The sequence below is a fragment of the Mercenaria mercenaria genome, chromosome 16 (assembly GCF_021730395.1).
Source record: "Mercenaria mercenaria strain notata chromosome 16, MADL_Memer_1, whole genome shotgun sequence".
Classification (NCBI taxonomy): Eukaryota; Metazoa; Mollusca; class Bivalvia; order Venerida; family Veneridae; genus Mercenaria; species Mercenaria mercenaria.
The window spans coordinates 58,783,550-58,855,638 of NC_069376.1; the positions used below are offsets into that span (position 1 = coordinate 58,783,550).

General features: G+C 35.0%; 1 protein-coding gene and 1 pseudogene across 1 annotated transcript; one reads left to right on the forward strand and one right to left on the reverse strand.

Annotated features, from left to right (window-relative positions):
• The first annotated feature begins 25,032 nt into the window (after window positions 1–25,032).
• LOC123540894 (scavenger receptor class A member 5-like) lies at window positions 25,033–33,768 on the forward strand. Its single transcript, XM_053527194.1, has 5 exons — window positions 25,033–25,077; window positions 29,320–29,406; window positions 31,056–31,212; window positions 32,053–32,219; window positions 32,704–33,768. Exons 2-5 carry the CDS (start codon window positions 29,337–29,339, stop codon window positions 32,871–32,873), a joined length of 564 nt encoding a protein of 187 aa, XP_053383169.1. The 5' UTR covers window positions 25,033–25,077; window positions 29,320–29,336; the 3' UTR covers window positions 32,874–33,768.
• Window positions 33,769–36,721: 2,953 nt separating this feature from the next.
• Window positions 36,722–39,127, reverse strand: LOC123539844 (uncharacterized; annotated as a pseudogene).
• Between the last annotated feature and the right edge of the window lie 32,962 nt (window positions 39,128–72,089).

Below are 72,089 nucleotides of genomic sequence, written 5' to 3' on the forward strand. Positions count from 1 at the left end.
GTGTATTAACTTTGAAACATGTCCAGTCTGTTGAAGCCCTCACACTTCATGTTCAACCAATGACCGTATAACCATTCGACCTAGAACAATCAAAATTCATAGGGTGATAGGGTTTACAGAGTAGATCACCCCTATTGTTTTTCTTGTCATTTTATCAAAGGTCAGGGTCAGAGGGGTCTGAATATGGAAAACCGTATACGATCAATGACTCGAGAACCACTTTACCTAGAATGTTGAAACTTCATAGGATGAATGGATACGCAGAGCAGATGACCCCTATTGATTTGAGGTCACTCTATCAAAGGTCAAGGTCACAAGTGCTTGAAGATGGAAAAATGTTTCCGACCAATTACTTGACAACCATTTGGTCAAAGACTTTCATAATTCATAGGATGATAGAAGGGTGAATGTAGAAATCTAAAATTGGTGTTTTAGTGCTTTCATCTGTTGCTAGAGATGTTGCTACTTAAGTTCAAATGCACCCTAACACTCACCTGGAATGACCTTTTAAAATTATTTTCAGAGTTCTTGGATTCTATACCAGTATAAAACTGCAGACCTCCGCAAGTAACCGCCAACTTTTCCATATGAATAAGTGGTGAAAGACAAATGATCTCAGACACAAATCTATCAAATCGTCGTGGAGAACATACGCCCCACCCGTGGATTGAATTCACTATCCCACAATCTGTTAACAATCTGCCTATAAAGGTATGCGGGTGGGCGTTTGAGGTAACAGTATATTATGGAATGCAGGGCTCCATACCCCTTCACATGATATATCATTTGTGTAGTTTGGTCAAAATTATTTTATTTGTTATCATTCATAGCCAAAAGTATGTCACCCTTACGGAGCAACAAAAACATTTTTGTTGTGAATGTTGACAGTGTGTTCTGTTTTCTTGTATAAGAAATTTTATTTGTTCCTTTTAGAGAAGAAACGCCTAGGCAACTGAGACTAAAGTCTAGGGGGCTCCGTGGCCGGGTGTTTAAGGTTGCCGACTTCAAATCACATGCCCCTCATCGATGTGCGTTCACCCCAAGACACCTAGAATACGCGTTCTATGTGGAACGTTTAATTCTTCATGTGAGGAAGCTATCCAGCTGGCTAACGGGATGTCAGTGGTTCTACCCAGGTGCCCGTTCGTGCTGAAATGATGCACAGAGCGGCACCTGGGGTCGTCCTCCACTATCAACGTTGGAAAGTCGCTATATGGCCTATAATTGTGTCTGTGCGACGTTAAACCCAACACAAACAAGAGCTCGTTCAACACGAAATGCCGCCCCCACTCCACCCCACCCCTTGATGCATTCAGTAATTGCACCAGGAACAGAAATTATATGGTGACTGTACAAGAAAGTTCTACTGTTCTGGATCAATGTGGCCTTGACCTTTTACCTATTAATCTCAAAACTCGTGATTCTATGCCCAAGTGTTCTTAAGATACCATCCGGAAACGGTTTAACTGCTTTGGGTTACTGAAACCTTGACCTTTGACCTACTGACCTAAAAATCAATAGGGGTCATCTCTGGATATGACCAGCCTCCCTATCAACTTTCATTATCCTAGACCCAAGCATTCTGAGTTATCATCCGGAAACCGTTTCACTGTTCTGGGTCACTGTGACCTTGACCTTTGATCTATTGACCTCAAAATCGATAGGGGTCATTTGCTATTCAAGACCAACCTGCCAATCAAGTTACATGATCCCAGGCCCAAGCATTTTTGAGTTATCATCCGGAAACCGTTTCACTTTCCTGGGTCACTGTGACCTTAACTTTTGATCTACTGACCTCAAAATCAATAGAGGTCATCTGGTGGTCATGACTAACCTCCCTATCTAGTTTTATGCTCATAGGCCCAAGCGTTCCTGAGTTATCTTCCGGAAACGGCTTGGTCTACATACCGGCAGACCGACCGACATCTGCAAAACAATATACCCATCCTTCTTCAAAGGGGGGCAAAATAAATAAATGAGACTGAAGTCGTCTAGTCTCCCATCAACAAGTCAACAACGTCCTCTTACCAATCTCTGACAAGGAAAACATGCCAAAGTTCACTGAAGAGAACTGTCCTGTTTTTGCAATTCTTTCAGAAGGTAAACATGCCAAATGTGGCCATAAAAACAATAAAACAAGGCAACTGTGTTTTAGACATCATTTATTGAAAAACAACAAACTAGTACAGACTGTGAAATGTGCATTCCCAATTTAGATATACATTAAAATGAACACAAAAAATATTACGGACTAGAGGGCCGAGATGGCCCTAGGTCGCTCACCTGTGTAACATACCATAAAAGTGTATATATATTTTACCTAGTGATTTCATGAAGACAAATATTCTGACCAATTTTCATAAAGGTTGGACCAAACAATGTGGCCTCTTGCGTGTAAACAAGCATTTTCCTTCATTTGACCTAGTTACCTATTTTTTCAACCCACATGACCCAGATTCGAATTTGTCTAAATTTTATGAAAACAAACATTCTGACAAGGTTGTGGGAAGATGAGAGAAAAAATGTGGCCTCTAGACAAGCTTTTCCTATGATTTGACCTAGTGACCTAGTTTTGACCCCACATGACCCAGATTTATAACTGTCCAAGAATTCATGATAACAAACATTTGACCAAATTTTATGAAGACAGAATCAAAAAATGTGCCCACTAGGGTGTAAACAAGCTTATTCTTTGATTTGACCTGGTGACCTAATTTTTGACCATACATGACCCAGATAAAAATTCATATGATAGTTCATGCAGACAAACATTCTGACCAAGTTTCATGCACATCAAATGGACAAGAGTGTTAACAAGCTTTTCTTTTGATTTGAATGGGTGACCTAGTTTTGACCTCATATGACGCAGTTTCGAACCTGGCCTAGAAATCATCAAGATAAACATTCTGACCAAGTTTCATGAAGATAAGGTCATAAATGTGGCTTCTAGGTTGTTTACAAGCTTTTCCATTGATTTGACCTGATGACCTAGTTTTTTACCAGACATGACCCAGTTTAGATCCAGGCATAGAGATCATCAAGATAATCATTCTGTGCAAGTTTGTATCAAATCAAAGCATAAATGAAATCTCTATATGGCTGAAAGGACAAAAATAGAAAATTTCGCCACTTCCAGGGGCAGTAACTCTAGAACCCATGATGAAATCTAGCCAGTTTTCAAAAGGAACTTAGATCTTATTGTGACTTAAATTGTGTGTAATTGTGGTTAAAATCAAATATAAAATGTCACTTCTATCATGTTCTCAAGATAAAAATTACCAAATTTTGACGCTTTTAGGGGTCAATCAGGGGCCATAACTCCAGAACCTATATTTGGATCTGACAGATTCATCATGGAATCCAAGATTTATTGTTGTTGAAGATACTTTGCAAGTTTGTATCAAATCAAACTATAAATGAAGTCTCTATATGGCTGCAAAAACAAAAATAGCAAATTTTGGACCTTGAAGGCGCCATAACTCTGCAACCCATGATGGGATCTGGCCAGTTTTCGAAAGGAACAGAGATAGTATGCCAATACAAGTTGTGTGCAAGTTTGTTTATAGTCAATAGCACAATTTTGTCTCTAACATGTTCACAAGCCAAAAATAGCAAATTCTGGTCCTAAAAGGAGCCATAACTCTGCAACCCATGATGGGATCTGTTTTCGAAAGGTACAGAGACAGAAGCCAATACAAGTTGTGTGCAAGTTTGTTTCTAGTTGATTGTAAAATGTGGTCTCTAAAATGTTCACAAGCCTAAAATTGCAAATTTTGGCCCTTTAAGGGGCCATTACTCTGCAACCCATAATGGGATCTAGCCAGTTTTCAAAAGGAACCGCGATATTATGCCAATACAAGTTATGTGCAAGTTTGATTCTAGTTGATTGTAAAAATTAATGTGGTCTCTATAATGTTCACAAGCCAAAAATTGCAAATTTTGGCCCTTTAAGGGGTCCATTACTCTGCAACCCATAGTGGGATCTGGCCAGGTTTCAAAAGGAATCAAGATATTATGCTCATTCAAGTTGTGTGTAAATTTGATAAAAAGCAAATACAGTATATGGTCTCTATCGTGTTCACAAGGAAATTGTGGACGGGCGGACAGACGAAGGGCTATCACAAAAACTCACCCTATCACTATGTGACAGGACTAGGGAGCTAATAAAATCTGTCTTTTTTAAACAAATGCCTATAAATATATATTTGATTTACATGAAACTTCATTAAAAAATAAATGTATTAATATTTAACAAGAGATCACAGAGTGATCTTGGCGCCCACCATTGAGCCATTTTTGATTGTTCCAAATTTCAAGACTAGCTGAAGGTCAAAATCAAGGTCGAATTTCATTTCAGTATATATCACCGTGCATGTGGTCCATGCATGTGGTCCAAATTTGAAAGCTGTAGCTTGAGAAATGTGAAGGTAGGTCACAAGATCAATTTCAAGGTCAAAGTTCATTTCGCTATACAAAACTATGCATTCAAAAATAGATATGGAACTGTGGATGCTGTCTTTATTTTGCATTCTTTGATTGAGAATCAGTTCAAGAATAAAAATAATTTGTTCTGCTGCTTTGTGGATTACCAGAAAGCTTACGATTTAATTGACAGAAATTGTTTATGGTTTAAATTAATTAAACTAGGAATAGACGGAAAAATGTTTTCACTTCTTAGGTCTATGTACAATGAAGTAAAATTATGTGTTAGGCACATGAATACTTTGTCTGATTTTTTCAAATGTGAAATCGGATTATTTCAAGGGGAAATTACTTCACCAATTATGTTCTCGTTATTCTTAAATGATATTGAAATGCACTTACAACAAAATATAAACGCAGGTTTAACAGTTGAGCAGATATCATTTTTTTTATATTATTTGCAGATGATGCGGTATTGTTATCCGAAACTATGGAAGGATTACAGAACTCGCTGAATAGCTTAGAGCAGTATTGTAATAAATGGAAGTTAACGGTTAATGTTCAAAAAACCAAAATAGTAGTTTTTCGTAAGGGTGGGGCACTAAATAGGCAATATAAATGGTCATATGCTGGAAACGAAATAGAAATTGTACAAAACTTTAATTATTTTGGAATTGTTTTTTCAAGCGGGGGGATCGTTTGTGCAAGCAACTAATACGCTCAGTGGAAAAGGTCTCAGAGCTATGAACATGTTATTTAGCGTTACAAAGAATTTACATACACCGATTCACATAATGTTTAACTTGTTTGATTCATATGTATTGTCAATTTTGAACTATAATTGTGAAGTATGGGGTTTCCTTAAGGCAGAAAATATAGAACGTGTACATAAGAAATTTTGTAAATGGTTACTAAATGTGAAAATGACTACTAACACTTTATCCTTGTATGCTGAATGTGGTAGATTTCCTTTATATATTGAAAGGCATGTTCGTATTATTAAGTTTTGGTTAAAGCTGAATACATCTAAAAGTGAAAATTGCATTCTCTATCATATAGTAAAGAATCAAAGATATAGTATAGAACACAATCAAAATGTCAGTAACTGGACATCCAAAGTGCGAAAATTGTTGCAAGACTCGGGTTTTGAAGAAATCTGGTTATTTCCGGAACCTGTAAATATAAATATGTTTATACCAGAATTTAGGCTAAGACTGAGAGATATTTATATTCAGAACTGGCGTACAAATATGAACACGTGTACATCGTTATACATATACAGAGAAATTAAGTTGTCATATGTAAAATCTGAATACTTAGAAATTTTAGACAATACAAAATACAGAAATGTAATTGCAAAGTTAAGATTAAGTTCACACAATCTTGCTATTGAAACGGGAAGACATAGACAAGTAGATAGAAGTCAAAGAAAATATACCATGTGTGATTTGAATGATTTAGAGGACGAATTTCACTTTGTTTTAAAATGTCCATATTACAGTAATCTTAGACAGCAGTTTATTCCAAGATATTATGTAAGACACCCGAGCGTTTTTAAATTTATATCTCTTATAAACTCGGATAGGAAATCAGTATTAATAAAACTAGCTAAATTTTGTATCCAAGCATTTGAGGTTAGAAACCAGGTAAACATAAATTAAAGTTTGTTGTTGATATTTTTATCTATAATGTCAAGGTACCGACTGTAGTTTAAAGTTGATGTACATTTGCCACGATTGTTATACATTTATTGGGCGATGTAAATGAACACTCTCACACGTTTTGACAAGTTTTGACTGTATTGACATGTATTACCATTTCTTTGTGTTTGCATGTTTGTAAAATTGTATTATGTATGACGAAGGGCTGTTAGGCTTAAGTCTTAATAAACTATATGTTCTGTTCTGTATTCAAGCGGCGGTGAACATGGAACATTCAATGATACACATGTTGAGGCGTGTAATTACATGAATAGCGGCGTTTGGTCCCCAGATAAAGTAAAGGGTTTGTCCGAAACGAGAAAACAATGGGCAGAACTAAACAAACTGAAATTTAGGAAGGGGATAACTTGACCCTTTTAGTACTTTTAAATTAGTTCAATTTGTCGATCATCTATTAATTACGTTAACAGTTATTCAGCCATTTTTACGAATAATTCACAACATGACATTCACATTGTTCTGACATTAAAAGGATGTGAATTTTGTTCTACAAAGCAGCATGAATGCATTTGCCGAGTTTGATAGTGTATACAGCTGGAACTTTTGCTTAGAATAATCTTGTGTTTCAGATAAATTAAATTTAGACTACTGTATTTATCATTAGATTAATGTCCACTTGCATAATTGTGCCTATTTTTAATTCATTTAATGTTTTAATTAATTAAATTTCAGGCATTTGAATATGCTTCACTGTATGAGTTTGTGTGTGAAAATATATTTAATTAAAATTAAATAAAAAACATAATTTTAATGATTTTGAATATGATATAAGCTCACATTAGAGCGAAATGTTTTTGGCAAGCTATTGCGACCACCCCATGTCCGTCATCAAACTTTCATTTTAATTAAAGCTTTTCGTATTTAGAAATGAAAAGTCTCTTAATTTTCCGCAGCTTCTTCACATTCTGATTAATTGCTGCAGATTTCCTCGGCTCAATACTCAGCATTTCGCATTGATTGCAGAACTTTTCTGATAACTGATTTTCTCCCAATTTCCGCATGTTTTTCTGCGTTCGGTGGTTCAATACTCTGCATTAATTGCGTAACTTTTCCGATTCTGATCTTCACTTAAACAAAGGAATATATTGCATCTGGAATGGAGTGTTATTGAATAATATGAATCACGCGTCATAAGAGTTGTAATTCATATTATAGTGATCACCCAATCTGCCCGTTATTATATACCTTTTGTTCATTTCAATTTTCTTCCCTGGAAAATCGAGGCAAAGAAACTGGGAAATTTACTCATAAAATGCGATAATACTCCGCAATCGCATTCCGCAGATTCTGCGCATTCCGGTTAATTGTTGTGGATTTCCTCGGCTCAATACTCCGCATTGATCGCGGAACTTTTTCCGATACCCGATTTCCAATTTCCGCATTTTTTCCGCATTTGTTGCGGATTTCCGCGGCTCAATACTCCGCTTTTTTACGCCTGACTTGCGGAAATAGTCCTGCGGAATTCCGCATTATTTGTGGAGATCTGAGCTAAGTTTCAAAATATGACACTTGTGCATATATCACACACAACTTCCGTTTTGCTGAAATTTTGATGCATCTGCTGATTAATGATAAAACGGCGGTTCCACACAGTGTGTTCAAAAGATTACATTAATAATTACATGTGAAATAGTGATAATTAGGTGTCTGTGGTGATACCTTTCGTAGGATTCTGAAAGGAGCTCATCAACACCCGTTAACCTGGGATAAAATTTTGATGCATCTGCTGATTAATGATAAAACGGCGGTTCCACACAGTGTGTTCAAAAGATTACATTAATAATTACATGTGAAATAGTGGTAATTAGGTGTCTGTGGTGATACCTCTTGTAGGATTCTGAAAGGAGCTCATCAACACCCGTTAACGGGTGTTGATCAAGAAACAACATGTAGTATAATAAATAATTAGCCCAATTATCTCGTCCGCACTCCATTGGATGGATCCGTAAACCGACCAATAAACTCCGCTCCTTAGTTACTGTTGCTGTTTCCCACAAGCTTTTAATAGTAGCTATAGTTTACGATAGTCGTAAGGTAAAATAAACATATCAAACAAAAAAATCAGCGACATTCTAAACCGCATCGACATGTGCGTATATTTTTTTTTCAAATTACATTTAAAAGGAAAATCAATTTAAACTTATCAATTGTCGTACTTGAATAAAACAGAATATGGTGTCGGAACAGGGGATACTAATATACTTGCTGTCTACAAATATGAAAGACATAACATAACATAATAAATAATGAGAAAGCATTAAAATTCACTCCCAGTGTTTATCTTTATGTTCCTGATTTACTGTTGATGTCTGATTAATAAAAGCTTACGTTTTGTCCTTGAAATAAAGTTAATGTGCCGTGCACTGTCCAGATCTTATGTATATGTTTAAATAATGGTTTTGGTATTGTATATAAAATTAATTTACATGTATATGTTTAGACTTTATTAATGACTCGTTCAATGTGAGCTCTATGTTTAATATTTTCTGTGTAAGAAGATTTGTCGCTTAATTCAACATTTTTATGTAGTATAATGAACATACAGTCAAATGCGAAAATATAGATCATACTTTTAATTGCGAGAATATATTGCTGAAGAAGGTTAGCTGTTACTTTTATATGAAATAAGATATACATTTATGACTTATATATTTAATGTCTTGAACTGAATAATTCTGCGATCGGCCTGAATTAAAATAAAGTGAGCAAATTTATATTAAAATTCCGATCACAGACAAATGAGTAAAGAGAGAGAGAGACGATTCATGATGTATTACGAATGCTATCATATTATACCATGCACATTAGTGACACACACGGCAGTTTCAATATAAAGTTTATTAGAATTACATTTGAGCAGATTGCTTATTGATCCGTTTAACGTTCAATGCTTACATTTTTCTAAATCGGCGTTTGGTTTACGGAAAAAATAAATCTCCACCCTCCTAGCCTTTCCGGTTACCGCTCGTCGGCATTACATATTCCTAACGCACACCTCAACACCACTTCCTTCGAAAAAAAAAAACAAATGTATCAAACTTTAAAGAATAAGTCAGTAACGGTTTCTAAGTGAAAGCTTGTGGGAAGCAATGGCTGGTTAGCAACAAGGTAAGTGCACTGAATAATCCGCGTTATCTTATTGGTCAATATCATAGATAACAATTAGTTTCATTGACAGCACGGATCCATCCATTACCTCCATGATTCCGGAAAGGGGCTGCATGAAGGGGCCACAAGCGCCTTTAAAAAACACAGTTAAGTGCCTTTAAAATAGAGAAAAGTGAAAACTTCACAGGTCGCTCAACAAGACAAAAATGAAAATGTTGCAGGCTTGGTTTGACTGAAAACTCACCATTTTTAAAAAGCTGTTACATATCTTCGTCTTGATGCATTTGCAACATCTTGCGAGTGTACTGTATTGACGATTGTTCACATTTATTTCTTTACAAATGGCATTCTTATATAAAAGGGGGACAATTCATTTTTAGTAAAACGGTAAAACAGTTGGACTGATTTAAGTTGTAGTTCATTTACTAAAAAATCTGTTGTTTTGTAATATACTGCTAAACCTTAATACGTTATTATTCTAATTCATATATCTAGTAAAAAATCGACCAGCATGGATCCAGACCAGCCTGCGCGATACTAGATAGTACGATGAAGAAAACGCGACATCACGAAACTACGATAACGAAAACGCGACAAGACGATGATAACAACGCGATACTAAAATAATGAAAACGCGATAATACGATAGTACGATGATGATAATGCGATACAATGTACTGTCGCGTTTTCACTATCGTACTATCGTATTATAGCGTTTTCATTATCGTACCATCGTGATTTCGCAATATCTTTATCGCAATATCGCGTTATCACCATCGCACTGACGCGTTATCGCCATCGTACTGTCGCGTTATTATTGTCGCACCATCGCCTTCCGGTGCGCATGTGCATGCTTAAAATGAGAAGATTAGAAGTTATGCTTTTAATACAGCTGCTGCTCTAGCGATAGGGCGATTTGTAGATTCGAACGCGGGTGTCCCTGTGTAGAAATCATGATTTTTATTTATGACCCTCCTATAGCTTCAGCTGCTTGTCAGTCAAAAGCAAAACATAATTAACCATTCATTTTGTATGTTTTTTTCAGTTTTCGTAAAGGGGGGGGGTCCCAGTTAGGTGTCTGCGCAAAATCTTTTTTGATTTTATTTATATTTTGTGGTAATATACCCACATGTATAAAGTTTCATTAACAAGTGTTACTGTTACCAGTTTTGACTTACTTTTATAGATATTCACATTTAAAGTGGGTGGGGTAATCTGACATGTGACCAGCCAGGAACACAATTTCTGTTATTTTTTCAAAAATGGTTCTACCTTTTTACCTGAAACTTTTATGATAAAATAACTATACAATGGACATTCACACAACATGTTGCATTTTAAATTGTACTGAATACTTTTTTCAGCATAGAGCCACAAATTGGTCTAATCAAATTTACTGATTTTCAATTGACGAACTTTACCAAAAAGCTAAAACATTTTTCATTAGTTGAGATATTAAGGTGTTATTTACAGCAGATATTGCAAACTAAATAAACATTAAAATGACAGTATATCAGTACACTCTGATTAATATCGGAAGAGTGGTACACTCTCAAACTGGGAAAAAAGTGGGTGGGGTAAATAAATATTCGAAGCAACACTATAAAAATTGTGCAGTTGTTAAAGAAATGGCCTCAGATTGTCTATTACTATCTTAATTTTATTAAATACAGCATTGATTGATAAATTTTAACAAATAAAATCGCATTTTATACATGTGTGTCATGGAAAAAGCATGGACCTTGAACATGACATGTAGACAAACCAAATTAACCCTGAAAGCTCAAAGTATTTAACAGAAGGTTTTGCCTGAGACAGTATATTTTGAGGAAAACTATTGTTCAAATTAACATTAAATTTTCTGCATTGATTTTTCCATGGCACACATGTATAAAGTCTTACTAAAGTGAACAAATTTTGTTAAAATTTATCAACCAAGTCTGTATTTAATAAAACTATAATGTGTCTGTAGGACACAGGGTGTCCCCCTCCCCCCGCATGGTACATTTGTCACAAATAAGTGGAAATAATTCAAATGTTTGCAGTCTTAATGGGGTATAGCCTCAAAAAATACTATGGAAAGGATTCATTATTCTATACCATATACTTTTTGAGCTATGAGCATCACAAACAAAAAATCCATTATTTTAGCTATTTCAAGGGTCATAACACTGTAATAAATGCTAAAATTTTCAAGAAGTGCCATGTGTGCAAAGGTTACATTATGATAAAGACTCAAGCAAGGTTTCATGAATTTACATTAAAATACTTCTGAGTAAGGCACCGAGAATACTTCTGAGTAAGGCACATAATTAGGTAAAAATGTACATTTTGTTACTATTTCAGGGGCCATAACTCTGAAAATAGGGGCAAACCCAGACAAAAAATAGTAGATGCGCAAGTTCATATCATGATAAACACTCATCAATTCATATCAAATACTTTTTTAGCTAGGCATGTCACAAGGTGAAAATGTGCATTTTTGACTATTTCAGGGGCCATAACTCTAGAAATAGGGCGCTGACCCAGATTAAAAATAGGAGATGCGCAAGTTCATATCATGATTAAGACTAATGCAAGGTTTCATGAATCTATATCAAATACTTTTTGAGCTTGGCGTGTCACAAGGTGAAAATGTACAATTTTTACTATTTCAGGGGCCATAACTCTAGAAATAGAGAGCGGAGCCAGACGAAAAATAGGAGGTGTGCAAGTTCATATCATTATAAAGACTCATGCAAGATTTCATCAATTTATATCAAATACTTTTTGAGCCAGGCGTGTCACAAGGTGAAAATGTGCATTTTTTACTATTTCAGGGGCATTAACTCTAAAATTAGGGGGCGGAGCCAGACGAAAAATAGAAGGTGTATGCAAGTTCATATCATGATAAAGACTCTTGCAAGGTTTCATCAATTTATATTAAATACTTTTTGATCTAAGCGCGTCACGAACTTCGGACGGACACACGGACGAATTGACAGACGGACGCACGGACAAGAGCAAATCTATATGCCCCAACCACTCATATGGGCACAATTAAGATAGTAATAGACAATATGAGGCCATTTTGTAACAACTGCACAATTTTTTTAGTGTTGCTTCGAATATTTATTTACCCCACCCACTTTTTCCCAGTTTGAGAGTGTACCACTCTTCCAATATTAATCAGAGTGTACTGATATACTGTCATTTTAATGTTTATTTAGTTTGCAATATCTGCTGTAAATAACACCTTAATATCTCAACTAATGAAAAATGTTTTAGCTTTTTGGTAAAGTTCGTCAATTGAAAATCAGTAAATTTGATTAGACCAATTTGTGGCTCTATGCTGAAAAAAGTATTCAGTACAATTTAAAATGCAACATGTTGTGTGAATGTCCATTGTATAGTTATTTTATCATAAAAGTTTCAGGTAAAAAGGTAGAACCATTTTTGAAAAAATAACAGAAATTGTGTTCCTGGCTGGTCACATGTCAGATTACCCCACCCACTTTAAATGTGAATATCTATAAAAGTAAGTCAAAACTGGTAACAGTAACACTTGTTAATGAAACTTTATACATGTGGGTATATTACCACAAAATATAAATAAAATCAAAAAAGATTTTGCGCAGACACCTAACTGGGACCCCCCCCCCCCTTTTAAAGAAATTTTTAGAAAATGCTTTCAACCAGACAAAGCGTGTGGGATGTTGAACAGGTTCAGAATGCTGTGCAGATATAATTTTAAAGCATTTCTCATACCTGTACAATCATGAATAAAATCTCTCAGTAAAGTGTCGTTAACTCTGTCACATTTGGTTGCAAACAACTGTGCTTTTTATTCTATTTTTGCATAAAATTGCCAGACGTATTATTATTGATGCATTAAAATGAAAGTACGCAAACAATGTTTTTCGAATACTTTCGATTTCAGTGCTGATATGCGTCTTACGGAATTCAACACCGATAATTTGAGATTTACAAGACATGCATTTGCTTTTCAGTGTAGAAAGTATTTGTGAAAATATTCATGTCAGACTAAAAAAACGCCCTTATCATGAAATTACTTTGATGTGTAGCAAAAAAGTTCATCGTTGATGGTGGTGTTTTTCTGTGATATATTGACTGGGATAGTATTACTCTTTAGAAATACAGAGCTGTCAATGCTGCAATTTTGTTCTGAAATTCACAATCCATGTCCAAAAGTGCTTGTTTTACTATACAGCAAAGAAGGAGAAATTGTACCGGGCAGACACCTATATGGCAAATTCAGAAAGTGTAATATCTCAGCAACCATAGGGTTTACAGTCATGAAACTTCACACACTAGTAGCTGATAACAAAACAAATCAGTGGCTTAAAGGATATTTCCAAGGTTTGTGAAATTTTAATTTTATTTAAATTTCAAAAATTCAGTAGTTGAATTTTCTTTGAAATTTGAGTAATAGTTGTCTCCTCTTAATTTGTCAGTCTTCTACTATAGTGCAAAGACACTGAACAAGCAGGAAGCTTTAAAAAGGCTATATAAAAAGAAGACACATTAATTTTAAGAAAAATATATAAATTTAAATTTCTTAAATTTTTTAAAAAAATTTCTATTTCGCATAGCGTCTCTTTTCCGAAGAATTTATGAGTATATATATGTGAACATGTTACATAGTGCCGCAGTAGACCGTGGATGAACAGTGTCGTATGTATGGAAGCTGTACATTTTGGACCGGATGGGTTTATAAATGAGGCTATAGTCGGTTTCGTAACAGTCGGAGAGACTGATTGCCTATCGGGCCTGGATCTCGAACCGGTCACAGTGTTATTACACTGATGTTAAAGCCAGTCAGCAGTCGTCTCATATATATATAAAGAAATTGCGTGAATGTTCGTTCCCTTGCGTATGAGACGCATAACTAATATTACACGAAATAATTATTTTTCTCATTTCAATCAAATCCAATGTGCTACCGGCATTTTGGCATTGAAGGACATTGCTTACCGGTGTGCCGAGTGCATTTGTCGGCATTACTAATGTATAACAAGTTTTCTTTACACTCAGGACATTGGTTGTATTACACAGGGAATTACATGGAGGTTGCATCAGTGTGATAAAATAGTTGTTGTTGTTGTTGTTGTTTGTGTATTATTTTATTTATTCATTTGTTTTTTCAGTTTAGAACATATTCCGAGCTTTCAGCTTCAACCCGCATCAGGCCGTCGTCAGATACATTCTGCCTTGAATAGGATGCTTTTATTCTGATTTGCTTTTCAGGTTTACAACGCAGGTCTGTGTTACTAAGAAAATATTTAACCGGGCTGATTTCCTGGGTCGGCCTCGTGCAGTTTCCTTAATATGTATTTGTCCTGGTACCGACTGGAAACACAACTTGACGGTATTTGTATTTCAGTTTTGCTCGATTCATTCCACTTCATTCTTTTGATAGGATTTTTCCTGTTGGGACTTTCATTCATGTTTTTCTGTATGTTGTTTTTTCATAGCATTTATGTGTTTCAGTTCTTTTAAATGTGCATTTCAGATACTTTGTTCTCTGTGCTGAAAGAGGTTGTCTGGTAATACTTATTTTAATTATTCTTTTCACTATTTCAGCTAACATATATATGTAGAAAATTATTCAGTTGCCGTGTTTTAATGACAGACTTCCTGTAAAGTTCCTGAACCAGTTGATATCAGAATGATAAAGAAATGATAGATGGTACCAGTCTGTGAATATTATGTCACTTTTTTCCTGATCACTTAGAACTATACACACACGCTCAGTTGTTTCTCAAGAAAGGCCGACACCGGTTCACAATCTTTCTTTTGTCATTTGCAGGGGATGAATTCCATATGTCAGTAGGAATTTAGAATCGTACTTGTAACCAGTCAGCAGCTACCCATAAACCAGACCAACCTATTAAGTCGAGCGGGCAGAAGCTGTGATTCCCAGTGTAACACCGCAGAATGACGGCTAGTTTTCGGTAAGCGATTTACATGTTCCACCGGTGCATTTCCCTCTGGTCCTAATGTCTTTAGTCAGAACTGTAGCCTTGTCAGTAACTGCTTGACAGTTTCAGGGGTACCCTGAGCTGTGTCTGGCTCCAGTTGTCCTGAGTTTTTGACCTTCCGCACTTGCCTGCTTCCAAGATGGTGCGGATCGGCTTTGCATTTGACGTTTCAGCCATTGCCCGGCTTAGTCGAAGAAATAATTCATTTTAAGATAGGCTGTGATGTATTGATCTGTTTTACTTTCAGTAATTGTCATAAATATAATCACATATTGGTCTTTGCTTGTGGGTTCTGGTCTTTCAATCAATAAAAGTTTCATTTTTCTGCAATTGTAGTGGGTAAATTATGCATTTTTTACTAAAAATTGCATATTTTTAAAGTAAATACTCATTTTGATACATCATTTTTCAAAATAAATAAGCTTAAAGTTACATAAAACATACTATAAGCATTAACTAGTGATATCACTGTATAATCACAGTTGATTTCATGAAAATCTGATTGAAATTTTCAGAAGGAAGGAAAATTTTGTAATGTGCCTTTTTTCTTCAAAATTCCGGTTTCCGAGCCAATTTCTCCGCAAAGTAGGTCTAATGTTTGAAATGTTTCTGCGGTACAAAATTTTCTTTGCGATGACAATGTCTTGTGTAACTTTTCTCGCAAAACCCTAAGTTACAAGATTTTATGGGAAAAATATGGCTAAATTAAAAATTTGATAAGATTTAGGTGTCGAACCGGTATAGAAATACTTCCGGGTCGTTGTATCCTAGAAAGTAGTTCTTTGAAATTTTGAAGTTCCCAATTTAACGCTATCCCTACTTTGACATGTTATATTCCAAATGTATTTATTGACACTGTGTACATTTTTTGTTATTTCTGATGTCTTTAACAGTTGTTTTATGTGTGTCTTTTAGGATTACATTTCTGTGCGGAAGGATTAAAAAACTACACCAGGCTGGTGGCCATGACAGATGTCAGTGGGAAATTTAAACATGGACTAGATACTTTGATGTGTAGCAAAAATGTTCATCGTTGATGGTGGTGTTTTTCTGTGATATATTGACTGGGATAGTATTACTCTTCAGAAATACAGAGCTGTCAATGCTGCAATTTTGTTGTGAAATTCACAATCCATGTCCAAAAGTGCTTGTTTTACTATACAGCAAAGGAGAAATTGTACCGGGCCGACACCATCATTCAGATCGCTTGAATCCGGTATATACCGGAGTCTGTCGTTTACACAGGCACTCCAGGTCTTCATTGAGTCGCAGTATATTAAAATACGCAATTTTGGTACAAATTTTGGAACATTTGCTGACATTCCAATATATTTTATGACTGATAGTTTTATTTGTAAAACAATAAAAAACTTCCCGTCACTAGTGCGTTATGTACAGGTAGATGTCATTATACAAGGTTACATGGCATATGATACAATTATCAAATACAATAGCAAGAAGATCATAAGATTCTTTCACTGGTTGTAGGTGCAGATTGGCATACCGATTTCAAGAAATAATAATAAAAATAAAATCTGTCGAACAGCTTTCTTTTTAAAACTATTTCTTACAGCAGTGTATTTAGGTTATAACACACTAAATAGCCACCACTATATATTCTATATAAAATGACAAGTTTTCACAATGCTGCAATACACACCTAGACCCATTTTAAATTTCTTTAACTTACATTTTCTTGTACAATAACATTTATACTGTAAAAATATCCAAAGAAAAGTAGGGGTCATGTTTGATGCAAGAAAAATATTTCTGGTCAAACGGACACACCGTAATTTTTACACTGAAATGACAATCACAATTTAGGGTAGGGGTGTATGAATAAATTTCACATGTTAAGTCAGTTTGGAGTCTTTTTTCAACATGCAAATGCTACCAGTATATCAAGTATAGGCATGCAATATGATTTCAACCAATATATAGCAATGATTTCAAGGAAAAATCCTTCTTACAGCAAAAAAAAAAAACTGAGAACTATTTGAATCCGCCATTATGCGACTACCATTTTTTCAAAGGTGCTCAGGCTATTTAGTATCTGTATGCCTATAAGGGAATATGATTTTTTTTCAGCTTTTTTGCTCTCTATGTGAAGTTTCATCTATATTCAGCTTATAAAACAAGTTTCAGCCAAAACAAACCAGTAGTTTTCTCAAAATCACTATTTTTGTACAGCCATCATTTTGTCCAAAGACTACGGTTTAAGCCGTTAAATTTGGCTGAATCACATATAGTCATTAAACGCTGTTATTTCAAAAAACCCGTAAGATATTACATCAAATATACCACCAGCAAGTGCGTAATAGACAACTACACTGAAAAAAACTTATAATTATGCAACTGTGATAAAATATAGAACAAAATTAGTGTTTAGTGAATTTTTTTTGGTTAAAAAAAGCTTATTTTTCAGTAAAAAATGGGAAAATTGTCTTTCTTTTTATCACAAATGCAACAATACTGCATATTTTTGCATTCTATAGCTAAAGTCATTTCTCATGGCCATGGTATTCAAGTTCTCTCCAACAATTCATGTCAAAATGTAACTAAAAAGGTGTTGATACTGCACACCTGGTCTCTGCTCAAAAATGTGTGAAATTCCTCAGGTTCAGTACTGTCAGACACAGGAATCCTCCTGAAATGTTAGTTAAGTTTCTGCATGCCTTGTTACTAACACATATAATTTAGAAAAAAATAGAAAAAAAAGGTTTAGTGTAAATAATCATTTTGTTAAGAAATAAGCCGCTCTTCAAGTGAGATGCCACGGAAATTTTCCCGTAAAAGTCATAACAGACTTGTCGGATTTAAAAAGGGGGTAATCATGAAGGTAAAACTAACATTTCTTTACTTAGTCAGACAAGTGTTACTGCAAAAAAGTATGTTAGACTTACAAAAGAGACTTTTGAGTCAAGGGTTAATGATACGAAGGTTTACTTACACTAAATGATGTAAATGGCTCTGAAAACGGGTGTCGCACCTCTGCGATCACTAAACAGCTGTCCTAAGTTGGCGGATGAGTACAGTACACAGGAAACACTGAGGCTCTCCCTGATCTGTTAACTCACAAACTGTACTGTCCTAAGCTGCTACAGGAAATGTTTAACTCTGAAATAAAAAGGCATTGCACTGGTGAAAACATATGTGATGGCAATCTGAATTTTGATGCTGAATCTTCTCGTAAATGGGGATTAGCTTGGGAAAGAGCGGCTTAAATGCTGAAAATGTAGCTATATTAGTAAATATTATAAGCTTTATGATGAGGTTGAAAAAACAAGGAAGGGGTAGAAAAGCTGCTAAAATCAATGTTGGCTTCCAGTTAGGTGTAATGACAACCCAATAGGTAATACAGGTGCAGCTAGATTACTGGCCCATGCTGAGATAATTCCACCCTGTGTTACTGGTATGCAAAGATTGTCAAATAAAGTTGGTGAAAACATTGAAACCCTTAACAAACAGAATATGCATGAAGTAAGACAGTCACTTAAACAGGAAAATGCAAAATGTGGTAATTCAAATAGCTCAGAAGTCTTAACCGAAGGGCACACCTGCTACAATAACCCCTTGTTTAACTCCGAAAGTACGCCCTTTCAAGCTGGCACCATTGTCGCAACAACTATTTGTGAAAATAATACACATAGAAAGTCAATTATTGGTGCATTTGTTGGTGTTAAAGCATGTACAGCTGCTTCTAAGTTAAGAAATCAAGGGTATAAAAATGTAAAGTGCCCCAATCATTAGGCCACTGTACAGCAATTTAGATGAAGCCCAATCCATTGGTGATGAAGCCAAATGGAATGAAATGGTATCTAAGGATATTACTAAAGATTTTCAGATTTCACACCACACAGGTGATGGAGATTCTAAAGGTCATTCTGGTGTAGACAAAGGTCAAGGAACTAAAACTGTGCACTTGAAAGATGTGAGGCACCTAGCAAATTCTCTAAAAAGGCAAATTAACCGGGCACCATTTAGTGACAAATGTTCCGTGGTAAACAGAAGTCTAATCTAAAAAAAACAGATTTGCTCTATTTATTAAATCTAAGTGTGTTTCAGAGCTATCAAGTGCACATAAGAAGTACAAAAGCAATTTGAAAGTAATAAAACACAAATGCCTAATATAATTTCAGCAATAGTACTATGTTTCAAAGGTTACTGTGGTACCTCATGTTCTAAATACAGCTTGGTTTGTTCTGGCAACTACAGAAAAGCAAAAAATATATGCCAGACAATGTCAGGCTTAAAATGACTGATGATGATGAGACTTTACTCAGAAATGTATTGAAATTCTCCTTGGTCCAGAAAGCATAGAAAAAACTAAATTTTTAACATCTACACAGAAATGTGAAGCAGTGAACAGATCTATAATGCATGCTTGCCCAAAAATGTTACATTTCTCCGCAACTGCCATGGCCGTATCCGTGGCCAGATTCTAAGACTAAATCATGGGCTTGCTGACACTGTTATCCTTAAAGCTAGGGTAAATGGTGTAAATCTGTCACAGGCTCTTCTGTTATCAGACACCTTTTAAGAACAGAGTACTACGACAAGTTGCGTAAAACTACTAGGTACATATCGCGAGCAAGACGCAGTCGTTTTGCATCACGCCAGTATAGGTACAAATTACATACAGATTTACACTATTCAAAAGGGTCTCACTGACCCCAAGCCTGACTTTTCTAGCACCCCACACCTAAAAGATCATGCTTATGCATAGAGTGTGATATTAGGATGAAATAAAGATGGTTATAAGTAAAATTATTGTGCTGCCTTGTGACCAGCTGAGCCGGCACTGCACACATATAACAAGTTATATTAACCGCACAAATGTAAATAAGCCTTGTAAAAGTTGTGTATATAATAGTGCTATATTTATCAAAAATATTATACAAAAATAGTAAACTACTGTATACCATAGAATACAGTCCTTGAAAGAAAACTCCCTAAACTTATGGCCTGAGCATTGGTCCCCACATTTCTGCCTTTCATTATTTATGAACTGGGTTTCAATGCTCAAATGTTCCGGGTTCACACACAGAGAAAAGTGGCATATATGCGACACGTGTAGGCCTTCGGGAATTTTTAAAATATTTCTAGTGGCCTGACACATAAGTCTGTGCACATAATATTGTTTTCTGACAGTTTCTCCAGGCAGTTTTGTGTTTTTTTCCTTTAGCTAGGATTTTTATTCACTGTCGTACAACCAAGCCATTTCCGACACCCTTTTCCCCATCGGTAATGAATTATCATTAATGTTTGTAATATCTTTCAATAAATCAAATTGTCTGGGTTGAGTGCCATCGTTTACAAAAATAATTTATATTGCAGTCGACAGAAATTTTTTAATATTCTACCGGGTGACAATTCTTATAGGTTATAACACACTAAATAGCCACCACTATATATTCTATATAAAATGACAAGTTTTCACAATGCTGCAATACACACCTAGACCCATTTTAAATTTCTTTAACTTACATTTTCTTGTACAATAACATTTATACTGTAAAAATATCCAAAGAAAAGTAGGGGTCATGTTTGATGCAAGAAAAATATTTCTGGTCAAACGGACACACCGTAATTTTTACACTGAAATGACAATCACAATTTAGGGTAGGGGTGTATGAATAAATTTCACATGTTAAGTCAGTTTGGAGTCTTTTTTCAACATGCAAATGCTACCAGTATATCAAGTATAGGCATGCAATATGATTTCAACCAATATATAGCAATGATTTCAAGGAAAAATCCTTCTTACAGCAAAAAAAAAACTGAGAACTATTTGAATCCGCCATTATGCGACTACCATTTTTTCAAAGGTGCTCAGGCTATTTAGTATCTGTATGCCTATAAGGGAATATGATTTTTTTTTTCAGCTTTTTTGCTCTCTATGTGAAGTTTCATCTATATTCAGCTTATAAAACAAGTTTCAGCCCAAACAAACCAGTAGTTTTCTCAAAATCACTATTTTTGTACAGCCATCATTTTGTCCAAAGACTGCGGTTTAAGCCGTTAAATTTGGCTGAATCACATATAGTCATTAAACGCTGTTATTTCAAAAAACCCGTAAGATATTACATCAAATATACCACCAGCAAGTGCGTAATAGACAACTACACTGAAAAAAACTTATAATTATGCAACTGTGATAAAATATAGAACAAAATTAGTGTTTAGTGAATTTTTTTTGGTTAAAAAAAGCTTATTTTTCAGTAAAAAATGGGAAAATTGTCTTTCTTTTCATCACAAATGCAACAATACTGCATTTTTTTGCATTCTATAGCTAAAGTCATATCTCATGGCCATGGTATTCAAGTTCTCTCCAACAATTCATGTCAAAATGTAACTAAAAAGGTGTTGATACTGCACACCTGGTCTCTGCTCAAAAATGTGTGAAATTCCTCAGGTTCAGTACTGTCAGACACAGGAATCCTCCTGAAATGTTAGTTAAGTTTCTGCATGCCTTGTTACTAACACATATAATTTAGAAAACAAAATAGAAAAAAAAGGTTTAGTGTAAATAATCATTTTGTTAAGAAATAAGCCGCTCTTCAAGTGAGATGCCACGGGAATTTTCCCGTAAAAGTCATAACAGACTTGTCGGATTTAAAAAGGGGGTAAAGCATGAAGGTAAAACTAACATTTCTTTACTTAGTCAGACAAGTGTTACTGCAAAAAAGTATGTTAGACTTACAAAAGAGACTTTTGAGTCAAGGGTTAATGATAACGAAGGTTTACTTACACTAAATGATGTAAATGGCTCTGAAACGGGTGTCGCACCTCTGCGATCACTAAACAGCTGTCCTAAGTTGGCGGATGAGTACAGTACACCAGGAAACACTGAGGCTCTCCCTGATCTGTTAACTCACAAACTGTACTGTCCTAAGCTGCTACAGGAAATGTTTAACTCTGAAATAAAAAGGCATTGCACTGGTGAAAACATATGTGATGGCAATCTGAATTTTGATGCTGAATCTTCTCGTAAATGGGGATTAGCTTGGGAAGAGCGGCTTAAATGCTGAAAATGTAGCTATATTAGTAAATATTATAAGCTTTATGATGAGGTTGAAAAACAAGGAAGGGGTAGAAAAGCTGCTAAAATCAATGTTGGCTTCCAGTTAGGTGTAATGACAACCCCAATAGGTAATACAGGTGCAGCTAGATTACTGGCCCATGCTGAGATAATTCTACCCTGTGTTACTGGTATGCAAAGATTGTCAAATAAAGTTGGTGAAAACATTGAAACCCTTAACAAACAGAATATGCATGAAGTAAGACAGTCACTTAAACAGGAAAATGCAAAATGTGGTAATTCAAATAGCTCAGAAGTCTTAACCGAAGGGGACACCTGCTACAATAACCCCTTGTTTAACTCCGAAAGTACGCCCTTTCAAGCTGGCACCATTGTCGCAACAACTATTTGTGAAAATAATACACATAGAAAGTCAATTATTGGTGCATTTGTTGGTGTTAAAGCATGTACAGCTGCTTCTAAGTTAAGAAATCAAGGGTATAAAAATGTAAAGTGCCCCAATCATCCAGGCCACTGTACAGCAAATTTAGATGAGGCCCAATCCATTGGTGATGAAGCCAAATGGAATGAAATGGTATCTAAGGATATTACTAAAGATTTTCAGATTTCACACCACACAGGTGATGGAGATTCTAAAGGTCATTCTGGTGTAGACAAAGGTCAAGGAACTAAAACTGTGCACTTGAAAGATGTGAGGCACCTAGCAAATTCTCTAAAAAGGCAAATTAACCGGGCACCATTTAGTGACAAAATGTTCCGTGGTAAACAGAAGTCTAATCTAAAAAACAGATTTGCTCTATTATTAAATCTAGTGTGTTTCAGAGCTATCAAGTGCACATAAGAAGTACAAAAGCAATTTGAAAGTAATAAAACACAAAATGCCTAATATAATTTCAGCAATAGTACTATGTTTCAAAGGTTACTGTGGTACTCATGTTCTAATACAGCTTGGTTTGTTCTGGCAACTACAGAAAAGCAAAAAACTATATGCCAGACAATGTCAGGCTTAAAATGACTGATGATGATGAGACTTTACTCAGGAAATGTATTGAAATTCTCCTTGGTCCAGAAAGCATAGAAAAAACTAAATTTTTAACATCTACACAGAAATGTGAAGCAGTGAACAGATCCTATAATGCATGCTTGCCCAAAAATGTTACATTTCTCCGCAACTGCCATGGCCGTATCCGTGGCCAGATTCTAAGACTAAATCATGGGCTTGCTGACACTGTTATCCTTAAAGCTAGGGTAAATGGTGTAAATCTGTCACATGGCTCTTCTGTTATCAGACACCTTTTAAGAACAGAGTACTACGACAAGTTGCGTAAAACTACTAGGTACATATCGCGAGCAAGACGCAGTCGTTTTGCATCACGCCAGTATAGGTACAAATTACATACAGATTTACACTATTCAAAGGGTCTCACTGACCCCAAGCCTGACTTTTCTAGCACCCCACACCTAAAAGATCATGCTTATGCATAGAGTGTGATATTAGGATGAAATAAAGATGGTTATAAGTAAAATTATTGTGCTGCCTTGTGGCCAGCTGAGCCGGCACTGCACACATATAACAAGTTATATTAACCGCACAAATGTAAATAAGCCTTGTAAAAGTTGTGTATATAATAGTGCTATATTTATCAAAAATATTATACAAAAATAGTAAACTACTGTATACCATAGAATACAGTCCTTGAAAGAAAATTCCCTAAACTTATGGCCTGAGCATTGGTCCCCACATTTCTGCCTTTCATTATTTATGAACTGGGGTTCAATGCTCAAATGTTCCGGGTTCACACACAGAGAAAAGTGGCATATATGCGACACGTGTAGGCCTTCGGGAATTTTTAAAATATTTCTAGTGGCCTGACACATAAGTCTGTGCACATAATATTGTTTTCTGACAGTTTCTCCAGGCAGTTTTGTGTTTTTTTTTCCATAGCTAGGATTTTTATTCACTGTCGTACAACCAAGCCATTTCCGACACCCTTTTCCCCCATCGGTATAGAATTATCATTTATTTTTTGCTTAATTCTTTCAAAAATCAATTGTCTGGGTTGATGTGCCATGTTTACAAAAAAATTTTTATTTGCAGACGACAGAAAATTTTAGTAATTCTACCGGGTGACAATTCTTATAGGTTATAACACACTAAATAGCCACCACTATATATTCTATATAAAATGACAAGTTTTCGAAATGCTGCAATACACACCTAGACCCATTTTAAATTTCTTTAACTTACATTTTCTTGTACAATAACATTTATACTGTAAAAATATCCAAAGAAAAGTAGGGGTCATGTTTGATGCAAGAAAAATATTTCTGGTCAAACGGACACACCGTAATTTTTACACTGAAATGACAATCACAATTTAGGGTAGGGGTGTATGAATAAATTTCACATGTTAAGTCAGTTTGGAGTCTTTTTTCAACATGCAAATGCTACCAGTATATCAAGTATAGGCATGCAATATGATTTCAACCAATATATAGCAATGATTTCAAGGAAAAATCCTTCTTACAGCAAATAAAACTGAGAACTATTTGAATCCGCCATTATGCGACTACCATTTTTTCAAAGGTGCTCAGGCTATTTAGTGTCTGTATGCCTTTAAAATACACTGCTTCAAGGAAACAACGTCGTTAACAGAAAGGCGTCAGACCCAAACAAACATAAGTGTTTAATTCCAGTTTTGTACGTCTTTATCAGTGCGGTAGGCCTTAAAGTTTAATCAATTTTTGATAAAACGTGATTTGAATACCGTAAAATATTATCAGGAACCAGTAGGAACTGTCAATGGTATGAATATTTATCCGAAATTTTAAATTAGAATTATAAATTAACATAATTATCTTTATATATGTGTGTTAAAAATAAGTCATTTTCTACAGAAGAGAGTCTTCTTACATCCCGGATGTAATATGGATTTTTTCCGCACCTCAAAAATAACGTAAATCCTGCCATGGTATGCAAGTTAACATTATACATAATTAACAGAAAGGTGTGTATTGCAGTGGTACTATACAGAAGTGTAATTACGGTAGTATTAACACAGCTGAAATTCATCCCTTGTGTACCGTTTGACAACAGTAGTTAAGACAAAATATGTATACATTTATTTCAATAAGTGATCGACGTCAATAAGCACGATTCATAGTAACAGACATTGTCTATCATGGGGAAACGAGTATATGTGCAGTTTTAAGAAATACTCAAACAATGTAGATACAAAGATTTTCTCTTGACTCTAATACTGACCTTGACGACAAACATGAGTTATGTGACGCGACAAATGGTCCTAAACCTGTCGGAAGTTGCGTTATTAGTAAGTAATAAAACTGTCTTCATACAACTTAAAATTATGGGCTAGAGACCTAAACAGGACCTTGACCTTTAACAACAAATATCAATCAAGTGATTGACATTGTGATACTCATGTGATGGCGACATTTGTTTATCGACTACGATAATCAGGATTGGATGTAAGGCATGAAGCAGACGCTTTTAACTTGAACTTCAGCAATGTCATTTTTGACCTTCATAAGCATAGTTTGCAATATCGACATAAAAACCTTCATAAGAACCAATTTTTGCCTCTAGTTTGAATAGTTTTTGACCAATTTAGGTATACAGGTGCAGTGATTATGACGGAATTTACAAACGGACGTTCAATTGTCACCCCTGTTCCGGTGAAACTGAACCCTTACAATGCAGACAATGATAATATAAGACGATCTCCGAAATGCAAAGACAACAGCTCAGAAGTCCTTAACAAGGGGCACTCTACTCTCTAGTTAACTCCGTATTGTTTTAGCTGGCCCATTTTCAATTTTTAATATTCTGAAGGTAATTCATTTGAAGGCATACTTGTGTATATACATTCACTCAATGATATAGTTCTCACAAGTTAAAAATGTATACCATCCTTGGGCGACAGGTATAAGGTCACGGCTTTGAGTCGCTGGTAGTTCCCACCGATGGGGTTCGAAACTCCTCGGTGAGTTGAATTCATCTGTTAGGAAGCCATCATCTGGAAAACGGATAGGTCTGTTCAGTAAAGAATTAATGTAACACAAAAATTCTATTTGAAGATACCAGGTGTGTTTCAATGAATAAGTGCAATTTTAGATAAACATTAAAGTTACGAGAAACACTTACATGTTGCACATAAAGTGGAATGTGTAAACAAAGTAACGTTTGTAATAAAAATGATACGACAGGACATGAGCTTAAATGATGAATTGAGTCCTATGAACATATCTTTTAATGCAAAAAACTTAAATTTTCACTACAAGAAAGAGAAGCATGAAGCATGATGCCTTAATCATTTAAAATTCATTATTAAAAGGGACATCCGTTTGTTTATTTTGTTTATCTTAAGCAGGAACGAAACAGTAGGATGGCACCATTTATATGCACTTTAAGAAATGTGTTTTGTTGAATCATATGTTGCGAAAATGCTACAGGTAAGACCCAGAGCAGTGTTTGTGCCTTAATATACAATTACATGACTTATCTTACACTTCAATTTGCATATCAAGCTATCTATTTTACCGCCTATTCCATCTGTCTGTTTCTAGTGTCAAAGATATTGGATTGAATACTAATCTATTAATTAATATTGTCACGTTGACTATCCCATGCCTTTAAACTATTTTCGTACGACAAAAGTTACTTGTATTGGTTATTTAACTTAAAAGTTGTTATTCGTTCATCAATATTCGAATACAAAAAAATGACCTTATTTTTGCTTTATGAATGTCTTGCGTAAAGCTTTCCCAAAATGATGCTTTGATCGTGGTTTTTAGCTTGTATAAAATGTTATCTACATATTTACGTACAAAAAGGTAAGGACACGTTATAACAAAAACTGAAAAGTCTTGCACATGCAATATTTCGCAGTGGCAAAATAGAAAATTTGTTATTACTGTCTTACAACCACCATTTCGCACCAAATACCACACCGGTTAGATGTTGTTGGTATGTTAATCTTTTGAAATAATTTTGTATGTATCATTTTCAAAAAGGTTGAATTATTGACGTAGTGACATGTTTTTTTGTAATATTACTGTAAATCTATAGTTGCTGTTCGCCTATAGAACGTATGATTATTTTGTTTACAAACACAATTCACAAATTTAAACCACCTTTTACTAATACATAACTTAATTTGGCGTAGCATCATTTCATCTTAATATCAAAAAATATATGTACAAGAAAGATATGTACCAACGGCAATATATGTTAGTTTGATGTAAACAAATAGGAGGAGGGAGATGGTAAATTGTCATGTGTCTTGATCTTAACTCAATGCTACGATATATCTACGGCATCGCTAGAGTTCAAATAATCGTATATTTCAACGACGATTTTTAACAATAATGAGACTTTTATCATTATGCGCTTAAACATTGTTATCGGAAAGTTAGCTAGTGTACTGTTGGCAAACAATTGTACTGGTACCACCCAATCCAGGAATTTAGGTTATTTAAATAACTGTACGCGTTTTGAATATTGCGTAGGTAAAGTATATTAAATCTTTGTATAACCTATTTGTCATAATATGACCTTTCAAAATAATCATTAGAACTTCAAAGAGTTATTCTTTGTTAGATTAATTACTTAAAAATTTCTAGGCCTTCGAGAGGTTTGCCAATGTATTTAATATAAGCATCTGACACGGGACGAACAGTATTTCAGCACCGAAAAAACGTACCAGTGGGCAATTACTTATTTACATATTTACATGATAATTGGATGATACAAATTTGGTAAAAAGCAAATTATTCATTTAGTTGAGTAGTAATGAACAGACGTATTATGTTAATGTGACGTCATAATTGCGTACAAAACGATCCTTACCGCATTGTCTCATTGGTCAGCGTGTTATTGCAGATTAAGTTTCACCAATGCAAACGAAACAATTTCCTGACCTTTAATACTGACCTTGTGACAAACATAGGGTTTTGTCACGACAATGTCTAAACTGGAAACTTTTTGTAGTAATAAAATTCCTTCAATACAATTAAATTTATAGGGCAGAGACCTTAAACAGTGACCTTGACCTTTAACCAACAAATATCAATCAAGTGTTGACATATTGTCTCATTATGGCGAACATTTGTATATACGACTAAGATAATCCATGATTGGATGTAAAAGGCATGAAGCAGACACAATTTTTACTTGACCTTCAGAAGTGTCATTTTGCTTTGACCTTCAAGCATAAGCCATATATTTGCATTATCGACATATAACCTTCAATACACGAACCAAGTTTTTGCCTCTAGTTTGAATAGTTTTTGATTAATTTTGGTATACAGGTCTGTGGATAGACGGAATTTACAAACGGACTTCAATGTCACCTCCGGTGTTCCACCGGTAGGGAACTTACAATGCAGACAATGATAATATGAACGATCTCCGAATAAAGACAACAGCCACGAAAGCTCCTTAAAAGACTTCTACTCTTCTAGTTAATCTGTTTTGTTTTGCTTCGCTTTTTCTTTTTTATTTCTCGAGGGTAATCATTTAAGGCAACTTTGATATACATTCACTCAATGATATATTCTACAAGTTAAAAAGTATCCTCCTTGGCCGACAGGTTAAGGTCACTGCCTTTGAGTCGCTGGGTCCTCACCGATCGGGGCTCGAAACTCCCTCGGTGAGTTGAATTCATCCTGTTAGGAAGCCATCCAGCTGGAAAACGGAAGGTCGGTATCAGTAAAGATAATATGAACACCAATGAAATCTATTTGAAGATAACCCAGGTGTGTCAAATGAAATAGTGCAATTTTTGATAACTATAGTTACGAGAGACACTTACATGTGCACATAAAGTGGAAGTGTAAACAAAAGTAACATTTGTAATAAAAATGATACGACAGGACCAGAGAATAAATAACATTGAGTGCATGAACATATAATTTTAATGCAAACCTTAATTTTCCTACAAGAAAGAGAAGCATAAGCCATGATGCCTTACATTTTAAAATTCATTATTAAAAGTAATCGTTTGTTTATTTTGTTTATTATTGCAGGAACGAACAGATAGGATGGCACCCATTAATATGCACATAGCATATGTGTTTTTGTTGAATCATATGTTGATCGAAATTGCAACAGGTAAGACCCAGAGCAAGTGTTGCCTTTAATATAACAATACAATGACTTATCTTACACTTCAATTTGCAATCAAGGTATCTATTTTCCGCCTATTGCCATCTGTCTTTTTCAGTGTCAAAGATTTTGATTGAATTACTATCTAATCTAATTAATATTTCAGTTGACATATCCCATTCTTTAAACTATTTTCGCTTGTACAAAAGTTACTTGTTTGGTTATTTAAACTTAAAAGTCTGTTATTTCGTTCAGTCTATTCGAATACAAAAAAATGACCTTATTTTTGCTTTATGATTGTTGCGTAAAGCTTTCGCAAAAATGATGCTTTGATCGTGGTGTTTAGCTTGTATAAAATTGTTATACTACCTATATTTACGTACAAAATAGGTAAGACACGTTTAACAAAAATGAAAATCTGCAATGGCAATATTGCCGTGGCAAAATGAAAATTTGTTTTGATATTAACTACCGTTGTAGCAAAAACACCCGGTAGCTGTTGTTGGTATGATTAGACTTTTGAAATATATTATTGTATTATATTTTCAAAAAGCGTTGACATAGTTGACGTAGTTGACATGTTTTTTTTGTCATAATATTACTGTAACTATATGTTGCTGTTCGCCTGTAGAACGTAATGAGTTAATTTTGTTTACAAACACAAATTCACAAATTTACCACCTTTTTCCTAAAACATAACTTAAATTTGGCGAGCATATTTCATCCTCCTATATAAATAATGTAACAAAGAAAGATATGTACCTAGCTGGCAATATATGGTTAGTTTGGTTGTAAACAAATAGGAGGAGGAGCAGACTGGCTAAAGTCAGTGTCCTTGATCCTTAGCTCAATAGGGACAGATCTACGGATCGCGAGGTCGTAAATTCAATCGTATATTCTCAACGACGATTTAACAATAGACGTTATATCATTCGTCCTTAAACTCTGATTCATGCGGGGAAGTTAGCAGTTACTTGTGGCAACAGAATTGTACTGGTACAGAATCCAGGAATTTAGGTTATTTTAACTGTACGCCGTTATATGAATGAATTGCTGTGGAAAGTATATTAAATCTTTGTAAACCATTATTGTCATAATATGACCTTGTCAAATAATAGATCATTAGAATCAAAGAGCTATACTTCTTTGTTAGAATTAACTTAAAAAAAGTGTTCTAGGCCTTCGAGAGGTTTGCCATTGTTTCATATATAAGCATCTGAACGACGAACAGTAGTATACTGAACGACAAACGTACAGAGGGCATTTCTTGTTTCATTCTTACATGTTAATTGAGATATTTTGGAAAAAAGCAAGACTTCATTTATTTGAGTAGTAATGAACTGGACGTCATATGGTATAATGTGACGTCATAATTGGCGTCACAATACTGCCTTACCGATTGTCCATGCGTCAGCTGTTGTTTATCGCAGAATATACAGTTTGAAATCCTTTGTTCAACTTGAAATCAAATCTAGCCCTGTTAGAATATAATAATTCGATATATTGAAATGCAATAGACGATCTTTTTATATACACAGTCAGTATTATAAGTATCATACGAATTCGGACATCTATATACTTTAACAAAAATTCAAAATTTTTCTATTGTAGTTTTTTCCTTTAAATACCAAAAATTCAAAATTTTTCTATTGTAGTTTTTCCTTTTAATACCACCAACATGAGGCTCATTGATGGCACTGGAGCGGACGACGGTCGTATTGAATTATATATTGATGGCCGCTGGGGAACAATAGACAAAGGATCTGTTGAGAAGTATGATGCACAGACTATATGCAGAACGCATGGTGCAAGGTAAATAGATATAGGTTTCGCAGTCCTGAAATAAACAGATTATTCAAACATAATAAAAACCTAATGTTACTTTGTCGAGAATTTTCCATTTCTAGATTTTCAAAAACAAATAACAGTGCATGTTTTATATATAACGTAAACTAAAATAACGACCTTGATCAATGTATCTGTAAGCTTAGCATATTTTATTATTTTAATTATGTACCAAGTGACAAAAAATACATAGAACAAAATATGATGAACATTGATAATATTAGATACGTCAAAATTGAACCATTAACGCGTATGATCATATTTTGAAAATAAAGACATTGGAAGAAAGAGCTGTTCTGTATGCACACTGAACAGCTTATAAACAGGTACAGTATTAATCTACGAAACGGATATGTGCACTTAATTCCGGAAAACAACTTCAAACAGGGAGGCCACGTTCGAACTGTTCAATCCCTTTAAAACCACGCCACGCAAAATCCTTTTCTTTATTTGCTTACTAATCGTTGACTGATACATAAATTAATGTTTATGAGACACCGTGTATGATGTGGAAATTATTCAGCATAAAGCAAAATAAACGAAACATATAATAAGGAGCTGCACCATGAGAAAACCAACGTAGTGCGTTTGAGACTAGCATGGATTCAGACCAGCCTGCGTATTCGCTCAGTCTGGTCAGGATCCATGTTGTTCGCTTTCAAAGCCTATTGCAATTACAGAAACAGTTAGCGAACAAAATGGATTCTGGATGCGCAGACTGGCCTGGATCCTTGCTGATCGCAAAGCTTTCTCGTGGTTCGGCTCATATAATCATCCAATATCTTGTTTTTTTTAAATTTCTTCTAGCTTAGCTATGTATTTTGATACTGCAATATATGGGGAAGGAACTGGGCCAATGCTGGTAATCAATATTAATTGCAAAGAAGAAAAGGACACTATATATAGATGTTCATTAAAAGCTCCGAATCGTCGTTCAAGCTCTCACCGGTACGACTTATCCATAGCTTGTACAAGTAAGTGCAACATTATTACTCCTTGTTATGTAACTATTGCCTTTAAAATAATATAAAAACTTCGAATAGTATTATAGGCCATGTTAAAACATAAATACGTAAGTATAATGCGTTGGAATCTGATTGTCTAAGACAAGATTTATATAAAAGTGATGTACAAGTATGTACACACACTAATGTGACGAAGGGAGCATATAAGTAACATTTCAAGACTCGTTAGATATCTGTGTACATACTGCATTATACTATTTGTATTTGAAGTCATTCATATTTAGGCTCTTGTTTTGTGATAATTTTGTGTTGCCATTGAATAAAATATTAGAACGTGTTTGTGAGTTTATATAATTGGTTCTATCTGAATAACAGATCGTTCAGTTGCATTTAGCAAATGTACTACTTTGGCTAAGAGAATGTTGCAAAGTTTTTCACATGCGTTTCGTTGGTATTTTAACTAAAAGCGGCATGTTCTACTTTGTATTTTCAGCTTGTGGTTTACCAGATATTTATAGTGGATACCCAATAGCATTTAGTGGAACCGAATTAATGGTGACATGTCATACAGGATTCTATTCAATTAATATAAAAATGAAATGTATAAATAATAACAGTTGGTCCGAGGAACAAAGATGTACACACTATTGGTGCGGAGAATGAATCTTACAGTAGAATCCCGCTGATAAGACCATTAACGGTTCTTTCAAAAAGTACTTTTCAAAGTTGGATGGTCTTAATATAGGGAGAAGTCATTCAATTTATATCTAAAATGTGTAACGTGTATAGGAAAGTGCTATTAATTTTTATTCTCAGATAAAAGCTGTCTGGACCCTCAGTATATTGAATTCCGGAAAAGGACTGCCTAATGGGGCTGCACTTCTGGACAGTTAAATGCCTTTAAAAACTCACCTTTTTCAAAGATTAGTTACACATGTTCGTTTTGATGCATTTGCAATAGCGTGCAAGTGGTGAAATTTCGCATAACAAGGTGGAGCACAGTTTTCAGCAATTGTTTATCTTTATTTCTTTACAAATGGCATTCATTTTAAAAGGTAGACATTTTTTCCCGATTATTTTAAGTACAAATAGCATTCATTTTCAAAGAGGAGACAACTTTTTCCGATTATATTAAGTAATCGTCGAGAAAAAGTGTTGTCTCCCTTTGAAAATGAATGCCATTTCTGAAAAAAAAAATAAAGATAAACAATTGCTGAAAACTGTGTTCCAACTTGTTATGTGAAATTTCACCACTCGCACGCTATTGCAAATACAGCAAAACGAACATGTGTAACAGTTCTTTGAAACTGGTGAGTCTTTAAAGGCGTTTGACTGTCTGGAAGAGGGGCTCATATAGGCAGTCATTTTCTGGAATTCAATGTTTATATCAGTATACTGACACTTGTTTCGTAAAGTTATATACATGTCTTACATGCTGTTCAATTTTCATGTTAAACAACTCTTTCTTTCAATGATTTCTTGTTGTTTGATTTTTGTTTCTAAAAGCCTACTTCTTAACCTTAACGTAGTTTTGTAGTAAACATATAATCAAAATGTACTTGTTGTTGGATTTTTTAAGCACTCCGTCTGCTATATTGTTTGTTACATTTCAGTTTCTTTTTATTATGGATCTATTTTGCGATACATTGTTCTCTGACTGTGTTTTGGGTGTTGTCTGTCAAGAAATATACTCTTTCCCATTTTACATGACTTCATCTAAATAATGCATATTCCGTCTGTACGCTATAGACATATTCTGGTCAGCAATATGAACACATACACAGTGAAGAGTGACTACGCCATCTAAAGGTCATGTTTTTGACGAATTGTAGAAGTTTGCCCAGTCTTGATAGAGAACCATTCAATGAATTGTTCTATAAAATTACTTAAACATCGGACAGTGATTCAGAAGGTGGCGTTTAAAAATTTCTCCCGTTTGCGTCATTTGTACAGTTAAACGGGACATACAGGCCAACTTATCGAATAGTTACAGACAAGATGACATTAGAGTAGAATGTGAGCGGACGACCGGACGCCGCTGGCAATGAGCATCAGACAGTGAGAGACACAAAGACTTGTGCTCTGGAGAGTGAAAAACAAAAAGATATGATTACAAATAAAGTTATATTATACAGTTCAATTCTAAGACAAGTTAACGTAGAAATACCTTGAAATTGTTCATAAAAATAAATAATAACGATTGTATATTGACACATTACATATGTTACATATAGAATACTGACAAAAATATCCTTCTAAACACAATGATTCTAATAATATGATAATATGACATTGTCATAACCCATTGCTACTTACAACGCTCTACAACACCTCACGTTATATCGTTCCCTTTTAGATCACTGCAGGAATGTGTGTGTGTGTGTGTGTGTGTGTGTGTGTGTGTGTGTGTGTGTTCGGGTTTAACGTCTTTTTCAACAATTTTTCAGTCATATAAACGACGGTGTCTACTTGTAGCAGCGAGCACAATGCCCAACTTTATAGTGCTGCCTCACTGGAATATCACGCCGTAGACACGTGGCATGATACCCCACCCAGTCACATTATACTGACACCGGGCTGACCAGTCCTAGCACTATCCCCTTAATGCTGAGCGTCAAGCGAGGAAGCTGCTAGTGCCATTATTTACGTCTTTAGTATGACGCGGCCGCGGATCGATCCCACGACCTCCCGCACTCGAAGCGGACGCTCTACCACTAGGCTACCGAGGCGGTATAGGAATAAGGACATCGATATAATGTAAGACTACTGCATCAAAGCATCCCTGTAAACATGTTGCTTACTTCTTAAGGGTATTGTTAATACTGATATGTCACACGAAAATGTAATGAAACAGCCTCATACATAGTAGGAAGTATTCTAATCGAGACTCGCACTCATACTTGCTAAATGATACAAATACATGATATTGCAAATATGTGTGCTAACATTAGCACATCCTGATATTCCGTGATTCAGTCTAAATCTTTTATAATGTTCACAGTATTTTGAATCTTTTTTAAGTTCAGTTCTGTCACAGTACTCCACCACGTACGCTATTCCGGATGATTTCTCAATCTCGAACACGCTTATCATGACATCGACGATGTTTGGTGCTATGTAAAAACTGTTCACGAATGTTGATATCACACATATGCACAGTCCTATCAACTGTTTGGGAGAAAAAAGAGAAAGTATAATGAACAGGATAATGAACTCTAGAAAATACATATGACTCTTTAAATAAAGTGGGAACATGCTACTCTGTAAGTGGCCGAACATGATTCTAGGCAGACTGAAGATCATCGGATACCTGAAAGAAATAATTAGTCTACTCGTCATTGAAATGTTGAAGTTTTTTCTAAGATAGCTAAAGCGTTATTGCATTATTGATTTTGTAATTAAATCTATATACGTCAACATCTATATATGTATTTAAGCTATTTGTTTTGCTAGACACATTCCATAGTTAAATTTAATTGAGGCGGCTTTACCCGCTTCCAAAGATGGACGTTTGACCTATCATTGCGTGCTGAATATCACGTACATACTTGCTATTAAATGCCTGTTTAAAGCCCTTTCGCTGCCAACGGAAAATTCAAAAGCTGCCAAAGTGACGTCGCTGTCGTTGAAAGCCGATAAATAAATTTGACGTCATCTGATTAATTGGTGGTAATAATTGACGTGCTGATCCAATTACCATAGTACTATTAGGACTGTCAAAACAGTATAAAGTGAATGGTTGTTCTAGAATTGTTTATCTCAGGTTTAGTTGAGTATGTATATATATATATATATCATAAGCAGTGAATTTACAAGAAAGAAAGTTAGAGAACGCATTCAACATTTATGCGGCATAACCTGTAATACTATTGCCTTTTAAAATGTGTCCTGGCTGATGAACACATGCTTACAGCTGTTTCCATGTTAAAATGTTCAATATCTTTTATGGCACTATTCATGTGCGTGACCAGTGTTTGATAAATGAAAAAGGTAGTTTATACAACACATACCTGAAGTTGACAAACAAAAAATTCAAACGCCTCAAACTTGACGCACACACATTCTTGTAGTCATAAATCGTATCATCTTTCAATATTTAAATAATTCACAGAAAAAGTCTCTCACAAAAATAAGTCTTCCTCACGCACACGCTAGCACAAATAAACGCACTCATTAGAATAAGTAAGTCTTATTTCAAACGAAATTTTTTCACTCGGGTCTTTTACATGACAACACATGCTTTTGCCAGCAGACTCTGTGGCAACCGCGCAGACAAACTGAACATTCCTTCCTTGATCTTCGTCTTGCCATCCTACGGTTTGAGCAGACCGCGCAGTCTTTTTCGCATCCGCCTAGTTCAATGAAAAAGTACGGACGTAAGAATATTGAAATGTAATTGAGATATATTTTGAGTGGAATATTTCATTATTTTAGATATATAAATACTTTATCTTTGACATCTTATGTGTGAATTTCATTCATAATTATGTTGGTATAAACAAAAACTCTTGCATACATTTACTGCAGTGACACTTGTTCAATGAACACGTTTGTAAAGGGTGTTCCGGAAAACACATCCGTAAAGTAATAATTCTGACATCTTTTCTGCTTAGTCAGGTTACTTTTTTCTGCCTCAGTTTTATTCTAGTACTTGTGCAGAATTTGCTACAACAAAATCAAGACTTAAGGTCCAATGAAATAAATCATATACATAAAATAACTTTTTCTGGCTAGAAGTTTTACTACAATCAACTAACGGGTAATCTGTTCAGTGCCTTACCTGCAACTGGACTCAGTTCTTGGTTACGGTGCCTTTCCCGCCACACTACCATTGGAGGTTGGTTTCTCTCTCTAAGATGTTCTTCCGAAAGACCATTGACTACTGCTTGCATGTATCTCAAACAAGACATGGGATTCTCTTGTGTGTTTTGTGAGTAAAGCACATAAGAATTAAGGGCCATTCTCTGTATAATGTTAAATGCCATTTTTCCCATACCTTTATTGTCTTTCTCTGTCCATTATAAAAACTAGGCAGCATATCTGCACCGTCCACATCGTTCATTATAACGCTTATACGCGTACGTATGACCAATGGCAGGGCAACGGTCGTGTATATCACGTGCGGCAAAAGCTGTTGATAACAATCTCACTGGTTTAGATCGTGCCCGGTTTGCTGGTCTGTATGCTGTTATGAGAATACCCCCCTGATGCATATATATGGTTTCACTTGAATCTAGACGGGCATTTTTTATAGTTATGGGCATTGGTCGATTGGCGCGTAATGTGCCCGTGACATAAGTACCGACCAGCAAAAACCTCTTTGCAAGGTCAATGCTACTAAAGAAACCATCAACCACAACATGATATCCCTTATTTAGCAAATTACAATTTGACAGTAGATCCAACACGACTCGGGTACCTTGTAGACCGACAATTGCTGGTTCGAACCGCTTTCCGAGGTAACAAGTCATCTTTTGGACATATCCGTTAATGCTATCTGCAAGTACCCAGAATTGCGCTATCTTGTGATTTGGGGGGTAGGGGTAGCGTAACGTAATTTTACGCGAAAATGAATTCGGTGACCCCATAATATTATTCCTTCAATCGACAGAAAGTAAAGTTTTTATGATCATGTTAGTTTTTTGTCAAATTCTATCGTTTGGGTTTTACATGAGACAAGATTAACGCAAACTTTTTATTCAAAACTAAACGTCATATTTGTCGCTCTGACGTCACTTTAACGTAAATATCGGCCTCAACGTTAAAATGATCTCCACAAATTATACACTATTTCAAAGACATTTTTAAATAAAAAGATGATGAGAAACAAGCAAATCGATACTTGCTGACTGAACAGAACGATTTAAGAAAACAGTCTGACAGACGTGAAATCATGGTTCATCAAAAATGGACGTCAATAGCCGTATTTGAAGGTTTGTAGAGAAAAAAGTTACAGAAATATCAAAAAAGTAAAATACGCATTCTATGAGGAATATGCTGAATTTTGTATTAAACAAAATTTCTAAACGGAATCTAACAACTTCAAATTAGGCGCATTCCACCTTAACGAGGAATTCGTGTTTGCATCGGAAACGTTTTGTTGTTTGTTTACATTTCAAAACGCCATAAAACTGTGCGGTACATTAGCTTATATTACTGTCATACGATAAGATCAATCATTCAAATCAAATATAAACTCTTAGCTACATTTTTGATTATTTTGAAATACATTTAATTTTAGTTCTTTCTGTAACTGTTTTGTCAGATATTTGTTATATGTTTGAATAATTGATTGCTATAAGTAGAATATAAGATTCTTTCACTGGTTGTAGGTGCAGATGGGAATTTCCGGCCTCGAGGGTATCTGTTTAGGCGGTAACGAGGTTCCTACCGAGTTACCGCCTAAACAGTTACCCGAGAGCCGGATATTCCCATCTGCACCTATAACCAGTGACAGAATCTTTTTCTTGCATACCGATATCAAGATATAATAATAAAAATAAAATCAGTCGAACGGCTTTCTTTTTAGATCTATTTCTTATAGCAGCGTATTTAAACAAAGCGCGGGAAATCAACGTCCGTAAACAGGAAAGACGTCATGGCGTTTCAAAGACAAATAATAATGTTTAGTTCCGGTTTTGTTTTATCAGTTCCAGCGTAACGTTATGAATTTTTGATAAAATAACGTGTTTTGAATCGAGAAATATACTATCAGGAACAAAGAGGAACTGTCAAGGTATTGGATTTTTATTCCGTTTTTCGAAATAAAATATAAATAACTACATAAATCTCCTACATATATGTAGTTCGTAATACGTCATTCAAAGCACGAGAGTCATCTTACACCCCGGGGTGTAAGATGGATTTTTCCAGCACCGGTAAAAATACCGGAAATCCCCGTCTGGTATGCAAGAAAATATTATAGAAGTCGTTGTTTTCGATCACCCTCCTTTATGGCTGTATTTTGAATACATTTGAAGTAGTGCTTTTCTAGCTACGTTACTATGACTGCTGTAATATCTGTTTTAGATATAAATGTTAAGATCAGTATCATGATATTTGAAAAAATAGCTGTGAAAAGTTGGACCTTACGGCGAATCAACACAATAAGGTCATACATCGCCGAGAAGAAGTTATATTGAAAACGTAAATTGAAAAACATATCTAAAGACATTTAAGTAAAAACATAATTATATATATTTATAGTGTTAAAACCATCAGTCGCAAACATAGTAATATTGCAACAGATGTGAATAAAAATATATCATATAAGATGCACGTCTGCTTTAAAATGATAAAATTTATCCGATTAAAACAACTCCTTTAAAGATTGAACATCATTGTAAACACTGCGCTGCACATTAAAATAAAATAGGTTTAATAGTAAGTGGTGCTCGGCATGGTGCACATCCATTAATTTTCCTTGTTCAGAAGATAAGTCAAACGGGACCTATTCGACAGCGAGAAAGAACAACTTCCTCCCTGCGAACAAATCTGTTCCCTTAGTGTAATACATATAAAATTATATAATGAAGTAAAATAAACGAAGCATCGTTCGATTGCCATTCAGATAAAGTGTATTTATTTACATTTGATTTATATGTTTATGTGGTAATGAATTCCTTTGCTATAGTATTAGCATCCTTGTTTCCATTACTACCAAGACGAATTTTAAATCGTCTTTCGATCCCTCAGTGAAATTGAGAAAAAGTCCTGGTAAGTCGATTTGATATCATTAAATTTGAAGGGTGCCTTTCAGGCTTTTTAAGGACAGTTTTTATTTTCGAAATAAATGTATGGGAGGTAAGAGTCTGTTCTGTTGTGGCGTATTCAATGTCAGTTTTATTAAAAGAAGATTAAATGCGAAAACAAAACGGTCTTTGTTTTGATTTTTTTTTTCTCGTAAGAATCGAAGAACTTGGTTTAAAAATAATTATAAAGCAGATAAAGTGTCTGCTGTAATCCCCAGAGGATTTCATCGACTGTTTTCTTGGCGTGTGTTAAGAGAGGGTTCGTTTTCTTCCACAAACGAACTTTCAACTGACGATATTCTAAATACATCAAGAGCAAAATGGAACTCTTTATTGAAGATGGTATGAGCAAAATGAAACTATATTACAGATGATATGACATCCAACATCTGTAAATGGAATTTTCTTGCCGATCAATTATCAAAGCCCTACAGTCATACATTTAAATGTTTCGAAATCACTACAACAGTCTTCTTCTTTTCAAATATATCAAGTTAATATACTTCTTATATCTTGGTTCGCTAACACTAAAAAATCTCAGTTTTGACAACCTGGTTCTTACTTTAAATACAATGTACCTGCAAATTTTTGTTTGTAAGTTTTGGTTTAGCAACGCTTTGCAATAGTAATCCATTCGTGTAACGACGAGCGGTAACCTAACCAGTATGCCTGGACTCTGTATAAGAACTAAACGGTTCTCTACATGTAAGTGCTAAGTTGTCCCTATTAAACAGAGGCGGAGGTCGAAAGATTTCAGACATAACATCATATCAGGCCTCGTCAGGATATCTGACTCAAGACCCTATGATTCATTCATTCATTCATGTTCTCCATTTTTAGCTAACTGGGTTGGTTTTGTATATTTCCTTATAATGCTACTTTTTCTGAAATAAAAGAAAGTCTTTTTACAAAACTTGCTTTTTACTCGTTCAAATGACTGTGGATATAAGCTTTATGATCATATATTAGAAAAATATGGATAATGTGTGTTTTATTGAAATATCATCTAAAATAATACATTCATAGAATGTTTAATATATATTTTAGGCAATTACTGAGTTAACAAAAGAAAAATACCTGACAGTTTAAGTAAATCAGTATGTTGATAATTGTGGGTTCAATTTCTTCTTACATGTCTTTAAAAAAATGATAGCGGTAATGTATTTTGTGTTACGGAAAAAATCTCACTGCCTGACAAATAAAGAAGCATACTGCATATTTATAGTACAAAATAATCGACTCATATTAGTTATGTTTCTATAATATTTTTAAACAACTGATGCAATAAACAAGAGTGGCAGACTGTCACAAAATACGCCCTTCATCGAACTTGACCTAATTCAAGGGCCATAATCCAAGAGTGCCTGTAGCAAATTGGCTGTTTATCAAAATTTGGCTGAGATATTATGCCCACAAACACTGCCAGCAAGTTTGGTGAAGATCGGATTAAAACTGTTCGATTTAGAGAGCGAACAAGGCTAAATTCCCAGATTTCGAGTAATTCAAGGGCCATAATCCAAGAGTGCCTGGGGCGATTTGGCTAGTTATCAAACTTGGCTGAGATATTATGCCAACAAACATCATCTGCAAGTTCGTGGAAGATCGGATGAAAACTGTTCGACTTAGAGAGCGGACAAGGCTAAATTTGCAGTTTTTGGAGTAATTCAAGGGCCATAATCCAAGAGTGCCTGGGGCTATTTTGCTGGTTACCAAACTTGGCCAAGATACTATGCCAACAAATATTGTCACCAAGTTTGGTGAAGATCGGATGAAAATTGTTTGACTTAGAGAGCGGACATACTTTTGGACGCCGCCCGCCACAGGTGTTCACATATGCCGCGCTCTTTCAGAGACCGGCGTCACACATAAAAAAGGTTTTTGAAATGGTTACGTAGTATGTGTGAAGAATGTAACATACCAATTCCTCCTTCAATTTAGTGCTTACTTCTATGTCAGCGAACAATATACTAGTATCTCAAATAATTGTCATTTCATCGATAACAATTAATTATCATATTATTCAGCTTTAGAGGTCTCAGTTTTATTAGACGTTGGTTGCGTCACTTCTTCATTTTATGCAAACTAGAAAAGCATACCTAGTTTGGAGTAAACTAAAGTAATACAAGAGTAAGAGAATACTTTTTTAGAAAACATAGAGAGACTTTAAGATCAGATCAAAATGTTTGGAACAAAAAAACGTAGAAAATGCTATTTTTAACAAAAATTTTCATTTTGTAATATTCACATTAATATACAAGAATATGCAAATTAATAAATTCACATATAATACTGATAATAACAGGCTCATGTCTAAGCTCCATTTTGATTTTATCACCAAAACTGACCAAGATATGACTGATTATCATCTACATGGGAGTCCTTTCCAAAAACGAACGGCTGCAATGGAAACAGTGAAATCATGTATCGTGTGATAGAGCTTTTTCATGGGAACATTTTTTAATTTTGAAAAAGTTGGTGTCTAGCGGATGCATGGTAGACGTTTCTGTACTATTAGTGAAATGACAAAAAAATGACGTTTTTCCTCTATAAAAACTAATTTCATAAATCATATCCCAAAGTTTTTAACTTATGATCTGGAATTCAGTTTAGAAACATATGCAAACCAATACTTTGTCTTCGCTTGTTTAATTGTTAAGTACTTCTGCTCTCAAGATCTTAACTTATTCCATTACATTTTCTTTCGTCGCACTGATACTGATTTTTTTTATCTTCCGCTCAACATTTTCGAACAGCAGTTATATAATCACCAAATGATATTATGGTTACCATTTCTTGAATTTTTCAAATAGGACTTGTCGGCAATACAAGACAGAATAACAGAATGTACTTGTAATGTTACCCTTGCTTTTGTTACTCCAAACTAAGGCACAGATATGTCTGTGGTTGGCAGACGGATGGAAAATATAGAAGGACCATGCCAAATCTGAATCCCTCTCAGAGTTGAACCTCATCGGGAGATAAGATACAATACCTTAATCAAAAAAACTTAACATTATATCATAATCTTTTTATTTTATTGAAAACAAATCACATGCTATATATTATTTACACGTTTTCTTCTTAGTTTACATTTCTCTCCCCGAAAATAATGCTAAAAAACTAGAGGGTCACTGACCCCAAAGCGCTCACCTGTGTACAAGGCTTCAAGTGTGTTTGTTTAAGTACAGAGTTAGGTTTCTTCTATGTAAACCTATATTATATACATGTTACACACACTTTTGAACCTAGGGCAATAATTTGAACAATTACGGTAAACAATTAGAATTGTCTAATTCTAGACACTTAGAATTGTCTAATTCTAGACAATTACTGCTAGGCCAGCAGTTTCACACAAGAAGATTTATATGTATATAGGGAAAAGTGACCACATCCTCTGGCGGCCATGTTTTTTGATGAATCGGAATAATGTGAACAATCTTGGTAGAGGGTCACACAAGGATCATTTGTGTAAAATTATTCTAAAATCGGGCCAACAGTTTCACACAAGAGATTTTTAAAGTTTCCACTATATACATATAGGGGAAAGTGACCACGCCCTCTGGCGGCCATGTTTTTTGATTTATTTATTTATTTATTTGGGATTTACGGCGCACCAACACAGTATAGGTTATATGGCGCCAAACAGGACTACAAATTTACGTTCCACATCTCATTTACATCGAAATAAAAACATGAGGTACGGAATCAAAATTTGCATACCTGCTGGAATCACAGTTACTGCAAAACCAAGTGTTAAGACCCTATTAGTCGCCTCTTACGATCATGCAAGGGTAAGGCAGTGGTTCCAATTCTTTTCATACACAGATCGTCCCAGAACCAAAATAATTTTAACAATCTTGGTACAGAGTCACACAAGGACCATTTGTGTAAAATTATTTTAAAATCAGGCCAGCAGTTTCACACAAAAAGATTTTTAAAGTTTCCACTGTATACATATAAGTGACCACACCCTCTGGCGGCCATGTTTTTTGACGAATCAATATAATTTGAACAATCTTGGTAGAGGGTGACATAAGGACTATTTGTATGAAATTACTTTAAAATTGGACTTTCGGTTTAGGAGGAGATGTCGTTTGAAGATTTTTCTATTTTTAACTCCGACAACCCCTATGTGCAACCAAGCGGAACCGTTTGAACAAATTTCGGTAGAGGACCATCCAAGCAAAATCCATTCAATGCTTATGGAGGAGATGTCTTTTAAATCAAAATCCTGTGTATAGCCCGCATTAAGCTCAATAGGGTGAGCGCAGATCTACGGATCACTAGGTCGTAAGTTTGATCCTCGGGTGAAGCATATGTTCATCGTGACAATTTTATTAAAGACTTTGTGTCTAAAATCATTCGTCCTTCACCTTTGATTCTTGCTAGGAAGTTGGCAGTTACTTGGGGAGAACAGGTTTATACTGGTGCAGAATTCAGAAACACTTATTAGGTTAACTGTCCACCGTTAAAAAATGAAATACTGTTGAAAAATGATGTTAAACCCAAAACACACAATAACCCAGTGTATGGATAGATTTATACAACACATACTGGTGAAGGGCATGTTAATTTGAAGTCAGCATGCACTTGTCTATCTCAAAGTTTATAAAACTAGTGTTCTGTAACTTACAGGACATCTACTTCAATAACAATGTTATAATCCTCATTAATAATACTTTGTTGGATAACTACTGGTATACAAGAGCAGACATTAGGTCATATTTACCACTAACTTAAGATTAATAATACATTTTATTGGATTATCAAAGCTTCATGTACATGATATATATAACATGGAAAGATTCCAATCCAATCCATAAATAATCAATGAAAACATTGCACGTGTTTCTTTAGATTTCCCGATTCCTTAAAGTGTTTTCCACATGAACCAAAACAATGAATAACACTCAAATTTCTTATAAAAGTTCTGATTTGGAATTAAGTGTTTTGAATTGATCAATTATTGAACAAATGTGATAATCTGATGATTGAATTCTAAACCAAGTTTGGTTTCATTTATTACGATAGTACGATAATATCTATTACATGAGTGCTTTCCAATACTCTGAAAAAAATATAAAATTACCTATTTTTGTTATAATTAATGTGAAATATTTTTTTACATGCTTTTAAGTGGTATTATATATATATTTAGTGAACAATTCCAAATGTTTGATGTATTTAATGCAGAGATAGTTTTATATTTGACGATAATGTGACAGTTTGCTTTGAATAGTGCTTTTCAGTCCAGAAAAATTGAAAGAAAAAATGTTAGATTAAGTAATATTAGATAACCCTTTACAGGGATAAAACAGTACCTTCCATTACTATCTATACCTTTACAGTGATGTAAACAATCTATCTTCCATTACCCTTAGTCAAAATAATTCGACAGTCAGATTGTTTTATATTTGTGACGGGCAATCTTACCACCAAAACTTCGAAGGACCATAATGATGGAGGATAAATCACAGTACACCATCATATAAAGTTATTGGTTTTATCGCTTGCGCATATAGCACCGCAGACACGGTAAATGTTTATCGTGTACAGTACATACATAGGTTTAAATCACCAGAAAATTTGTAATTTTGGAAAATATTTGATAATTTTTACATAAATCAATGAGGAATTGAATCACCTTTAGATACATGTAACTTTCATTTGAATTTATCTCATATTCACAACAAAATCAGCATTTAAAGGCGTATGCTAGAATTTGGGGCAAAATTTTTCCCAATAATAGAATTTCTTCAAACTTTAGATATTGAAGGACAATCATCTAAGAAGCAAAAATATGCAATAAAAATCGTAGATTTTTTTTAACTTTTGAAAACGCTTTTTAAACCTAGCTTATTGTGTTGCATAGAAGGTATCCTAAATACTGTATGATTTTTAAGATGGGAAAATATGGAGACTGGAAATGATACACTGTTTTCCAAAGTGAAAGTACTGAAGTAAATCCTTGGACAGAAAATACCAAGGTCCCTTCTGGGACTCAAACCCCGGACCTCGAGATCTGTAGGCGGACACTCAACCATGACGCTAAAGGGTTAACCCAACAGCGTGGCCGTTGGAAGTGGTCTAAAAACCTACTATCACTACACTTCTCCCCCTTTACTTTTCAGAGCTTACCAGCTCTCCAGAATGACACTCCATGCCGACCGCATGAGTCCGTCAAACACTTCTGACACCATTGAAGTAAATCCAGGGAGAGAAAATACCAAGGTCCCTTCTGGGGCTCGAACCCCGGAACTAGAGATCTGTAGGCGTACACTCAACCACGTCGCTAAAGGGTTAACCCAACAGCGAGGCTGTTGGAAGTGGTCTATAAACCTACTATCATTACAGTACCATGTGTCTGAATAGGGCTAAAATTTCATTTTCATTTTTTTTACTGAATGGCTCCATAAACACTCTAAAGAAATTAGGGAAATCTTCCTTTGTAATGTTAAAATAAATCAGTTACATATAGGACAAAGATATGCAATTAGCTGCAGTCACTTTTACTACAAAAACTGAAAAATTTGTTATGTATAATGTGTCAAAATCTAGGACATGACTTTTAACACCCAATAAAACTTTATCAGTAAATTTATTGTTCAAAAACACAATTGATTTGTCTTTCATAAACATATAAGAGTCCAAAAACATATTTTTCATCTTGTAATCAAAGCCAACAAAAAAGTGGTGGTTGTTGTAGGTATTTCAATGACATTGACCTTTAATGTAAACAAATATGGCGGCCGATGATAGAAAGTAGAAAGTGCCGCTCGCTTGAAAATTCATAAATACACTCGTGATTTTTTCGATGGAAAAGTCATGTTCTGTAAGAACAAATTCAGCGGTGAAACTTTGCTTTTACTTAGTAACACAGAAAGTTGGAAATGATTTTCAATTTTCATAAATACAGCAGCAAACAAAAAGACATTTCTACAGATGATAGAGATTACATCGCAAGTATTTTATTATTGCAGAAATAAAATCATTTTCAACTCGCATTTACAAGCGATATGCCTCCAAAACTTCCAATCGTAAAGTGCTCACTGCGCATGGGCAACGGAAGTTATGAAATTCTAAGGGAGAAGCAATTATTCATTTTCTGTTACTATCACCACCAAAGGGGAAGTAACTAAAACATTGCTAATTATGCATTCTGAAATTTATCCCTTTGTAGTAAGTAGTGGTCTCCCTTTTGTTTACATTTTTTTGCATAAAGTCTCAAGTGAGAAAAAGTAGGAGAAACGCTTGTATGGAGCAGAATCATTTTTATGCCCCCGAAGGGAGGCATATAGTTTTTGAACCGTCTGTCTGTCTGTCGGTCTGTCGGTCTGTCCGCAATTTTCGTGTCCGGTCCATATCTTTGTCATCGATGGATGGATTTTCAAATAACTTGGCATGAATGTGTACCACAGTAAGACGACGTGCAGTGCGCAAGACCCAGGTCCGTAGCTCAAAGGTCAAGGTCACACTTAGACGTTAAAGGATAGTGCATTGATGGGCGTGTCCGGTCCATATCTTTGTCATCGATGGATGGATTTTCAAATAACTTGGCATGAATGTGTACCACAGTAAGACGACGTGCAGTCGCAAGACCCAGGTCCGTAGCTCAAAGGTCAAGGTCACACTTAGACGTTAAAGGATAGTGCATTGATGGGCGTGTCTGGTCCATATCTTTGTCATCGATGGATGGATTTTCAAATAACTTGGCATGAATGTGTACCACAGTAAGACGACGTGCAGTGCGCAAGACCCAGGTCCGTAGCTCAAAGGTCAAGGTCACACTTAGACGTTAAAGATCATTTTTCATGATAGTGCATTGATGGGCATGTCCGGTCCTATCTTTGTCATTCATGCATGGATTTTTAAATAACTATGCATGAATGTGTGACACAGTAAGATGATGTGTCGCGCGCAAGACCCTGCTCCGTAGGTCAAAGGTCCTAAACTCTATCATTGGCCATAACTATTCATTCAAAGTGCCATCGGGGGCATGTGTCATCCTACGGAGACAGCTCTTGTTTTGTAATAAATTCAACTAGTTTCTTAACATTTTTAGAAAGATATTGCTTTAAGTAATGAAGTAATATTTTGAAAAGTTGGAAATGTATTTTTGTTTATAAAATGTCATTTATTGTAACTGTGGGAAACTTACCAGGTGGAATCAATCTGTACTTTATGCTGTTCGGGACAATAGCCAAAAAATATTGACTAGCAACACCAGCAATGTCTTTTCGTGCTGCCCGCGCCAAGGGAAATCACTCTTGCTGTGTTCCGTGTTCAGGCTATCGCCCCGTAGGCTGTACCAGACCGTACGCGAGCACTACACTCCTCCCCGTCCTATTGAAAGGAGGTAGGCCCTACACCATGGAAGTAGACCATGGTGTCTTAGACCATGGAAGTATACCATGGTCTCTTGCTCATAAATATGAGATGTTCCTGGGTTTAACCAGTACTAGTATTGTGTCACTTCAGCCACAATACCACCGCTACCGGCGGCCATGGATCTCCGCATCCATAGTGCACCGGGATCAGCCCCTATGGCCTAAACAGACTCAGTTCTTCTATAGATAGTCAATGCTATCATAAGAACTGTTCGTACTCCAAGAATGGTCAGCAGCCGAACATTTACCATAAAACAACCTTTAGTCAAACAGGCGGCTGACCCTTACCTCACACAGTTGCCTTTACCTGAGCTTTGCCTAACAGAGGGGGGCCTAGGTAACCTTACTGCTAGTCCAAGCAGAGCTCAAGTCTCCTCTGTGACAGGGACTTGCGGTGCCTGCCCTATCCTAGTAAAACTGTGTGAGGCCATACTTTCCTCGTCTAGGGTCTCTTGGACGAGGCTGTCCCGGACTAATCTATTTCAGAGTCTGATGTCCCAAACAGGGAAGGCTATGACTGATTTCAATAGCTTCCTCCTTCAGACTTTTCAGCATACCAAGATGAATGCCATCTTGACCTTAGTCACACTAACATAAAACACAATCTAACAGAAGAAATTGTTCCTTGTTTCACCGATTTGACTCAGTCGCTTGACTGGCACGAAACAGATCGGACCATGCCTGATCTGTCCTACCTCGTTACCAATCCAAAACAAACAGCAATCTCTAATCCTGTTTCAACACTTTACTCAGCTCCACTACTGAGAACCACCAACTACACAGTCCAGTTTCATCCCTCAGAGCTCCTTGATCCGGTACCGAGATGGAATTCTGAAGGCTAGACCCCAGACCTTTTGTAGAGTCAGAGGTACCTGTCGCCCCCTTAGGCACGACAAGTCTTTTTAGTTTGTCCTTTCCGGGGGGGGGGGGGAGGACCTTAGACTGTGAACTTGGTTGTTTTACAGTAGGCACTGAACTGACTGTCCAGACGTGACTGTATTACCGATTACCGAGGCCCTAAACAGCCTCAGTCACAACCCTCCTTGTGGTCACCATGTTCATGTTTACAACAGCATGTTTAAACATATCTACCACAAAGAAGCTTACTACCTCACAGTAGTCTAAATCCATACCAGCATCTGGTAGGCTACTTTTCTCAGAAAGGTCATCCCGCATCTGAGACTACTATTGCAAAGACTGGCTTGCCACTCTTATCCTCGGTGTAATCTATGGCTCCATCGTGATACCCGTAGACAGTCGTACCCATGCCCTTGTTGGTCTCAGGTTCTCCGGATGCTCTGTGATGTAAACTCCAGGTAACCCCTTTTCCAACGGCACTGCGTCGTCTACATCAAGATACTCGTAGACAGTCGTACCCATGCCCTTGTTGGTCCTAGGTCCCTCAAACGCTCTATGATGGAAGCTTCGGTGTACCCTATGACCAACGGCACTGCGTCGTCTACAAGGTTTAAGGACTCCAACTTTCGTTGTCTTCTTAACAGTAATTACACCTGCCACAAGATAACTGCTCCAGTCGTGTCCAAGCATGATACTCATTGCAATGCCTCCAACCGGCATTCAAGACATTGCGTTAGCTTTATCATGCTCACGACCTACCCCGTGCTGCAGCACAATATTCAACCGAGACAGCTCCTCCGGCCACCGTCTCACCAGTTAACCTTGAGGCTCTTGGAACCCCATGAATCACCTTAAACTTGAGTGGTCATTCCGTACAATACAGTTTACCAAATAAGAACATAACTACTAGTACCATAACTACCACATGAAATGACCTTCTTCTTGCCGACCTGGACCTAAGGTACCCATGCACTGATCTATTTATTCCATGCATTGGTGTAAAGCATAAACTCATCCATCCCCATCGGCAAGGTTAACCCAGGCGGTTGCATCAGAGCCTCTTATCAAAACTTCAAAAGCTCTGACCCACTCTCCCCGCCAAACAAACCGAAGTTTGCCTGTCAAAGCATAAAACAGATTTTGCTTTTATAAAGCCTCTATGGTAGTTCACCAGATTCACCTCTACTGGATCTGACTGTCATGACTTCTTCATATTTAAGCTCTAATTGCTTAAGTGCTTCCATGACAGTCCTATTATCCGGTGCCCCTTGTGTGCTACCGGCCATTTCTCCCATTGCAAAAACATATTCCTCCTCTTCGCACCATTCCTCCTCTTCGAACAACTTAGGTTGGTGCTTTGACATACCAAATATAGCCATGAGTGCCTGTTGGTATTTACGGGCTACCTGCTTGGCCTGTTGGATACTCGTAGGATCAAGCATAAACACATGATTGCCTGCACCTTATCTAACAGGCCCTGACAGAAACGACTTATGACTTGATTAGTCACGAACGAATCTGGCAGGCCTCTGAACGCTCTTGCTGCAAGTGTCAAAAGCCGGTCTGCAAAATCATCTAACGACTCGCCCTCTTCCTGGTAAGCCTGTTGAAATTGCAATTGAGCCGCAGCTGGCAACTCGTGCTCCCCAAACCGCACCTCAAGCTTACTATGTAAACCCTGGTAAGAGTTCACCTCACCACTATCATGTATCAGTACATAATAGTCCATAGCTGTGCCAGTAAGACACCAGCACAAATCCTCAAATTTCTCAGCATCTGACCATCCACATGTCTCAGCATATCTGGAAAACTTTAAATCAAAAGCTTCCCAGCTGCCCTTACCATCAAATGTCAAATGCTTTTTCAAAGAACTTAATTTCTTTGCCAGCTGACTATAGTCGGCTTCCACTCCCCCATCTGATGATGGTTTACTTGCATTGGCATTACCATCATCACCAAAAGGAGTGCTACATTCACCAAGGTTGAAATTTAGTTTCGTTTCTGGTAACGATACCCTATTCCTGCCCGATGCTGGTGTCTCAAGGAATTCAGCCGGAGTTTTCAAAAATGCCTGTGCATACCAGAAGATACAGCATGCATTCTGGGTCTAGGGGTGATCAAGTCCCCAGGCCTAGCTAGAGTATTTCCGGTCTTAACATGTGACCAAGCACTGGGCTCTATTCTAGCCTCAGGCTCCTTATCAATGAAATAGCTAGTTGCTGCTACAATTATTTCCTAGGATCGCGACAAGTTTGTTAGACTAGAATGTCTAATGCCAAGTGTCTACTTAAGCTCACTTAGAATGTCCTTTTTCTTTAATAATCCATTGTCTACATATATATTATTAAGCTACATGTATATACCTACATATGCTAATAAGGAAGTACCTTGCACCTGTGGGCAAATTATAACTTACAAATGGCGATACTTGTTAAAGGGAAATAACTACAAGTTACAATTCAGGAAGCTGCTAAATCCCGTACCGATCTCGTACGGCTAGGGTAGATTTAAATTAATCCTATTGTTGCAAATGAAAAATGAAATAAGATTTCAACAATAAACCTCGTAAAATTGAATCTAAATGGTTCACGCTTCCACCATTTTCTTGAGTGCAACGTAAATAACTGAGGAGCACCAAAGTCACTCAGAGTCGAAAGACTCTTCAAAGAGCACATAGAGATTTAACAAAACAATGTTAAAACATATTATAACAAAACTTGTGTTGTCCCCCTACATTGACAGTCGCACCAGTCAGCTGGAGATGATTAAGCGAAGAGCTGCAATGTTTGTCAAAAACGACTACCAACGAACAAGTTCAGTCTCGAATATGCTCCATGAACTCCAGTCACAGACGCAATTTGCCCAGAGTAACCATGTTGTACAAAATTAGGCATAATCTGTTTGAAATTATTCCTGTTCCTCCTCTACGGCAATCAAGATCAGCCAGAATCCACAACCAACAGTACAACCAAATCTCCTGTAGCAAATCTGCCTACCAACACAGCTTCTTCTTCCCTGCCACTGTTGTCCTTTGGAACCGCCTGCCTCAATGTGCCGTAAATCAGCCTACCGGCTAGAGTTCTAGGAAATGTCAACACACTCTAAATGCCAATCTTTGTTTTATTAGTTATTTTTAAACTGTGTACAAAGAGAGACTTTTAGATGTAAATATATTTTTATACTTCAAATTTAATCAGAATTTCAAGATTAAATTCAAGTTGAAACTCACTTGAGGCGTAGAATTCTTCATTTGAGGAAGCCATCCAGCTTGCATACGGAAGGTCAATGGTTACAAAAGTATCCAATCGTGCAGAAATAATGCTCGGAAGGGCACCTGCGGTGTTCCTTCATCATAAAAGGCTGGAACGCTGCCATATGACCCATGACCTTGTCGGTGTGACGTTAAACAAACAAAAAATTTACGAAGGGGAATTCTAAAAATCATTGAAATTATTTTATATATTTCTTGTAATACCTTAGTCACTTTATTCACGACGTATACTTACGAAGGATTTTTCTAACAAAATCATGGAACTGTCTTTGTATTATTGTTCCCTTATACACGGCGTGTATCAACAAAGGAATTTTCCTAAAGAAATCAGTGAAATTATCATATATGGTGAGAAAATGCCAATACCGACCTCAAGGCTTTTTTAATACTGTTAAAGGACACTGTAATCTATATGCATTTAAGTTTGACCTAATCCGCGGGATGTGCTTAGAAAAGTGTCTCGTAAATTTTTACTTTTTCGCAAACTCATCATCTCATCATCTTCGATAATCGCATCGCTCTAAAAAATATACTCGCGATTTGATTAAAATACAGTACATGCGCAGCCGCAAAGGATATGAAATCCCCAGACTCTGCAGAGACCGAAAAATGTTTAGTAAACATAGGGTCAGGTATCGAATTCGATTTAACTATATCAAATTCATAAGATCTCTTTATTTACTCACTAGTTTAGTCATTATTGTTTCAACAAAAACGTTTTTTCCCTCAATATTTCAGATAAGATTTTCATCACTTTTAATTAAGCTATAGGAATGACACGTGTACACACAGTACGCCATACATGAGCTTCTAACATAAGCATTTTAAGGCACTGGCCTCCAGATTTTGGCTAAAATGATCTCTGTTTAGAATTGAAGCGTGGTCATATTATGAACATTAGAATATGATTTTTGTTTGTTTCTAAACTTTCTAAACAATCTTAAAATGCCAAAACAAAAAAGGTGCCCGCATCGGGAATCGAACCTGGGCCGTCGTGGCAATAAAAACTTTTCCCGCAGTTGAATGGAACTGGATAAAATTAATTAGAAATTCTTGGAAGTTTTAACCATACAGGCCGGAATTGTCATTGACATATTTAATTATCCCTAGGTTGCTCTTGATTGTTTCAATAGCACATTTCAGAATGTATTACATAAACATAGCCCAATCGTGCAACATCAGGCATTCAGTCCGTATTCTCCGGTAAAGTCTATTGCGTAGCATAAAGGCCGAGGTGATCAGATTGAAACATAGCCGAAACTCAAAAGTTTAAAACTTGTAGAAAAAGTAAAAGCCTGTTTGTGGTCATGTTTTAAATACACGCAGATAAAACAAAATCTAAATAACTTCAGGGGAAATCCTATTTTTCCAATAACAATCAATATGAACACATGTTACCTTAAAGAATTGTGGAAAACATTCAAGATAGATCAAATTAAACAGCCTCACATCAAGAACATTTGAGCCGTACCATGAGAAAACCAACATAATGGCTTTGCGACCAGCATGGATCCAGACCAGCCTGCGCATCCGCGCAGTCTGGTCAGGATCCATGCTGTTCGCTTTTAAAGCCTACTGCAATTAGAGAAACCGTTAGCGAACAGCATGCTGGTCGCAAAGCCACTATGTTGATTTTCTCATGGCGCGGCTCATTTAATGAATAAGCAACAAGGTAATTCTAAATTCGATCCATTATTCAAGCAAATATTTTAAACGTTTTGCAGACCCACCGAACCACCAACAAACGATAAACACATGTTGCGCAGAAACAAACTTTATACAAAGAAAACTGAAGTATCCAATAATCCACTAATTACTTAGGACTACTAGTATGTACTACAAGAGTTTCTAAACCTGCCTATGACCTAAATGCTAATGACAAGTGCTAAATGGTGCAGTCCCGTTTAAATATGAGTATATCAGGTGCTATACAGCTATTGTTTAAGGCTCCCTTCTTACTTCCGCAATGTTTTAAAATACGAGCAAAAATTATTGTATAGACATGTACGCACACATCATGTAGATATCCTTAGGACACCGGGCACATTTTTATGCAGTCTCGCCAGGCATATGTACGTGTATGTTTTTGACAACACGGAAAATGACATCACTCGACCTTCAGCTATTTCCGGAAAAGAAAATGAAAGTAGACATGCAAAACTTAAAAACGAAAGTCGCCTTTGGATTGGTCGATAGTCAGGGGTCACGCGCAGGGGGTCACCCCGTCAAAATGTATGCGCGTGGACATTTTTTTTTTTGCTAATGCGGAGTCAATTTTCAGCATTTTCTAACGATTTGAAAAAAACCTGGGCATTAGCACAATATGTCAGCTTTCCATCTACGAAAATATATTTGAGCTCGGAATAAACACAAATACCACAGGGGCCCTAGCTTAAGATCTTCAGCGCTCTCGGTTTATATATAGATCTATATACTGGATTATTTGGACGGGAGCCGCAATCATGAAAAAAAAAAGAAAATATAAAAAAGCGGCATTTAGAGTTTTTGGAAGCCAGGACTATAGGGGTCCGTAACGGAGAAAGGGTACATTGAGATTTTTTGGAACTTCGTCAAATCGCTCAAAAGGCCCTTTTTGATGTTGTCTGAAAGTGTCAGTATAAGCCTCGGGTGTAAGATATTTCCGTATCTGAGAGCTGCAGACCTAGACATTTCATGAAAAAAAAAGAAGTCCACGCGCATACATTTTGACGGGGTGACCCCTGCGCGTGACCCCTGACTATCGTTTTCAAGTTTTGCATGTCTAGATTTTTATATAGAAGCTGTGACACAAGAAATTCTTAAAGCCCAAAAGGCCTAACTACAGTAACATTTCTAAAGATGAAATGAACCCATTACGTTCACTCAGCGAAGATGACTCTATCGTGATTAAAAAGCAGACAAATCTAATGTGATTGTTATAATGAACAAAGCTGACTATATTCTGGAAGTTGAACGTCAATTAAACGATGAAAAATATTACACTAAACTAGACCATAACCCGGCAGAAGAAATTAAGCTGAATATTCAGAATTGTATAAATAAAATCAGTGAATCAAACAGTGTCATAAGTGAGGAATTTGACACATTTCCAGAAAACATACGAACGCCACAGTTTTTTTTGTTTTTACATTTTTATTCATTTAAGTATACACAGATTGCACATGTTATACATTTTAAACACTTACAGATATTGTATATTAACAATGTATGTTAGAAAAAATGAAAATATAAACATACTGTATAACAATACTTTAATATAACCTTAATATAACCAATATTAATATAGTGCGTCATCTGATATACTTAAAGGTTTTTGTTTGATGAAGTGGGGTTAGAAAATTTGGAAAAATTACCCAAACATTTGTGAGCAAGAATGTTTAGAGAGAACATGTTTTTCGATATTATATTCTGCGCTTCTGCATATACATATACATTTGTATATAAATATAAGAGTTCAACGAACGCCACAGTTTTATGTTTTACCAAAAATACATAAAGACTACAATGAAAATTTGCCCATCGGATCCCAGGTAGACCAATAGTTTCTGCATGCAACAGTTACACAGATAATGTTTCAAAATATGTTGATTTTATACTGCAACCACATATGAAATCCCTACCGTCTTATGTTAAAGACACTTCTGACTTTTTGCGAAAATTGATATCTGTGCCAAAACTGTCGAAAAAATCATTGCTTGTAACTTTGGATGTCACTTCACGGTATACAATTATACCACATGCTGATGGAATAGACGCGTGTCGATGTTGTGCGCAAATAACCAATCTGCGCTATTTACCAAACGCGCAGCGCATATAACAATTGTTTGTACGTTGGTTATATGCGCAACGATTTACCAATCGTTGTGCAGGATAAATTTAACCAAATAACAAATGTAACTTTATATATCAGAAATTTGCATTTCGTGTTTGATAAATCATGCAGTTGGTCAATTGATTAATAAATATAGATGTCAAAGGCTGAATATCTTGGTACTTTAATTATGTGTCATAAATTTGTTTCTACATCAGTAATTTCACGGCAGTCGGTCACCAGGTTTCAATACCTCCGATCTTATACAAGATGCTATAAAACCCAAGCATGCATGAAGGTGTGATTTCCTCCAGCTTGTACACGCCGTCCTCTGGTATGTTTTAGGCTATTTTTATAATTTTCTACTTCTCCCGAGCACACACTTAGCAAAATATCGTTTTTATTATATTGAAATATCTTGAAATTTCACAATAATATTCTTTTTACCAACGGGAGCATATCTTTCAACATGTCTAAGATAAAAGATGAAATAAAAAAGTCACAGAATTAAAAGAAAATTCTTACAGATCTTATCTATATTATCATTATTATTATTATTATTATTATTTTATAGTACAAAATCGATTGAATAAAGAGTAGGCCTAATTTTCATCAAAACGTAAACGAAATTTTATATTTTGTAGCTGCACAAGATATGTGTTCGGTGCCCTGCACTAAATGAAAATCTGGAAATCACTCTGATAACTTGAATATCTTTTATAAATCATATTAACTTTTACTTAGATTTACGATTACAGACTAAAACTATAGTCTTTTACAAATCTAAATATGGATCTATAACGTTACACATGTAACTTGCGTGGGAGGTCGATCCTGCGCTAATAGCAAAGTTTGAAATTACACTGTATTTCAAATATATTTCATTCATAAAACATACTATTTATGTAACTTTCAAATGAATAGAAAAAGAGTGATTTTTGTCATAACGAGAACGAAATATTACATTTTTTATCTGCGCAAGATGTGTGTATGCGCTAATAATAAATCTGGAAATTACTCTGATAACTTGTATATCATTTATAAATCATATTTACTTTTACTTTGATTTACGATTACAGACTAAAACTATAGTTTTTTTACAAATCTAAATGTATCTATAATGTTACACCTGTAACTTGCGTGGGAGGTTGGTCCTGTGCTAATAGCAAAGTTTGATATTACACTGTATTTCAAATATATTTCATTCATAAAACATACAATCATGTAAATTTCAAATGAGTACTGTAAAAATGAATAGAAAAAGAGTGATTTCTGTCATAACGAGAACGAAATTTTACATTTGTTATCTGCGCAGATGTATGTCCTGCGCTAATAGTACATCTGCAAATTACTTGGATTACTTGAAATCTCTGATAAACTATGCTAAACTTAAACTTTGTTGTATTATTACAGACTAAAATTGTATCTTTTGCAAAGACAAATGTAATGTTAAATTTGTACCATGCGCGGGATGTCACAGCAAATCCTGAAATGACACCGATATTTCAAATATATTTCATTTTTAATACATACCATCTATGCAACGTTTCTTTTTTTTTTGTAAGAAAAGTTTTAAGAGTAGGAAATAAATAAATAAATAAATAAATAAATACAAAAAATGATTTCTGTCATAACGAGAACGAAATATTACATTTGTTATCTGCGCATGATGCTTATCCTGTGCTATTACTTCGATCAAAGCAACAAAGGAAATGATAAAATTGGATATTTCTCAGACTTGTTTCTTTCTTATCAAAGTATTGTTAAAACTTTCTATTAGCGCAGGACATACGTCTTGCACAGATAAAACATATAATTTTTCGTTCTTGTTATGACGGAAATCACTCTTGTTTCTATCTATTTCTACTACATTTTTAAAAGGTACATAAATGATATATTTTATAAATTAAATATATTTGAATTCAGGATTTGCTATTAGCGCAGAACTGACATCCCGCGCGGGTTACAGAATTAAAATTACATTTGTCTTTGCAAAAGCTACAACTTTAGTCTATAACCATAAAACAAAGTTAAATTTAGCATGGTTTATGAAAGATATTCAAGTAATCAGGACCATTTCCAGATTTTTTATTAGCGCAGGGCCGACATCCCGCGCAAGATACAGATGTGCGCTTTTTCAATATGATGAAAAAAAGCGATATGGTGAATTGTGGTAAGTGTGTGGCAATTCAGTCTTTTATGTGTCTCATTTATGTTCTATATCCGGTATAAAATCACTGCGTGTGATCGAATGAAGTAAAAATACTTCAGTTATAAAAAGAATAGAGAGGACGATGTGGCTATCCGAAGGAAATCACACCTTCGCGCATGTTTGAGTTTTATTGCATATTGTATCAATACTGCAGGTATTGAAACCTGGTGACCGACTCCCATGAACTTACTGATGTTGAAATAAATTTATGACACATTTTTAAAACCAAGATTTGCAATATCAGTCTGTAATTGTTAAACAATGTAAAAGTTAGCATGGTTTATGGCAGTTATTCATATTATCAGAGTAATTTCCAGATTTTTTATTAGCGCACGAAAATTACTCTTTTGTACTACAAAACATTAAAAAATATCAATACGATCTGTAAGAAATGATCAATATATATTTGAAATATCGGTGACATTTCAGGATTTGATATTAGCGCTGGATCGACATCCCGCACTGGTTACGGCGTTTAAAAGTTAAAAAAAAAAACAATAAAAAAAAAACTTGTGTTATTAAATATACTTCGGATATTTTGTATCACTTTAAAAGTTTTTTAACATCTATGACAAATGACTCTTAATACCGTCGTCAACAGAAATTTTTAGTCCATAAACTACCAGGGACGTGAGCATCTCATTGAAATTACCGCATAAATACGCTCATTTACTTTACAAATTAAGCACAGTCAATTCACACCTTTACGCGTGCCTGATCACCGTCAGTTTTAAAATTAAACAGTTTTATGTAGGCCTACAAGTCTAACCCTCTAATGATATTCAATTTTATCGGAAGATATCATCCATATGTTAAAAGCGCAGACTCATTTACCAAACGCGCAAGACAGTTACCCTGCGCATATAAGAAATATATAAGGTTGCCCGATTTACAAATCGTTGCGCAGATAACAAATTGATTATTTGCGCTGCGCGATTTACCAAATGCACAGATTGGCTATATGCGCGTAACATCGACACTACCTAGATAAAGAAAATAATAATAGTAAAACTATCGACGGATGAAATATGTAGCCTCATTAAATTAACTCCCGAGAACGATCATTTTCAATTTAATGGTGAAAACTATATCCAAACTTTAGGAACGGCCATCGGTAGTTCCATGGCACCTGCGTATGTCTCTTTATTTATGGGTAAATTAGAGAGTGATTTTCTTGAAAGTTATCATCTTAAACCTACTGCCTGGCTCCGTTTATAAGATAATATTTTCATGATATGGGATCACTCTCTCGCAGACTTAAAGAATTTCATAAAAAAGCTGAATGCATATCATCCAACAATAAAGTTTACTTACAACGTATCTGAAAACAAAGTGTCATTTCTAGACGTAACAATGTTGAAAAAATGAAAATAATAGGAGAGATCGCCGTGACGTCACGCGTTAACATCTGTTTATCTGGTGGTTGGCAAAACAAATGATTTTAACACCGTTTGCGTATTGAATCAGAATTTTTAATTTTTAATAACTTTTTTGCTCATTTATGGATTTTCAAAATTCAAAAAGATTTCAAATACTAACAATCTTCATATTTTTGTATCCAAATATCTTTTTTCAATGAATAACCGTTTTAAATGACATATAATTTTAAAAGCGGCGTAGTGATTTTCACAACCTTTAGAAAAACAGTGTAAGTTAAGCGTTCATAATTAATCCATTTTATTTCGAAATAACAATTAAAAGTAATCAATAAATTGCTTGTTTTATAACCTTTCCATTGATCAAAAAATTATTTATGTAATTTGTGTTTTAAGAAAGTTTAGACCGTTAGAAAAACATCACTGTTTACAAAAAACATGGACGGTCGGCTTCTGCCCACCCGATCACTGTCTTATCAGTTCTAAAAATAGAATTTGTATACAAACACGATCTCTCCTATACTATATCTACGGACATTCACATCAAGTCTACAGGTGTTCATCAATACCTGGAATACAGTTCATGTCATCCAAATAAATGTAAAGAAGGCATACCATTCAGTCAGGCGAAGCGGTATCGACGCATCATGTATCAGACGACGATACATTTCAAGAATCTCTTGACAACTTAGAACAGTATTTCAAAAACCGGAATTATCTCGACAACATTATTAAGGCCGCATTTGAAAAAGTATCTAGTTCTACACAAGATGAGGATCTAATCAACAAAAATACAGACATAAACAATAGCCAATTAATACCATTTGTGATCCCATATAACCCGTCCCTTCCGCATCTTGGGCTTACAATAAACAAATACTGGGATCTTTTGAAATTGTCCAACAATACAGTGTACAACATTTATACAACAGTTAAATCTGTTCTAGCTTACGAACGATCCAAAAACCTATAGGATTAACTTACTCATTCGTCACTAAACAAAAAATCTTTGGATTGTAAAACAAGTAGATGTAACAGAAGCAGATGTACACATTGTGACAGTATTATTGAAAGTGATACATTTACGAGTACACTTTCAAAATATTTTTCGATGGAAACTGCACGTCTAGTGGCGTTATTTATTTAATCACATGTAAAAGGTGTAAAGTACAATATGTCGGTCAAACGCATCAACTTGTGTCGAAACGGATGAACAGTCATAAATTTGATATACGAATACGAATATGAGTAATTTATTCAAGCATTAAACATTCATTACAATGTTTATAGCCTATACAAAAATATGTACAGGGATATAAATTAGCAGGGCCCCAGTAGCCCATGGCCCCTAGATTTTGGGCTGGGCCCCTAAATTGTTTGAGAAAATGCCGATATATCTAACGTTAAACATTTATTTTTGACAGTCTGGGCCCCTTAATAAAAATAACAGTTTATATCCCTGATGCACAGTGTAAACATAGATCTACCAAAATCTGGAACTAAATGGTACAGAAAGAATTTTCAGGAGAGACAGAATACATAGACTTGTCACTAATCACTTACGTAAGATTTGATAGAAGTACACCCAATAATATTATCATACTATAATATTTGACTATTTTCACTAAAAATCACCGACAATATGCACAACTACGGTTGACAATTTTAACTTTAGTGAAGTCTGGTGTAAATTCACCTGGTTGTGGCACAGGAGTTGCGTGGAAAAAGACAGACTGACAGGCAGACAGACAGCACTAGATCAGTATAGTTCCCCCACTACATGTGGGAGACATAATTCATCCAAAACAGAAGTAGCATGAACATCTTTGTTCCAGGTTTGAAAAACTGTAGCTTCTTCCCTGAGCTTTTCTCGAGATTTCGCATACGAAAATACTTATCTAAACAAATCGATATATTGTGTGTCTGCGTGTTCATAATTAAGTCGGTCTCAAATTTTCTCGCAGCTTTGACGGGAGTCGGTCTTAGGGCGTTGACTTCTTGTGTTGTTAATTCAATACGTGGACAATTTTGTAGTGTGACTTGGTTAACAATAGGCTCAGTGTTACTGCAAAATTTTCCAGAGTTAGTTACCAAATTTATTTCGTTTTTATGTTGATCAAAACTTGTCATGAGAGAAATATTATTGTCGGCGAATGGTATTTGAAAAGGGCTCAGTTTTGCTAGTTTTCCAAAATACCCAAGTAACTGTTGTGGTGAACACATTGTTGTTGTATATAATGATAGCTTCAAGAAAATTTTGGATGAATTGTCAGTTCTAAACATGCGAGAAAAGCATTTTCCGCAATGGAAACGTTGTCCATGATATTGAAGTAGTTCTCCAACAAGAAACTTCAATAGGTCAAGGCTGAGGTTATCAAAACCACGGACCTCAAAGAAGAGTGCCATGGAGTGACCAACAATAAATTCTGAACTGTTTTCACATATCCCATGGACAGGAATGCTTCCGCCTGGACAAAATAACGGCCTACAAACACTCTGAAATAAAATATTATATTACTCAGATTGGAACGAAAGACATAATTACATTTATTTGATTTGTCTTTTTAGTAAGATATTACTTCTGTTAATTCAGCCAGTAGCGAGAATTGCCTTGATTTAAAAAAGTGTATTCAAGATATAATGATTCTTCTGAGATCAAATAAGTTTGCATAATAAGGACATCTGGTCAAATGGTTAACTGTGTTGACTTAGTCACTTGCTGCTTAGTTCAGTGGCCGGTACGGTACCAGGATATTCCATAACTTTGAAAAGCTCTACACGAATGGGGTGTCTTAAATCCAACCCCTCCCCCCATCCCTCACCCAAAAAAAAAAAAAAAAAAAAAAAAAAAACTACTACAAAACAACAAGAACAACAAAGCAAATTTGGACGATCTTTACCTACAAAAAAATGATTGACAATTAAAATGATTCCAGGGTCTTAGGTAATAAATGCAGGTCAGTCTCAGAATTCAAGCCTCTGGTTAGATATTTTTGACTCTGTCTCAGTTTGAACTGATATATTGATGTTGTTTTTGACAATCAACTGGCTATCAATTATGAACATTGCCAGTGAAAGTATAACAATAATTCGAATATATTCATGATAATATCAGTCATAACAATCCTATAGTGAGACAAAGAACAGTAGAACTACTTACATCAAACGGATCCCAAATGGTCATAGATCTACATCGAGTGATTTCATCTTTACGCTCATCCATCTTGATATTCAATATGGAAGAAAATGGTACAAATGAAATAGTCTTTTCTGATTTAAGTTGATTGACAGGACATATGTCGTTTCCGAGAAATCCTTTCGGTTTATTGCAGTAATAGCAGTACACATTTGCGTATATATATAGAAGCGGCCCGATATATTCGAAAAAGAGTGTATTTTGAGTCGTTCGTGTTGTCTCACATGCATGTTCTAACTCTCTTTCATAAACGTCCCTACTGTTGGTAGATCTACATACACTAACAATAGGCATGTAGGAATAACAGCGTGACTTTTCTAGCAAACTTATGTCGGCCGGAAGTGACATAAATGCGCAGTTTTTCAAAACATATTGATCCCGATCTTCAAATGACTCGAAATTGTTTGATACAATCTCTGAGCAGGATGTGTATGTGTTCCAGACAACATATTCGTCTAAACCATGACACCTCGCGCACTGACGATTTTTAAACACTTTTGCTCCGTCGCTATCAGAAACCATTACAAAGTCCTGTATTTCAGCAGGTCGCTCACAAGCTGGAAACGCCTTGTCCATTTCATGGCTGGGACAGGTGTCTATGACACGAACCCATAATCTATAGCCTTGTTTGAACTCCAGTCCCCTTGCTTCATTAAATATTTTTCGACCGTCTACACATTTGTAAATTGGCTCGGTAAAATTACTTGCCTGTGTGTCAGGACAACAATTTCCAACTATATGACAATCTTTGGTACATGAACATTTTTGGCAGCAAGATGTCACGTCCAAATCTTTGATGCTCTGAAGTAAAAAAATGTGAAAATCTTTAAATTGCAATTCTTAAGTTTTATGTCCTCCTCCACCACCAAAAGCTTGAAAGTAGCCGTATGACATATAATTTTGTCGGTATGACGTTAACCCCAATAGAAACAAACGAAACAAATCAGCTATAGTCTTATTAATTGATACGCTGGCCCATTCTGTGATGATAAATGCAGGTACTGAACCGAATGAATTGCGTTTTGTATATTTAGTCTCTACTGTAGTCGCATAGTTTTTGAATAAAATCACAGTAATACCTTCATATTCCAAAACACCCGTACCATAATTCTACGGTTTGGTTTAAACGCCATTTTTCAACATAGGTTGCCGACTAGAAGTTTCTTGGTTTGTTACGACGTCATTTTTTCAGTACGTTCAAGGTTGGTTTAAGGAGATAGTATACCAAAATATTTGTATATGTTCGCATGCCCAACCGGAAGCTAACATGAGGATTTACGACAACGGTTACGACAAACTAAATGTGTTTGTATATTCATTCTTCTGAAACAAATTGATTAAACTGTCTTAAATTTTTGATAATGCTGAAATAAGGAATAAATCACCTGCTAAGAAACATTGTTGCGTTAAAATGACATCATCGACATCGTGACGTTACGTATCAGTTACCGCGCAAAATTAATAGCTTTTATCATGAAAGTACGTAATTCTTGTCATTTTTTTTTTATTTGAGCTAACAACAGCCATTATTTGCCGAAATATTTTTATGAATCTTCCGCTTTGAATAGTGATCAATATTTTGCGAAATGTTATGTGGGATGTAAGACAACAGATGATGGTAACTGATGTTGTTGGGAATATAGCTGGGTACAAGATTACTTATTACGGCCAATGTCAAATAAAAATAAGACCGTTTGATTTGTAATACCTCATTTTTACCATTTTACCATGGAAATAAACTCCTTGACCTATATATCTAAATGTAAATTTCAAAGGCATTTAATGGCGAAACGTTTGACCGGTAGCCTGTGGTGAAAAACGGCGTAGAACCAAAATGGAACAAATAAACAAAACATTTGTCAAGAGTAATCAACGATGGCTACTTTCGGAACAAACCTCATTCAATCGAAAATTAAGAAAATACAATTTTAGACAGAAGTCCCAAGAATCAAATTTAGTACAATTTGTAGATAACAGAATGAAAAATAGGTACCCGATGTCTGACTTATTATCAGAACAATTGGAACCAGTAAGTATCCCCGGTCAAGAAAATCGCACGTTTAAAATATACCTGTTTTTACTAATTCACTATAATACTGACAGATATCCATTTTGAGCAAGAATATTATAGAGTGGCGATTTTTGTGTGGGACACTTAAGAGTTCGTCCATGTCCGCCCGAATTTGTGTCGTACATATCTAGAGAAGTTCATATACTTCTTCGGCAGCTGGTGTTTTAATTGGGATTCCACACAGCCAGACCAGATTTATGTCCATGGACTTATTCGAAAATATGCATAAAAGGACATAAAGCTTGTATCACATGAATCTATAAATGGACTTGACCTAGAGTGATGAAACATAAAGAAAATAGTATTAAGAAGTTTTGCACATTGGGGTTGTTGAGATTTCTGTAAGTCGGACCAAAGTTATGGCCATTGATTTAGTCGGAAGTATGCATGAAAGTCATATAAGTAAGTATTGCATGTTTCTCAAAAAGCAGTTGACTAAGAGTCATAAAATACGAGGATTGTTATAAAGCATGTAAAGTTGCACACATGTGTTCTGTTGGCCCTGGACATTCTAAAGAATGCACGTAAAATTCGGAACATTTTGTGTTGCATATAACTTAAAACTATTTGACTTAGAGATTGCCAATCACATTTGAGCAACATTTTATGACAATTTTCATTTTAGTATATTCTGTTAAAGAGTTATTTAATGAACAAAAAGATCCATTACAGAGTGTTAAATTCCTATCAAAAATGTATGTTTTATTATTTTCATTAAATTTTGAAATTACTCCCCATTAATATGAAAGTTAATTTAAAATTTGATTTCAATACAATTTCTAGTTGTACTTTTGCATTTGATAGTTATTGAAACATTTCAATAATATGGAGCAAAGAGCAAGTTTTAAAACAGTGTAGGCCTATAGCTTCCATATTCAATTATTTTTAATCTATCCGAGTTGCGCAACCAAGACAGGTAGCGGAAGATAATAATAATTTTACAAACATGCATTTATAATGAATTTTGGCTAAATACACATTTGTCAACAAATACAACAAATATAATTCAAAAGTTCTTATATTTATATCATTCCGTAGGCAAAATAGGCTTATCAAATTTATAAATATGCTAAAATAACTCTGTCTTGGCTTACAACTAGGACAGAAAAATCAATGTTTAAAAATACCTCCTGTGAAAATCTTTCATGCATTAAGCACTCATTGAACACAATTTAGTGTAAATGATCATCAGTTAAACTTAAAAACAAATCCATCACTTTATCAAAATCTGATCAATCAACTTGAAGTCATGAAAAAATGTAGGAATATTGTTTTGCATTGGAGTTTTGTTTTGAATTTTACACTGCAAGACCAAAGGTATGGTTCTTGCCTTGATCAAAAATATGCATTAAGGGCTTAAAAGTGTGTGTTTTATGGATCTCATACAGTCATAAAACGTTAGAAGATTTTTATGTATCATGTGAAGTTGTGCATCTGGTATTATGTTAACGGGTCATAGTTATAATCTTTGACTTACTGAAAAATACACTTGAAGTGCTTAAACGTTTGTGTTGCTATGTCTGAAAAATATTTCGCCTAGAGTTATGAAACCATGTACAGTGACAGGAAGTGGGGGCACCAGTGCCTATGGATACACATCTACTTCCTACTGAACTAGGTACCTTGGACTGCAAGTACGCATGTATTCAGTTTGAAGTTACTTCACTTAGCTTATTGTTCCATGTCATAATTACGAAAACAACATTATTGTAATGTGACGTATTCGAAAAGTACCCTTATAAATGAGCAATTATTATTGTAATTATGAAATTTCAATTTACTAATACACTTAAGATTTAAATGATTAACTCTAATCTACGTGGGTTGGAGCCTCACTCGGGGCGTTGAATTCTTCATGTAAGGAAGCCATCCAGCTGGATTACAGAAGGTCGGTGGTTCTACCCAGGTACCCGCTCGTGATGAAAAAGTGCACGGAGGGGCACCTTGGGTCTTCTTCCACCGTCAAAGCTGGATGACCAAATGACCTAAAATTGTGTCGGTGCGACATTAAACCCAACAAAGAAAAAAATAAACTGAATGATTAAGGCATACATGTGTTTTCGTCAAAATCTATACGAATTCAACAAGAAGATATAAGAACAGAGTACATGTTTTACAAAGAGATTAATACCGTTGGATTAAGTTAAAACTATAGCTTGGTTACCTTTGTTGGTATGGCGCTGCACATTGTAGTGTATGGACAAAGCGAAGCGAAGTCAGGAAGAGTACCATTCGATAATATGACGTCATCATATATGCCATAACAAGTGCCAATGCCGACAACCAAAACTAATACAATAGTAGGATTCATAGTCTGAAAAAGAACAAATGAGCCGCGTCATGAGAAAACGAACATAGTGCGTTTGCGACCAGCATGGATCCAGACCAGACTGCGCGGGACCCCTACTGTTCGCTTTCAAAGCCTATTACAATTAGAGAAACTGTTAGCGAACAGCATGGATGCATGCTGGTCACAAAGCCACTGTGTTGGTTTTCTCATGGCGCGGCTCAAATATGCTATAAAACTGTTTGGATATAGTTAGACCAATCAAGTTTCAAGTTTCAAGTTTATTATTAAATTCTCAGTATGTACAAAGCATAAACATGAGATTCACATTCTAATAAATAACAATAATAATAAAGACACATGATCAATAGAGGACAACTCTTATTCAAAAGAGTGAAGGAATCATAATTGGGGTTGTGTTCAAAATCAATACAGTAGATCTAATTTATTACACATCATATCAAATTTAGTAATTAAGATCCAACATTTGGTTTAATTTTAGTGCCTCGTTACCTATTCTATAATTAGAAGTTTTAATTACCTCATCATCCATCATTGGCTAGGTTTTTGATTGGTCAGATTAATTGCACGCGCTTAGAACTGTGTAGCATAATGACCATAAATATGTTACTAGGTCAGACATTTGAGTTATTGTGTCATAATCATTGACCGTGAGAATTTTGAGAAAAGCATGCGTTATTTACTTTTAAAATCCCTCACACGTGGTCTGCCGGTAAAAACTTTGTTCCGTGATTAAATGGGGATCAAATGAGTGTCACCAAATGGTGTTAATGTGGACAGGGATGTTAATTAATAGAATTCGCAGCAGATGTGTCATTCATATGTGGAATTTATATTTAAAATCTATGGAAAAAAAAGCATTCTCAATTGGAATTTTACCAGAGCTTTACAGTATGTCAGCATGCGTACTATCAAGAAGGGGTAAGTTACATATTTTCTCTTTAGTTTAGTAGATCTATACCAATTTATATTATACAAAATTGGCTTTAGCATGCTAGTATACCATATTATGCATTTTGATGTCAAGTACTGGTGACATACCCTTGACCGAAAACGAAATCACAAGGGCACATCTGACTTGATTGTCGGCAGAATTGGTTGGAATTTTTTTGTTTTCTTTCTCAGACCTATAATCATCATTTGTTTGTGAATATTCTTTTCAAATAGATCTAGTAACTGTAAAGTTCTAAAAAAAAATATATATATATTAATATTTGAAACAGCAGTTTTGTTACAAGTGTCAACAAAAGTCTATATAGAAGTAAGAAAAAGACAAACAAAATATTAGGTCTTTTTGGGAAGATTACTATTAGCTACATAGTAAAATATAAAGATGGAATCTACTTCCTTCAGATCTCTGAATAACTGTTGTCCTGTATATTCTATCAAATATATGCATGAAACAGGTGAAGACACAATAATTTTATTGGTGTTGACAATCCATAAAGATTAACATGTAAATTAACATGTCAGTTTTGTAACAAGTATTTTAGACTTATAAATATTTCAATTTGGTTAAGTACCTTTTTAAAATAAATTCTGTGGAGTATGTACTACATGTCCTTTAATATTGTAACAAATGTTTTTAAACAAATCAAGTATTGCATTTTGAATGAGTAATCTACATACCACATGTCAATGTTGTAACAAGCATGTTTAAACAAGTAGAATTATTTCATTGCGGTTATAAATGTAAATTTTTGAAATAGATTTTTTGGAGTAGATACGGTAAAGTAGCCTATTATCAAATTATTCATGATTATTAGAATAGAGAGAAAAAAAAATACTGAACATCTGTTATATGGTTACTGGTCATAACCATCTAGTAGATAACTATTAGAATCTGACTTTATGTCAAAGAGTAAGTACAAAGCTATGTAATATGCTTAAAATGTATAAATGACATTCTAGGAAAATTAAACACTAACATAACCGGCATATTAAGATCTAATTGCAAACTGACACAAAGTTGCTGTCTTATTTTACATTATGGCTATGTATGAATAAATTTATACATATTTACTAAGAGAAAGATACAATGTTAGTGGCTACATTCTCTATATAATGAAATAGTATTTTCCTGCATATATTTTATATACAAGTCATATTGTATACATGATATTCATCTAGAAAAAGTACAATAGCGGCATTTTGTCAAAGAAAAAATGCAAAGCTATGTAATACGCTTAAAATAAAATGACATTATCGGAAAATTAAACACAGTTGAAACATAGCCGGTATAATGAGATCTAATTAGAAAAAAAATACTGAACATCTGTTATATGGTTACTGGTCATAACCATCTAGTAGATAACTATTAGAATCTGACTTTATGTCAAAGAGTAAGTACAAAGCTATGTAATATGCTTAAAATGTATAAATGACATTCTAGGAAAATTAAACACTAACATAACCGGCATATTAAGATCTAATTGCAAACTGACACAAAGTTGCTGTCTTATTTTACATTATGGCTATGTATGAATAAATTTATACATATTTACTAAGAGAAAGATACAATGTTAGTGGCTACATTCTCTATATAATAAAAAAGTATTTTCCTGCATATATTTTATATACAAGTCATATTGTATACATGATATTCATCTAGAAAAAGTACAATAGTGGCATTTTGTCAAAGAAAAAATGCAAAGCTATGTAATACGCTTAAAATAAAATGACATTATCGGAAAATTAAACACAGTTGAAACATAGCCGGTATAATGAGATCTAATTAGAAAAAAAATACTGAACATCTGTTATATGGTTACTGGTCATAACCATCTAGTAGATAACTATTAGAATCTGACTTTATGTCAAAGAGTAAGTACAAAGCTATGTAATATGCTTAAAATGTATAAATGACATTCTAGGAAAATTAAACACTAACATAACCGGCATATTAAGATCTAATTGCAAACTGACACAAAGTTGCTGTCTTATTTTACATTATGGCTATGTATGAATAAATTTATACATATTTACTAAGAGAAAGATACAATGTTAGTGGCTACATTCTCTATATAATAAAAAAGTATTTTCCTGCATATATTTTATATACAAGTCATATTGTATACATGATATTCATCTAGAAAAAGTACAATAGTGGCATTTTGTCAAAGAAAAAATGCAAAGCTATGTAATACGCTTAAAATAAAATGACAGTATCGGAAAATTAAACACAGTTGAAACATAGCCGGTATAATGAGATCTAATTACATATATAATGCTACAAATTTGCTGTATTATTTTACATTAAGTCTGTGTAAGAATAAATTTACATATATTTACAACGGGAAGATAGGATACAATATTAGTATCTGCATTCTCTATAGCAGGAAAAAGTATTTTTCTGCATGTAAGTCATATGGTATAATGCAAGATAATCATCTAGAAAATGTACAATAGATGATAAAACTACACAATAAAATATATCCGGTTGGTTATTTTTTTTAAGTTTACAAAGAGTTACCCTAGTATAAACCCCAGGGATATGAAATATACACAAAATGTATGTTGCAAAATATAGTAACTGTTACTGTATGAATTTTTCTTATTTCAATTTTCATACTGTTTGGTACAAGCCGCATTAAGGTTGTCTGAACATTACATTCTATTAGGTTCTTAAAATTGGACGCTAAGTAACTAACTTAATATTGGGCTTTAACACTTTTCAAAATGATTTCAACAAATTTGCTCAACTTAGTAAGCTCCTTTCTGTTTTCGGAATTAAATAATTGGTCAAACTTCAATGTATTATGATTTTTAAAATAATATGGCTTTAAGTATATTTTTCGTGTATCACTGAAATGTTTACATTCTAATGTATAGTGATATTCGTCACCTATGCCGCCGTTGCATAGAGGGCAGGTTCTCTCATTAATAGGTATATTATGGTAACGGCCAACTTCAATTGGACACTTGTGATTTCTTGTTCGAAATCTTGTTAGGATTTTACAATAATAGTTGGAAATTTTTGTGAAGTATTTGTTCATCTGTACATCATGTTTAATTGTCTTATACATAAAATTTGTAGAGTTATTGACAGTGGAGTTCCATGTTTGGAAAAATTGGTCTTTAATGTTTCTCTTGAAAGCTAAAGAAAACCATTTGGGATTGAAATTGCTTGGATTTAACCATACATTGTTAAATCCATTAGTTTCCAGTAAACTTTGGATACAGTCTAGCCATTTTGAATTCACTTTTCTTTGCCTTTTAAGGACCATAAGGAGTTTGTATACCTTTGTGGCTAATTTATTATTATTGTTATTATTATTATTATTATTATTATTCAGTCTACACCAGTAAGAAATCATTCTTATCTTTGCTTCTTCTTTTAGTGGCAAAATTCCTAGTTCACTATATATCATATAAGATGGTGTTGCTTTTTTTAAATTTAGAATATGTTTAAAAAATTTTAACTGCACTCTTTCTAGGTTATTCATGTTACTGAAACCAAATAATTCACTACCGTAAAGCAAGATGGGTTTAATTGTCTTATTAAAAAGTTCTATTTGAAGATCAAATGTAAGGTCTAAATGTCTTATCTTTTTTAATAACATAAACATTGCTTTAGTCGCTTGTTGAGCTATATGATCTTTAGTTTTTTTATAACTGCATGTTCTTGAAAGGTATAGT

Coding starts and splice junctions, on each gene's coding strand:
- LOC123540894 (XM_053527194.1), top strand. CDS start 29,337: ATGGCACCCATTAATATGCACATAGCATATGTGTTTTTGTTGAATCAT. Junction 31,213..32,052: donor TGCAGAACGCATGGTGCAAG/GTAAATAGATAT, acceptor AATTTCTTCTAG/CTTAGCTATGTATTTTGATA. Junction 32,220..32,703: donor CTTATCCATAGCTTGTACAA/GTAAGTGCAACA, acceptor TTGTATTTTCAG/CTTGTGGTTTACCAGATATT.